Source organism: Chenopodium album, chromosome 4 (assembly GCF_948465745.1).
Source record: "Chenopodium album chromosome 4, dcCheAlbu1.1, whole genome shotgun sequence".
Classification (NCBI taxonomy): domain Eukaryota; kingdom Viridiplantae; phylum Streptophyta; class Magnoliopsida; order Caryophyllales; family Amaranthaceae; genus Chenopodium; species Chenopodium album.
Genome location: NC_137837.1, coordinates 18,615,513 through 18,687,601, shown reverse-complemented (window position 1 = coordinate 18,687,601; position 72,089 = coordinate 18,615,513). Strand labels below are relative to the sequence as shown.

Sequence of the window (72,089 nt, the reverse complement as noted above, 5' to 3'; positions counted from 1 at the left end):
AAATTATTTTCCTTAAAAAATTATTTTTCCAAAAATTGGTTACAATAATCAAAACAAACTAAGCCTTAGCTTATTTTAAAAACTTATATTGTATATTCATACATCTGATACATCAATACCAACTGTTTTTTATTGGATTAGAACAAATAAGAGTTAGATTTACTCATACATATATAATGATTTTTGTTAATTAAGTACTTTTTACAACTTGCCGAACATGTAAAATAAAGGCACAAAGTCTTATATGTCGTGTGATCAGTCACTATATATAGGGGTAACTTTGCTAGTGTAATAGGGTTACTTGGTCAGTGTTAAAGGGGTTATTTCATCAACGTTATAGAGTTACTCGGTTAGTGTTATAGGAGTTACTTGGTAGGCATTACAGGGGTTACTTAATCAATGTTATAGGAGTTACTTTAAATGGTCACACGGTGTGGCCGACCGCACAAAAGACGGGCTGAAATAAAGGAAGCTATGATCAAAACTACCTTAAAATAGATTTTTGCTAAAGAGTACCATATATTATAAAAAATGGGGATGTCCCATGTTCTCACAGGGAGACACAAAATTTATTTCTCACATGATATTTTCGTAAATAAACCAATAACTTTATTCAATTGTGGAGCCCACAATAATGAAAAAGTTGTTGATTTTTTTAATGAAAATGCCCCATGAGAAACAAATTTCATTTCTCAATATGAAAAATAGAGAATTTCCCATAAAAAATGTTGTAATGAGAAACCTTATAAAGGTACCTAGTTAGATTATAGAAATTTTGACTATTTTATAGCAGGAGAAAACTTGTGTAGACCTGATTCACTATACTGTTAATGTGCATCTAAGATCCATATGTGCGTAACTTGTAATGACGTTTTGTTCGTTGAATATAATGACCCTAAATTTATAAGAGTATAATGATCTTTATTAAACTTGTGTGACATAATATTATTGTGAGCTTGAAGTACACACGCGCCAACCTGACGTTATGATGAGCATAATGACTTTAATTTTAATATAGTGACTTTTATTATTCATATTGACCATATAATAAAACTTTCAATAACAAAAAATTAAACCTCTTTTGACCTTTAAAATAACAAAATTATTACTTTTATTTTGACATAATAACATTTATTTTAACATAGTTGGCTAGTGGTCAATTTTTTTTTTTTTTTTTTTTTTTTTTATAAAACGTCCATAATGTCTCTAATGAATTAATGTAAATCAGGTTTATTTAAGAGTTATTATTTGTAGCATTGACTTTTCATTTATTTTTTTTAATATTTATTGAAATTAATTTTTGGAAATTTTGTAGGAAACAACCAAAATTACAATGTTTATGTACTCTAGATCTGTAAATTAAATCATTTACATGTATTTTTAATCTTTCCCTTTTATCTCTTAGTTAGAGTAATTTCATAAAAAAAAAAAAATTAAAAAAAAAATTTGTTTGTCATTTTTTGTACACTTTTTCATTCAAACACTCCGTCCTTGATCTTCCCTCTTATTTGTATTAGGCCCTGTCCACTTCATTTTATTTTTGTAGAACTGTTATTATTTTTATTGAATTGAAATCATTTTTGCTGAACTTCAATTATATTTTACTATTTCTCTATTAATTTTTTTCTTTAGAATTATTGATTTTTACTACAATAAATTACTATTACTGAACTGAACTTATATTTGCTATGCTAAAATTATATTTACTGAATTGAAATTAATTTTACTGAATATTATGATTTTAATTTTTATTTAAAAATTCCTCGACAAATCTCACAAAAATATTACTTTATTAAATTCCATTCAAGTTTCTATGTGAAATTAACTTCTTGCACTTTAACAAATAGGGGTAATACTTTTTTTCTCTCTCCCCTAAATTTATATATACACCTTTAAAAAAAATTAAATAAATTATTTTACTTATTTTTCATACTATCAATAAGGGTAGGAAGTAAAAAGTGCAATTTTTTTTTTTTTTTTTTTTTTTTTTTTTTTTTTTTGTTATTTAGATGGCATGGTGAAAGTTTCTTGTGTAGACCATGTGGTTGGGTAAGAAATAATAAAAGTGGAAGAATAATGCAAACAACTATACTAATCAATATCTTTTTTTTTTTTTTGACACAAACTATACTAATTAATATATATTTTTTTTTAACACAAACTATACTAATCAATATCTATCTATACTAAAAGAGGTTTCTAAAAACTTCGATATGTCAAATAATCCCTTTTTAATTGCGCCATGTCACTTTTATCAAAGTTTCATGATGTCACATCATCACTCAAACAATCTTAACCATATCGCCACGTCACCCAAGAAATGAATATTATTATTTCATATAATATGCCACATTACCCAAGCAACCAATATTACTCCATATAATAACATAAGGTTAAGGAAATTCGAACCCTCAACCTCTTACAACCAATATGAGTATTTAACCATCTAAGCCAATTATCAACTATGTCCTTAAATATGTATAAAATTTTACATAAGTGCAAACCACAACGTTTAATTAAAAAAAATATATATATTCAAAGAATAATTCAATTTTGGTTCGACAATAACAATTACAATTTTAAAAAGCCTTTAAAAATTATTATCAATTGCACGTCTACAACAGTTGCAACCTGGCGCAACGCCCAGACAACATTCTAGCTGGAAAATAAAATTACCTAGTAGATTTAATGAAAATTAGAAATAAAAAAAATCAAATACTATAGCTAATTAATTAATACTCTTTTAAATGTCATGTATTTATCAATAATGCATTTAAAAGTAAATTATTAACTATTAAATCTTGGGGGGTTGTTAAACACCGCCCTCGAATATCTAGTTAATGCCCGCAAAATAAAAATATTTACAAATGTACCCTCATACATAAAAAAGGTTAATTTTTAAATTACCACCCAAAAATGTAACCATTATTTTCAAACTAACCATTCGCTTAATTTTTTTATTTTAAATTATCACCCCTTCAATTAAATAAATGCTCACATTACCACCCATTTTAAAAATCCGTTGGATTTTCCGTCTGTGGGCCTTACCTAATGTTTATTTTGACCTTTTTCACTGATTTTTTTTTTCCCAAATTTCTCTTTAAAAACACTCTCCTAACTTTAATTTACATTTTCTTCACCAAATTCTACCAAATTTCACTATAATTGGGGTAAATAGGTAGATTTGGGAAATAGGGTTCATGGAATCAAATTGAATTGGCCGGGGCTGAAATTGGGGCTTTGAATTCACGAGCGAGCTTCCTCGGAAATAGTGGAATCCCATCAGAGAATGGTTATCGTCGCCATCTCAACCACCTTCTTTCGCTAGAGTCACCATCTTCAGCTTTTAGTAGTGAGGGGAGGAGAGAGAAAATGAATGAGAAGGGTGACAGTGTAAAGGTGGTGATATATTGTTTTTTTTTTATTATTATTTTTTTGTCTGAAGTTATAAAATTTAGGGGTTTAGAAATGAAATTAAATTGATGTGTTGAATTCATTGAAGGAAATGATCATAGGTTGATTGAAATATATAAGTGAGATGATTAAATCGAGAGAAAAAAGAAAAAAAATAGGAGGAAAGTTAGTTAGGTGGGACCACATACGGAAAATCCACCGGATTTTTAAAATGGGTGGTAATCTAAGCATTTATTTAATTTAAGGGATGATAATTTAATATAAAAAATTAAATAGGTGGTTAGTTAAAAAATGTTTACATTTTTGGGCAGAAAACCATACTCCCTCCGTGTTTTAATAAGTGTTACAGTTTGACTTTTTTTACTATTCACATAATGGTTTTGACGTGATTAATTTACCAATATATAAAAACAGATGTTATTGTATAATATATTATTGGATTCGTTATAATGTATACTTTCATATTATAAAATTTCCTATGATTTTACTAACATATAATTAGATAAATTAATGGTCAAAGTAATGTCTCGAGATACGTGTTTGGTTAAATTGTAACACTTATTAAAATACGAAGCGAGTATACAATATAAAAAATATCTTACAGTTTTCAATTTTGAAGTTGTCAACTAATTTGGCTTTCAGATTTTAAGGAATTATAAATACTCAAGGAGACTTATTTTCTCCTTACGCTTTTTATTATTTTCATATGTTCATTTTAGTTTTATCTCTAGCCATAGTTTCTCTTTCGCAATTCCATGGATTCCTCTTGAGTTTGCTACATTAATTCACTAAGGTATTTTATTGTTATCTTGATTGATATTATTGATATCTTGATTTCTCTGATTGATAGTGTTTTATTGTTAATCTTGCAATTTGATAAATTGTTTGATTAATTATATTATTGTTAATAAAAGTTTGAATAGAGGCTTGTCTACTATTAGCAATTCTGATTATGTTAGTGATCGTACTACATATGTTGAATTGAGAGCATTAAGACCCGACTATAGGCTTAGCAACTATTCTAAATACTTGATTAATTGAATTAATGGTATTTTGATGGATTTAGAGCTATAAGAAGCATGGTGTACCATAACCCTAGAATTTTTTTTATTCATTTTTTTTTTTACTTTTATTAATTTAGAATTTTTATTATTTTAATCTCGTGATATATTTTAGTTTCTCCAATTACTTAGAAGTTAGATTGAATAACCTTCTCTCTGTGAATTCGAGCCGACTTACGTACATTGTCAGTTGGTTTTGTTAGGAATTTATCTTTGATAGATGAGATTTTTAAATTCAACAACCACCGCAACTGAACCAAGATCAGCTATTGTTTGTACCGTAAGCATGTACCATATGCAAGGATAACAACATATGAAGAAGATGGTGTGAAGTTGTGAACATCAGTGCAACATGTGTTTGGTAGTGTATAACACATTTCCAGCATAACTAGTTTTTAAAGATATTAATATGTTTTTTTTTTTTTGCATAAAAATACAAACTAAGATGAGCTAAAAAGGTTCTTATTTCATCAATTGGAATACAAAAATTAAGCAAATTACAGATAACACATCAAGGCCCTGTTCGGTTTGATGTAAAAGATTTTCATGAAAAATGAATTTTCCATTTTTATTTTTTTTCCCATTTTCCTTTGTTTGGTTTGTTAAGGGGTGGAAAACAATATTTCCAAAAGTGGAAAATTCCATCCTTAATGATGGAAAACATTTTCCTTCCCAAAATATGGGAAGATACATTTTCCTCTATCCTCCTTACCTCCTTTTTTTTACTTTCCTCTCATTCATCCTTACATTTCTACTCTTATTTTTTTTATTTTTCTTGGACTTTTCTTAAGGGAGTGCCTAGTTGATCTTCTTGATTGACAAACTATGTCAATCTTTGACGCCACATCAGCAGTTTGAGTTACTAGAAGATGAGTCAGCCGAATGAAGCAATACGTAGGCAAGCCTTATTTTAACGCTAGTTGTTTACTTCTGTCAATTCATTAGTTAGCTGGTGAGTTAGTGAGTTACACTAGGGTGAAGGCTGATATTATTTAAAGCTTTTATTGTAGGCAGTTGGTAGATAGAGACCAGTCAAATCAACAATACTACTGACTATTTCTATAACTTAAATGCAACAAATGTGAAATAAAATATGAAAAAAATTAGATATTTACCTTTTTGACGCCTTCACACTGTATAAAAAATAATTTTTAAAATAAATTTTATTTTATTGCATCTAACTAAATGCTATAAAGGAACTGATTAACATGACTACCTCTAAATTATGGTTTTACAAAGTTTTTGTTGTAGCAATCATCAAACTTCACCGTCTATAAGTCTATTGTGTTAGAAAAGTAATGATAAAATAAAGGCGCTCATGACCTCGTACGAACATATATATTTTTCAGAGTTGACTTTTTTGTCTATTATTTTGTATGGGACTATGAGTTAGTAAATATATAAATAGATAAAGTTATTCATTTGAGACGTGGCTAAAGAAACGTGTCTTAAATATATCCAAAAATCATTTTGTTCGTACTTACCCCGTTTCAAAATAATCACCGGAACATGAGTATGTTTACTCTTTGTAAGTGTTATTTGATTCATGATTAGTAAATTTATGTACAATTGACAATAATGCCACGCAAAGGGACGAATGCATTAATGGACAAGGTAAATTTTTAACTACAAATGGGTCAATTTAAGTTAATGAAACTTCAATGTATTAAAGGAATGCAACTAAAATGATCAGGTTAATTGTTATATGTAATGATGTAATTGTGTAATTCTTACCAATGAAAATTAATATATACTTATTACCTCTATTTTTTTTAGTTGATTAGTGTTCCTATTTAGAAATTTTATTTTTATTTCACCACATTTTCATTTTGGGTAAGTTTTTTCAGTAACTTTTTCATGCAGCAGACAACACCGTATGGCAAGAGCTACCCTAGTTATTTTGTTAAGGTTTACCTTAGTTATTCAGTCAGGGGTTACTCGGGTTACTCGGTCAGGATTATCTTTTTTATCTTACTTAAATATTTTTACAAGGTTTGTACTAGACTACTCCTTTATTTACAACAATTGTAACTAATTTAATCTATATTTGTATTTTATCACATAATTTTTTATTATAAAAACTCATTTGTTATATACATATAACTAGTTTTGTGCCCGGGTGGGCGATGCCCGGATTGTTGATAAAAAATTTAGGATAAAATATAATTGTTTATTTTTTGTAGTTTGTAATTTGTAAATAGATATCTGTATTATTATTAACTTGATTTTTTTTAATGGTTTAGTTGATTTTTTTTTTTATTGAACTTAAATTATTTTTATTGAATTGAAAGTATTTTTACCAAACTAAAATTATTATTTTTTGTTTAAAACTTATTTTATTTCAGGTTTTCTATTATTTTTTGAAAAATTAAATATATTATAAATGGATCTTATTTTAAAGAAATTTTTAAAATGAATTTTATAATGGAAATAAAACCGAGTCATAGGATATTTATTAAAAGTTATGATTAATTATATATATATATATGAAATATTAGAAGTATATTCATTTTTATCTTAAAAAATCTATCCAAAATTAACTTACTTAGCATCATATGTGTCACACAGTCACAGTAATATCTATTTGTCGGCTACATGACACGACACTTGGTGAAAACCTAGAATGCTTAGTGTTGCTGTTACGTGGCCTGGCTGCGAGACCGATTTTATATCTTAGTGATATGATATGATTTGATGACCCGGGGCATTTCCTAGGCCAAAAACTAGTTTTATTTCCTAAAATGAATATGGTGCAATAGTTGTGAAACCTCCTTAAAAGGCTAGTGGTGCAATAATTTTAAAACTGAGATAGTATATCAATCCTTATAAATCGGACAATAATATGCTCCTTTTTTAAATTATTTGAAAATATACATCAATGTGTTAACTTTGTTATATTAAAAGTGAAGCGTATTGCAAATAAAACATTGTTAGGATAATTACACGGGTGCAATATTGATGTACACGAATCAACATTCATTAATCATTATCATTTAACTTATAACCATACTACTCCTTTCGTGTTTTAATAAGTGTTACACTTATCAAATTTGGTTGTACGTGTTTTAATAAGTGTTACACTTATCAAATTTGGTTGTACGTGTTTTAATAAGTGTTAACTTGTTCTGATTTACTGAGCTGAACTGAACTAAAATAAACTAAACTGAACTACTACGACCCCCACTCCTCTAGCTCTGGAAAATCCTACCCTAGTGAAGATATGCGCAGCAGCACGTACCCCTATGTCTTGAGTCTCCGAGAACTTATGGATCTGTTTCAGCAACGCAACCGCCTCCTCTAATTCTCCAAGTGAAAAGAAAGAGAAAGGAAGGAAACCACATCCAATTGTCTGACAATTGGATTCGTACTTGACCCGCTTATGTCGAGCTGCATCATCCACAACCCATCCAAGAACAAAGTCAGATAGCCCAGACTGTTATTATTATTATTGTTATTATTATTATTATTATAAAAATATCAAAAAACCTATAGAGTCAATCAATTTACAAGAAACTGGTGGGGAGCCGAGATACAACCTAGGCCCCCACCCCTCTAGTTATAGCGAACCCGATCATGCTGAATATGTAAGCAGCTGCACGAGAACCAATATCCCGAGTTTTAGCGAACACCTAAACCCACTTCAGCAATGCAATAGCATCCTTCTCTAATTTCCCCAACAAAGAAAAGGAGAAAGGAAGAAAAACATAGCCAATAGCCCTGCAATGCGCCCCATACTTGTCCCGTTTCCGCTGAGCTGCCGCCGACACAACACGACTAGGAACCAAGTCAGACTGAAAACAAATATCAACGAACAACATTGTGCTGATATTTAATACCCACCATATTATTGTTGTTGTTGTTGTTGTTGTTTTTGTTGTTATTATTATTATTATTATTATTATTATTTATTGTCGTTATTATTATTATTATATCTCAAAAATAGACAAAGTCATACAACCTACAAAAAATTAGTGGGAAGTCGAGATACAATTTGGGCCCCCACTCTTCTACTTGTAGAAAATCATATCCTAATGAAGATATGAGATATAGCACGCTGTCACAACGCGCCCCAATATCCTAGCATTGGCTGAGCCAAATTGGAACTTGAGAAGACAATCCCCCCCCCCCCCCCCCCCCCACAAGTAGTGTAAAAACATAAATATTCCCTCCATTTCATTTATTAGAAGCCTGTTTTCTTTTTTTGGGTTTTTAAAATTAGAAGTTGTTTCTATTTATAGATAATACCTTTTTTTTTACAATAATACCCTCTTTTTGATGATTTGTCATTTTTGTCTTTTTGTTTTTTGTACTTTTGGCATTAATTTCCAACACTTTCTCTCTCAGGCTCTTCAATAATCCTCAACCATTTTTTTCTTTCTTTCGATCTCTCTCTAACCACACATGCATATTTGCACTCTCAACCAACTTCCTTGTTCCCGTGAAAAATGGGAAATAGGCTTCTAATTATGAAACGGAGAGAGTATGTTTTATATGAAATGGTTGGAAGGTAGTGGAATAAATCTAGTTCTAGCTAGGTGGTTGTTGGGCTCAGATGGTAGCGTGCTAACTATCCATTATGTCCCAGGTTCGATTCTTTCCGCTACAATTTACAGTTTTTCTTTTTTCTTTTTTTTTTTTCCAAATGTTTTTCTACTGTATTTGTATTTCATTTTATGGCTTACACTCTTTACAGTGTATACAAGCCTACAAGGTACGGAGTACATTAAGTCTTCAAGCCCCTAAGTCCCTAACTACTGTCATATAACTTTCTATTTATTGTTTTTGGAAGCTAATCCTTTTTTGTGCTTGTTTCTAGATTTCATTTTGTAGTACTTCCTCCGTTACATATTATGTGCAAAATTTGCCATAAATGGATATTTCACATTATGTGCAACAAAATTAAATTTCTGTTTTTAGTATATTTTTAAAAATGAATTTACCAATATACCCTTACTTAAATTTAATTAACACATTAACTCAAATATTATAAATTTGTTACTAACTTAATTTAAGTTAATGATGCCTGTCAAAAAAAGTTAATGATTGTCATGAAATTTACTCCAAACTAATTAAATCAACCCATTCAACTCAAATTTCTTCTTACTCTCTTTCTCCTCCAACTGGTCAACCATCGTCTTCACCACTCACTAGAAACCACCACCACCACTATTCTCTACTCTAGAGTACCCTCTTTCTTCATCTACCCACAAATTTCTCCTCTCTTTCATCTCTCCTAAGATCACGGCCGTTACTGTCGATGACCACAACCACTACCACTTTCTTTGCTAGAAGTCGCCGCCGCCGCCTCTCCTTGCTATCGACTCCCCTTTCTCTCTATCTCTTTTTTTTTTACGGGAAGTCTTTTGTCTAGTTAAGTTCAGAAATAAAACTACTCTTAAAGATAACCATAAAATGATGACTGTATATATTGGAGTCACTATATGTATTTATTTTAATAAAAGTGACTATATTTCCAGATGGGTCACTATAAATTTAAAAATGGGTGATTAACTGATTATATTTAAGTAGGAGTCACTATATGTAATAATTCGGTAATTACAAAAATGATAACTATATCTATAAAAGAGGTCACTATATCTTAAAAAGGTAATTATATGTATATAGGGGTCACAATATGTGGAAAAGAAATGACTATGAAAAAGGTAAGTATTTGCTAAAAAGGGTTACTAAATGTCTATATATTAGCCTATGTAGGATTCAAACCTACATCTTCTGTGCAAATAATATACACAATGCTCGACCAATTGAGCTAATATGCTAGAATGGATGTTCCCGGCTTGTCACCAAACATCAAAACATACATTAAAGAATATTTGACCATTTTCGAGCACATGTATATGTCACCTTTTCATTTTCACATGGTTACTCCATGAACTAGATATTTTATTGAGTAAATATATGTCACCTTCTCATTTTTCACATGTTCATTTTCACATGGTTACTCCATGAACTAGATATTATTAACTCAACTAGATATTTTAATGTTCCATGAACTAGATATAATTCATTTTCTCAAAGCATAATCTTCACTATACAGTAGCTTTAGTGTCTACTTTTGTTTTAAAATTCAAGCAAGGCCTATCCCCATGCCTAGGCACATGATATGGAGTAATGCATCCCTTAAACCCTCTTCCAGCAAACGAAAGTTTTATCCTAGTTTTCTAGATTGAAAGCAGGGAAGGAACCACAGCTGCCTATAATGGCTCCAATAAAATCAACCACACCTAATAAGTAGTGAAATACTCAATAACACCATGAATTAAGCATAATTCTACACAATAACACCAATAACTTTGCAGTGTTAATGTCAAAACATAACTAATCTATTCCCAAATTTGCAAACTCATAGTATAGTGACCTTTTTATTTTATTTTATTTTGAATAGTATAGTAACCTTATATGGACTAAGGAATTGCATGATAAACAGTAAAAGAAAATTCAGCCACTTATAACTTTAGATTAGCAATTAGCAAATAATTTCATCACTTCATGGAATCTTATTGATCCCATTAATTCAAATCATAATAGAGTAGATGAATTCAAATCAAATTATATTCTCAAATTACAAAATCAATCATACATTGTAACAGTACATGTAACAGTATTACATAGTCACCGAAATCAGTTCGGTTATGCTTGCCTGCATATCCAATTAGAATCGCCCCACGTGAAGTATTTAATATTACTCAAACAACAATTGGTAAAGGCTACACATACAATTGTTGTATGTAGTCCCTACATACAATTCTAATTTGTCATGTCTTTATTGGCTAGAATAATGGGCCCAAATTCCATTATATTCAATTTATATTTGACTTCTAATTTTTTACCATTTTCTGATGATGTGTCAAATTTCTAATGGTATTGTATGTAGGACAACATATCTATGATTGTATGTGTATCAGATATGCAGGATTATTAACAATTGTAATTTGCAATTAACGATTATTAACAACTCTAAAAACAATTTAACAGAACTATTTCACAATAATGACTTACAGAATGCTCTTCCTTGTATGCTTCACCACCACTTTCGTTATGCAGCGGCTGCCTCCTTTTTCCCAAATCGATTTGTCCAAAACTCATATTATAAATTGATTATAAATTAAGGACAATTTGCAACAACACATATTATACAAAATTCAGAAAATCTTGCCAAATTGAAGACGCCGGTTTGTACAGCGATAGTCGAAGGAGATTTAACGAATTTGGGATGTGATATTTTTGAAAACCCTAACCAAGGTTAAATGGACGTAGATTGAGTTAGCTCAAGTTTAAACGGCGTGTACTGACATGGCAAGTGTTGTCACCTGAGATGTGGCAGTTTGTACATGTCACATGGAGGAAGTTACAAATGCATCCTCACTTAAATCGAACAAAATACCTATAAAGCCCCTAGATTGACATAATTTGTCAATCATGAAGATTAACATGGATTTCCCCCTTTTCTTATATGCAACCAAACAAAGGAAAATTAATTTACAATTGTGTTTTTCCTCCATGGTTTTTCACTGGTATGTTGGAGATAATGATGAATCTAATGCTTCAACTTCCTTAGCCTTGCCTTGTTCTTATCTTTGATCGAAACCAGACTTTCCATGTAAGCAAAAACTCCTTCACACCGCCTCTCCTTCTGAAATGCAATATCCTTTATTTCTTGTGGTGTTTTAGGATCCAATAAGTCTAGCTTACCATCTTCACATTCAAGTAAGAATCTATTATCCTTCCAGTAACCAATAGGACTACGAACATCTGACAATGGCCCCACAGTATATTTCTTGGTCCAACACTCCTCACTCCATATCCAAATATCAAACGTCTGCTCAGTCTCATGGAGAGACAGAAATCATCATATACTCCAAGACACTTTGAACTTGGTTGTGCATAGTCTGGAACATCAATCTCTTTAAATGTATTAGTAGCCATGTCAAAATATATGATTACTTCAGAACTATTTTCAAATGATCCGAGCCAGTAACAACATCCATTCACATAGATGTAACATTTATTACTTTCCAAATCATAAGCTTTTGCCAGATCTCCACAATACCTCCACGAATCAGTCCTTAACGAATAGCGAAAGACTGATAAAGGATCCTTAGTACACCAATAACCTTTCATAACAACCACCTTATAGTCTTCACTAACAGGATCAAAACCGAAACCATAAACTTCATTCGCAGCATAAGATCTCCCAAACGGAAGGTTGGGCTTAAAAATCAATTTAGGAAACGGTTTAAATTCATTCATGGCAGGATTCCACAAAGCACGACAAGTACAATCGTACTGGTACAGATAATATAATCCATGACACGGACCACAAATAGATAAGCTATACATTGGCATACTATATAACACATCAAAAGCTAAAACTCGAGGAGATTCATCTACCAACAACTCATACAACTGAAGTTCGTAATTGGTAACATAATATTGAACAAGGATACAACCGCGCCAACTTTCATCATTATTATAGTAGTTATTCAGGTGTTTGGATATGAAATTCGAATTTGAAATTATTTTATACCATGATTTGCAAACACTCTTAAACTGTAAGAGATCTTTCACAGGTAACCTTGACATAATCTCAATGATTAAATTTTCAGGCAAATGATCAATCTTTTCAATTGCAATTGACATTGATCTTTTTTTTCTTTATCAATTCTGAAAAATTAATCCCAATAACAGAATCAACAAATTTAAACACCTATAAAAAAAATTAATTAGAAGCAAGGAGATATAAAGATTTGACCTTTGTTTCAAGAGATGATTAAAATGGCTGTTGTCATCTTCTTATCCTCTTTTTTTTTTTTTTTTTCAAAAAAACGGCAGTTGTCATCTAACCAAGTGTAACGCTGCAAAGATAGAGCCATTGCTGCAACCAGACAACAAGATTATTAAGTTAGTTTTCACAGCCAATTAACTATATAAAGTATGAAAATAGAAATTGAAAGTAGAAAATAAATAAATGGGCTTAGAAAATAATCAAAATATACATTTAATTAAAACTGCACAATTAAAAGCCTAATGCAATTTGTTGAATTTACACCAACCAATTAACAAATTAACACCATAACAAATACTATCTTTTGAATTTACACCAACCAATTAACAAATTAATACAACTAGATGGTATATGAGTAGTTCATTTCCATTTTTCCATAATAATATTAATTAATTAGAATTTAGAAGCTATATACATCAACAAAATAAAGATAAAAAGTATAAACAGGTTAAAAACTAAAAAAAAAAAAGTAACGTGGCTTAAGCTTAATGTATTATGCATCAACAAGAAGATGACATACCAATAAAAACTGCGAAATGAAACTAGCAGCTTGCCTTGATACGTTAATGCCTTAGAGAACGTTGTATTGTTAGAAATGAACCTATCATCTTCAATTCAATAAATAGAAATCATGAGAAGAATATATATATATATATATATATATATATATATATATATATATATATATATATATATATATATATATATAAATATATATATATATATATATATATATATATATATATATATATATATATATATATATATATATATATATATATATATATATATATATATATATATATATATATATATATATATATATATATATATATATATATATATATATATATATATATATATATATACCTCCGTTAACGATTATTTGCAACATATACTATAAATGAATGCTAACTATTATGTGCAACAAATGTTTTTTTTCCTTTTTAGGTAATCATTTCTCTCTATCTCTCTCTTCATCACATGCACCCAACTTTTTCTCTCTCGATTTTACTCTCACAAACAAATTTTTCCTAGGAGTCCGCAAACACCCTTTTTTTTTTTAATTTATAAATTAATTTAACTATGTAATAGTTAAGTGAGTGTTAGAGACAAATTAGAAAAGATTAGAGGTTAATTGAGTTAATTAGTGATACCAGGTTTCTTTGAACAAAAAATTACTAAGTTCAGGTTTTTTTTAACAAAAAAGCTTTTAAAAGGTTTTTTTTCGCAAAATGGTGCATTTAAAAGGTTTTTTTTGACAAATTTGCCTATAAGTTATAAAAATATAAGAAAAGTAACAGGTCAAAAGTCAAATGTACACATTTAGGAGAAAATATATTCCAAATATATATATGCTTATTCATATCAAAATATATGCACATTTCATTTTTCCCATCTTTTTTTTTTGGTAAACACGAGGGACAATCCCCAAAAAAGAGATCAAACTACAAACTAGAAAAGCCACACAAAAACCACACATCAAAAGAAACTAATAAATAAATCAATCAATAAATAAAGAAAACAAAACTGGAGCCTAAAGCTCTTTATTCTTGCTCGCAACTATACTCAAGCATCATCAGGAACCATCCTCATCCTCCTCACACCCCGCAAGTCCTCTAATAAAACGATTTGAAGGTCCTTCGGGACCGCCCCAAAAATAACTGGTTTTTGCACCGACATTGCTCCATAGTTAGCTAGCCAATTAGGCACCTTGTTGGCCTCCATATAGCAATGCTTATTGTAATTTCTCAATCACGTTTAGCAATTAGGGTCTTAAATTTTCAATTGACATGATAGGAATGGAGAGTTGGTTGGATCAGGATCAACCATTATGCGAACGATAGTCTCAGAGTCTACGGTGACTTGAACTATTTGATGGCCGCTATTTCACGCTATAGCTAGTCCTCAAAGAACAACCAACAATTCAGCCTTTGTGCAAGACCCCAACAATTCATGGAAAATCTCTCACAAAGCTCACCCTTATGTCCACAAATAACTCCCCCTGCTCCAACTTGTCCTAGATTACCCTCCGAAGCCCCATCGTTGTTTAGCCTAACCCAATTTTCTCGAGGAAATGACCATCGAATAGGGATTTCAGTCCTTTTGCGCTTCCTCTACTCGTTGCCTATCAATTTTTCTGCATGAGCTCTTCGAATATCTCTTATTCTTGCCATGATGAAGCTAAGTTATTCCACTAGGACATCAACTTATATTTCAAAGCTACGCTCGTTCCTCCGTCTCCATAACCACCAACAGGTTGTGGTAAAGATCAGCTTCTAATCTTTATACCCATGCTTCTCTTTTTTTTTCCCTAATTCTCTAATAACCAATTTTGGAATGAAAAACTATTCCAGGAAGAATTAGTGTCACTTCCCATCTTTCTCTATATCAATCTTGCAGCAGGGCACTCTCTCATAATGTGACTAACACTTTCTTCCACATATTCACATAAATAACATCGTGGGTCAGTAGTTTAGTTACTCAAGAATCTATTAGCATTGGTCATAAGCTTTTTTCCACAAGCTAGCCACAAGAAACTTTTGATTCTCGGGGGGAGCCTGTAGTTTCCATATCCTTTCCCACTGAATATAGCAGTAGCATCATTATTTGTGTCTCCACGAATGATTTGCAAGAATGATTTTATCGAGAATCCCCAAAAAGGGGTCCCATTTAAAAAATTATTATCAATTCCATCTTCATCTTCTAGCAGCTCATGTGATTGTAGTTTGGTAGAAAGGAATTACAGGAAGGACTTGCTGATAACCTTGTCTAAACCCATAGAATTTATGTCCCACAGCTGCAATATCCAACCTCTCAACGTCCTTATGCCAGTTGGAGTCAAGCGTGCCGTTTCTAGGACCAGTACATCTCTCATCCAAGTGAAAGTCAGATTTCCCCTCTTCCACGGAATCTTGAACATAGAAGGGATGACAATCTTGAAAGGTACTCTCACTAGGAGACTGAGTTGATTTGCCTATGTTCTTTGCAAGAGAAGGAGACGGTGAAGGAGTGTTGGAGAACAACCATCATTAATACATAATGATCAAACCGATATATTCACATCAGCCATGTCATCAAGCCAGAAAAATCTGTTTAAAGGGTGAACGTGGAGAATGGGACTAACAAGGGAAACGTTAGAGGGATTAGACTTAACCTCATCAACTATTACTTATTGTGCATCACGCACATTCCATTATAAGTGAGTTCTCGCTCGCAATAAGGGTCAAAAAAGTCAGGGCGAGTCTTTTACCGAAAAGGGAAAACGTGTTGCTGGCAACAAGACAACTACCACTCGACCCATTCTTAGCAAGAGGGGTAGCTGCAGTACTCACCTCGCTCCTAGCAGGAAGAGTATCACTCGACATAACTACTTATTAATGAATGGGGGTGGAAGCAAAAGAAACAAAGGAAGTTTGCTCAAAATGCTTAGCGGATCGAGACGGCTCACGAGAAGAAGCGAACTCAATACAAATAGAAGGAGAACTCGAATTCTGACTGTTAGTAGCGTCAGACATTTTATGATCTACAAACAATAAAAGAAGAACCAAAAGAAAAAGAAAATTGGAGAGTAAAAGCAAAACCAATTCCCCCCTGAGAAAAAATTCAAGAAGAGCACAACAAGAAAAAGGAGGAAATTGCAAGACATAAGCAAAAAAAAAAAAAAAAAAAAAAAAAAACAATTAACAACGCCAAGAAGAAAGAATGAACAAGAACATACAAATCCAAAAATAAAGACTCAATCTTGCGAAAAAAAAGAAAGAATGCAAATTGTGCAAGCAAAAGTAAAAGAAAGGTATAAAGAAAGTACCTTTCGCAGAGAAACCACACGAACAAGAGCACACAACAACAATGGCAGCACCGAGGGTTAAAAAAATTGAGCATAGGCCTCGAACTATAATCAAAGGAGAAATAATTTAAAATGCTGGACAAAAATCGACGAAAGTAAGTAATCTAGGAAGAAAAAACAAGTCAAATTAAGTCAAAAAGGGAAAAAGAATGACAACAGACACTTACAACAATAGGGAATGACGATTGTCCACAAAAGAGCAGTGTCAAGAGAAAAGGAGCAAAGAATTTGAAATGAAGAAGATGTAAAGTGAGAAATGAAAAGGGAAGAAGTAAAAGAAGGACGCAATAAATTTAATACGACATTAATAGGCGGTTTACTCAATCAATAAAACTAAACCGCCATGTAACTTTTGCACAAATAAACTGACCCTGGATGACTGACACGTGTCCCATGCATGCAAAACACTATTCTTGCCAAATAAAAAGAAGAAACTTCTTTCTCAAACTTTAGCAGGAGTAATCGAAATTCCTCCCTGCAAGCTCGTAATTTCTCAAACTTTAGTGAGAGTAATCGAAATTCCTCCCTAGAAGCTCGTCATTTCTCATACTTTAGTAGGAGTAATCAAAATTCCTCCCTGCAAGCACGTTGTTTCTCAGACTTCAACGGGATTAATCAAAATTCCTCTATGCAAGCTCGTTATTTCTCAGACTTCAGCAAATGTAATAAAATTCCTCCCTCCAAGCTCGTTATTTCTTACACTTCAGCGGGAGTAATCGAAATTCCTCGCTACATAAATAGTCACTTCTTCAAACACAAGGGGCTACTATATATCATCCACATACCGCAATAAACAATATCTTCAACACTTCACAGTAGATTCTCTTAAGTCTCAACACGGCGTATGCACTCTTGAGATTTGAAGGGCTAGCTTTATGGAGAAAATCTAAGTCGAACGATTTGTTGAGCAACTACCAATAAGGTTACATGCTCAAAACAACTAATATGAATGAGCTCATACCACTTCTTGAGGGGCTAGTTGTATGGGATAACTCTTGCTGAGCTATTCCCTTCTAGCCAGAATCATCTACAGGGGACGCGCCAATCAGATTAGAGCTGGCATGAACGACCTATATAGCTCCTGCTGAGTTATCACCATGCTCCCAACCTCACTCACGGGGTGCACGCTCATTGCTAGAAAAATACTCACAGGGGCTCACCTAGTATGACTCTTTTCAAAGGAGATCGTACACTTATAAATAAGGAACCAAGTACAACGGAAAAGAGGTTAGCACACAAGTTATTACACTATCTCTCTATCTAAGTACACTCTCTTTCTCTAAACACATTCTAACTTAAGCATCGGAGGGGGGTTCCTCGAGCCACCCCCGAGGGTAGTTACGTTTGTCTCCCTGTGCAGGTTATCTAACTGAACACAACCTACTTCAGTCAAAACCCCCTATAGACATCTAATTTTGGCCTCCTGTCCCGACAGGAAGTGCAATGATGATAAATAAAACCATCTTCGTGTTGGATTGAAGTGAAGAATACTGATGGATAACTGGCTAAACCGCAAAGACACAAAAAGACTAGCCTAACCCAAAAACAAAAATAAACAAGGTCAAATTAACTAAACCCGATCATAATTAGGCTTAAGTCCATACTTAAGACCCAATAATGACGATTTTAGAGGCACCTGGGTTAAATTTAATAATGTCGCAGAAAAAGCCGCGTGCATCTCAATGAGTCGCGTAGGACTGGCGCGCGCAACTAATTCAGTTGTGCGCAACACCCAACGCAACTGTTAGAGGTGCGCTCGCAGAAGATTCAGAATTACATAAAAATATAAAATTGAATCTTACCATAATGCCGCGCGCAAGACATTTAGTTGCGCTGCACAACGCAACTGTTACATAGCAGCGCAACTAAATCACTTGCGCTGGGATGCCGCGCGCAACTCATCCAGATGCGCGCGACACCTGCTGCGGCAGAATGCTTAACACCCTACTTGCACCCATTCCCTATAAATAGGGGCTTAATACGAGGCTTAAACACACAGAAATTAACCTAAAATCCTAGCAGAAACTCTTGTGAACTTGTGCTACCAAACCCTCTTGACCTAAACACTCACCCCTCTTAATCTTTGTTACTACGGTGGAGGTTCCCGAACAAGAATGAGTCCATAAGTGTTCTAAACAGAGATCTAGCAAAGAGAAGTGGTAAATTCCCGAGCACTTAGATAAATCATATTTACTTTTCTTGTTTAAAAGAAACTTAATCAATAAAACATTGTTGTTTGACCACTTTTAAAGGATATTTAATTAATTAATTCCACATAGTATCTTGCGTTAAATAACATTATATTAGAATTGAATAATTAATTGACTGATTGATCACTTATGCGAAGGCGAATTTTGTTTACTTTTTCTCCTTTCACAAATTTGAATTAAATAAAGAATAACGACTTTGCAATGTAATTCCTACGTGATTAATGCTTGTAAATAAATTTAACTAACTTAATTTTAGGTATCACGTTGCATACATTGTTTGGTGATGAAATTGTGAAAAGGAAGAGCTAGTAGAGGCCGCACTAAGTCTAGAATAGCGATTCTCTTTTAAAGGGCACGTTATTTTAGTACCCTCGCCCCCGAACTCATTTTTTGTTTATGTAGACCAATTTGGGCTTGGGTGAACTTACGATTTGTGCTAATTGTCCCTTAATTGAACTCCACATGGGAGAAAGGCATAAACGAGGTTTATGGGTTTTCCCAAAACTCATTGGCGACTCCTACTTGTTTCTTACAAAAAAGCGTAATGTTAGAATCAATTCTAATTCAAGGTCCTCCAAACAGTCAGGCATACAAACCCTAATACACCCTAACAAGTGTAAAGTCCTAGGCTTTTAAAGGGTCATGGACATCTAAGGAAGAATCCCCTACGATGGGAACACCCTCCTTACAATGGCGACTCCACTGGGGACTTAGAGATTATAAGATTAGTTCTTAGATATGGTCCAAGGTTTCCAACACTAGGTTGCCTATGAGTTATAACGGGAATTAACTTGGATAATCTCTAGTTAGAGAGCGAGACTTGAACGCATAATATCTTCCTTTTTCACAAAAGTAAAAACCAAACAAGCAACGAACATTGCATCATGCACAATCATAAAAAACTTTAACCTTTGGGGATTGGCTCATTGACTAGGGGTTGCCAACACTAGGCTTCTATCTCAAAATCAATAACAATCATTCCACCCATATCACCAACAAAATGTTGGGAGAGCGATGTCATGAGTCAACACGTTGAGGGATTGATTTGTGCATCGTTTCTAAAGATATGGTACCTTTGGACACCCTAGCCTTTGACCTTAGAAAGACATTATGTGTATCTTGGCTTATGGTATGCTAGTTTTGTAACAATATATTCCTTGACTGGTCATGAATGCTGTCTTTTCTTAGTTGTCCTTCCGCATGAGGATCTGGTTATACCCATTGTATGCATCCATGAAGAATAACAACTCGTGTCCTATTATTGTGTCTACTATGGCATCGATGTGAGGGTATGGAAACGGATGTCCTAGGCAGGCCTTGTTTATGTATGTGAAATCAATGCATATTTTGCATTTCCCATACTTCTTTCTCACTACTACCACGTTAGCTAACTATTTTAGGTAATTAACCTCTCTAATTTTTCCAGTTTTGGAAAAAATTTGAACCTTTTCATTAATCACTTTGTTCCTATTTGAAGCGAACTTTCTTCTTTTTTGCATCACTGGTGTGTGGTTTGGGTCCATGTTCAACTTGTGTGTAATCACGTATGGTGAGATTCTTTTCATGTCTAGCTTCGTGTAACCATGTGAATGCATCTTTCTCTGCCTTTAAGAATCCCAAGACTTGCTTGCTTAAATTCGTGCTCAATTTTGCTCCTATTCTTACTTTCTCATCAGGGTGATCTAGATTCAGCTAGACCTTAATTCCTTCTTGCTCTTCTGCTATGCTGATCTTGTCTTGGCTAAACTGGTTCTCTGATTGCTATGAAGAATCTTTCTATGCGATGTTGCTTTCAAGGCTATCTTGTAACATTCTTTGGCTTCTTTCGAGTCTTCTTTGATTTCTTAGATTCCCCATTTGGTGGGAAATTTGATGATCATAAGTAGATGGGATGGCCGACCTACAATAATGTTATAGGATAATAAAGTATCGATTACTAAGAATTTCACCTGCATATTGATCTCTTTTGCATAGGTGGGCAGTGTAATCACCGTAATGGATTCTTAGTTTTTACATTGAATCCGATTAGAATTTTGATTTGTTGATGATGTCCTTCTCGTCAACGTTCATATGTTTCATTTTATCGAGCATGAGATTTTAGCAGAACTTCCATTGTCAACTAGGATCCTCTTTATGAGACAATTTCCAACTCGAAATGATATTACTAGGCCATCGTGATGCTCTGATGCTCTTCCAGTGCATCACTTTCTTCAAATGTAATCAAAATATATATCTAGCTTTGGTGGTACCTTTTTTGTTAGCTTGTTTTTGTTGCTTTCTTTAGCATGACGCTTTGCTGCTGAGTACGTCAAATTGCACAATTTTTATCGTCAAAAGATGAAATTGATGGTTTGGATGATTGGAGGAGGTGGTCCTCCTTGATTGGATTCTCTTTCTCTACATGAAGCTTTGAACTTGTTCGTCATGAGTTCCTTAAGATAACATTTTTTTCAGCAGGTAAGCGACCTCTTTTCTGAGCGCCACACATTATTCATCAGTAGTGTGACCGATATTTGAATAGAAATCACACTACCTTGATGGATCTTTATTTCATTTCTCCTAGTCTATCACTATTTCTAGGCCCTTAAACAATATCTCCAATTTAATTTGCTCAGGGTCCTAATCACACCTACAAGCTAGGTTAACATTGAAACAACATTTCATGCAATTTAGGGGGGAATTTAGTATTTTCCCTCCAATATATATGTAAATTCTCCTTCAACAATACTAAATGTTCCTTCCTCAAAGTGGGGCCGCTAATGAGGATTGAATTTGTGATCCCTTCTGGCAAAGTTGTTACTCCTTAGCTTCTTGACGAACAATTTGGCTTTAAAGTCTTTCTTGCATAAATGTCTTCTTCAAACCTGACTTGGGCCATTGCTTTGATTTGAACATCTATGAAGGTTGTGTAGGGATACTAGGTCAGCTCCTCATTATAGAGTTCATTACGATCCAATAGTCCTCTTCTGAAAGCTTTAATGGTTGTGGGAGCATCACATTTGTGTATTCCGATCTTATCCTTGTTCAACTTGATTAGGTAGTCTCTCAAGGATTCGCCATGTCCTTGCACTACTCTATACATACATATGTGAAAATTGTTTTAATCTTTTTGCTGCTAGCGAACAGGATCTTGGATAGGTTGACCATTCTTGCAAAAGACCAAATAGTCTCATTATACAAATTAATGAACCAAGTTAGGGTTTGGCTTGACAGTGTGGCTCCAAAGCCTTTGTATATATATATAATTGCCTCTCTGATGTCTTTAGGGATAGAATTGGTCATCATTTTCTGTTTGTAAAGGGACACATGCTCAGTAGGATTCGTTGTGTTGTTGTACATAGTCATGTTGGGTGTAGTGAACCTTTTTGGTACTTTACCATAGTTATCTCTTTAGAGAAGGGAGACTCTATGTAGCTATCAACAACTTCTTCCTCCATTGGCTTTGACGCTCGTGGAATCATCGCGATATTTTACACGAAATCTTTGAGGTATTCCTTGACCACTTTTTCTATCTAACCTGTTTGTTATTATGAAAAGTATCTGCATCAATAAAACCTTCATTCGTCCAGGGGTGTATTCCTATTGTTAGAACCTTTTTTACTTATTGCTAGGGTTATGGAATGCTCGTGATGGATCGAGCTGCATGGTTCCGCCTTCGGTGTTCTTTCTGGTATTGGATGTTTTGGACGCAACCGAATGTATTTGGCTATGAAGGTCTTCATTTTGTTTAGTTAGACTAGTGAGTTTTGCCTTAGTTTGGAATGTTTGGGCCAACAGAGTTCCAATCTGGATTTCCTATTGGTCTAAGGTTTGGTGAAACACGTTCATTCCTTCATTGATCTCCACTATAGGGAAGGGTACGTAATGGGTGTCCAGTCATGGTTAGGAGGTGTTCTTTTAGCAGCCCCACAGTGACACCAAATTGTTTGGGACAAATCTTGGAAGGGTGATCGATTTCTAGGAATTTGCTTAAGGTTTTTAGGGGTGTTAATAATAAATCCTGCAATAACAATCAAGATAACAAAGAACAATAATACGATAAAGAGCTAAAGATTAATTAATAAAGAAACAAGAGTAAGGATGAAAATATTGAGTAAGGATAGCTTCTTTGTTTAGTAAAGACACGATTGATATTAAGTGACTTGCAAATATATTCAAGCACTGGAGTATGAATGTGGTTGTACATATGTTTCTAGCTACTTATACCTATGGATTGCTGGGTTTACATGGTTTTGTAGAATATATTCAAAAGGGGAAGATCTTCATTATTTATAATTCTTTCCTTCTTCCTTTCTTGTGTTTTTGGTGCGGTTGCCTTATTGACGTGCTGATTGATTTCGTTGCCTAATTTGTATCAATTAGGTTGTTGGCTTGATTCTTCTTTCTCTTAGCTTGGCTTGGCGCCTAGGTCTTCTTATTGGCAGCCCTATGCTTTACGGGCCTATTAGATATATAAGCCCAAAATTGACGCCAAGAATTTTTAGAATTGGTAACGAGCCCAAATTGATCAAAAGCACCACCCTCTAGCACCCTAGAGACGTCGTAGTCTTCCATGCCACTGCGATTAATAATTGTTTTTTTTTTTCGCTTATTATGTTGGAAATTTGGAATGAAGATTACCTCATTCGCCTAAAAAAAACCCGAAGATAATATGATAATATCATATAATGAAACCAAAAGATTTCATATAATTTTATTATATATGTAATAAAGTTAGACCAACAAGACAACTACTTCAACCACTAATTGGCTGAGTTACAATCATCAATCCCTCTTCATACTCTTCATGATTTTATTTAACTCATAACTTAGTTGCATTGCTATTACATGGTTTTATATTATTTAAAAACAAACATATAATTTAAGTTTAGATTGGCAGCAAGCCAATATCACACAAAATACTATTATTAAGGTGGCTTCAGTACGCCTCAGTTCATCCCTGGAACATAGGCAGGAGTAGGAGCAAGAGCAAGATCCTCGAACGCAAACATGCCAGGATCCTCATGGCAACAGATGAAGGAGTGGAAGCGTTGCATATGGCGACGACAGTCAGGGCAGAGCATACTCTTAGGAGGCTTCACATTAGATGGGAAGGGAATAGTATGGCATGGATTATTCTTTCGATACAGTTCGAGATAATGACGTCTATAACCTGGTCCGAACCCATCTTCAAGAGCATGGTTCTTCCAATGCTCGAGGGCCTGAAGGGTTTCCAAGGTAAGCTTGTCATAACCATGGACAACAATTTTGGATCCTTCGGCAAGAATAGCCCACCCGCCGTGGGACTTATCATGACTGTGCAGCCTCTGCAGCTCTTGAAGTATCTCATCGCCGTGGTCATGGACTCTGTCTAGCTGTATCTTGGAGTAAATCATGGACTCGATCCGTGTCCAGAAGTACCATACAAATGTTGGGTCTTGCAGAAAATGGCTCAGCTGCTCAGTCATTATATGGTCAGTTACCCTCCGCACCAGATCTTTGTTGTGGCTTTTTCCCACATAAACCATCTCCACTGACACGCCCAAGGATCGTGCAACTGCGTGTGCCTCCTTTGTAAACTTACGGATCCATTCTATGTCATCGCCTCCATACATGAAAATGTACTTCCCCTCTGCAATCTGTTCACGTTAATCACAAGACGACATTCCCTTCAATTAAAATTCATATAGAAGCTAGAAAAAACAATTGAACATGATATAAAAGTTGGTACACTCAGGTGTATAACAGATGGACAGTACAAAGTAAACAAATCTATGAGCGAGGAAAATTACTTACCCATTCCGAAATTTTTACATCAATGCTATTAACCAAAAGCTCAAGATTCCAAGTCTCCTGAGCCCAAAGGCTCTCCTCCCTTACACTTGTGAAGGGGAAAGCTTTGTTATGCCAGATCCACATCATGTGGATAGCATTCGGGCTAACAACTTTGCCGTTAGGATCCAACACCACAAGGATAGTCCTACCCCTGAAGTGCCAATCTTCCTTGATGAACTTGATGACTGCATTTTCAATCATTCTAGGATGGTCAACAGAGTACCAGGGCATCGAAGCCTTCAACTCCTCAAACTTCGTGTGCTTCTCATTTGTCCACAGGTTTTGATGATGTTCTACCACTGGGATCCATACAATGTCGTATGAATGCACCTTCGATTCAGTGTAGCATTGTTCAAGCATCGACAGCTCTTCTGTACTGATATCGAGGCCTGATATGAGAAGCAACACATTTCTTTTCCTCAACACTTCAAGATGGACCTGAAGATTGTCCAAACAAGCTTAGATCATAACTAGTCAAATAAAGGAAACTTATTTTTATGATGATCAATTATAGGAGTCGATGATTTAAATGAAATGATGAAATGATCATTAGCTAACCTTTGTCTTGTTCGGCCCATCATGTAATGGAGGCCCGGCATTTTCAGCATAGATGAGGACATTTAGTACTTTCATGTTGTCAATATGAATTGTTTCGTAGATGATTTTTCTTATCATATTATAAGCATCAATGTCTCTCTTCTCCTCTGCATCAAATTTCAATGATGACTTTTATTAGAGCCATGGTAACATCACAACATATAATATATTATCGCGCTCTTAAGTTTCAAGGTACAAGAAATAAATGTAATGAGGGTTCATTTTTACGAACTTATGTACTGATTCAGTTTAGACAACGTTTCCCTTAGATGATCGCTAATGGTCTTAAGCTTGTGAGCCCAGTTTGAGAGCTCCCATGACTCAGGAGTAGCTGCATTATATCTGAAAAATCCATGAAAACATATATTAATGTTATTTCACGACTTCTTATTGAAATTCTTATAAGCCTGAAATTAAGAATAACATGTTATCATTTTACTTACTCGAGCCCCTTGCTAGACAAAGTGGTAATGTGGGTAGCAGCAGCAACAGCACTTCTGACAATCCAATACACAGCAATTGGAAAATGACGAAATGCAGCCTTAACTTCTGGATCCTCGGGTGAGATATATTCACCAGGCAAGTCTACAAACTCTACAATGCAGCTGGTTGTTTCAAGCATGGCTTTGATAAGCTTATTGGTTGCATCGAATTGATGCTTGAATGCTCCTCCTCCCTCAACAACCATTGGTAATCGCTTGATAAGCGCCATTGCTTTTCCAAGAGAATTTGTAGAATAAATTTGAACTAGAAGCCAAAAGTCTCCATATGTCAGTGCAAATGCTGCTAGTGTCAGAACTACCTTGGCTTCCCATGAAAAGTGCTGTAACATATTCAGCACCCCGAGTGTGGTACTGTGCGCATCAACACCACTTAGCACCTTGCAGGTCATCTGCATCAGTTATAAGATATAAACTGTCAAATTCTGCATAATTTCTACACATAATTTTAATAAACTGTGTACACTACAACAAATTGATAAATTGATAAAGATAACCATATAATAATAATTGAACTCCAAAATCCATAACATTTTAACACTAATTATGTCAATGGCTAGAGCATTGTGGTATATATTTAACAACATAAGATAATTTAATTGTTTAATAAGCTTTACTTTAACCTGCATATGAAGAGATTCTCATAACATTTTATTGCCAATGTTTGAAGCTTAAGAATTGTTAGTTGATGGGCAATATTACTTCTAGTATATATTTGTTTTCATTACATAGCACTAAAGCAAGAACACTCATGTTAAATTTAGTATATCATATTTACCAAACTTTTATGCTAAATTGCTAATGCATGTTAGCTTACATAATAAAGCTTGGTTAGATATTTGAATCAGAGGTCTTTGGTTTGTTTGGAAGAACAAGTGATTAAAGTACATTTTAGCAAATGATACAAATAATAAAGGTCCATTTATATTTGTTTAGCTTAGTGTGGTTGCAGTACTCCATATAAAAGGTGTATGCTGATATTTAATTACCTCACAAGATACTCGTTCGACGATAAGTGGCAATTCAGGAACATCATGCAGAGCATTCAGGGTATATTTAGGTTCCAAGGAAGCCTCTCTCTTTGAGATGGTACCCTGCTTCATAAATCAGAACAGAGGTTTAAAAAAAAAATGAAATATTGTAGTTATTAATGAAAACTGAACAATGTAAGTAATTATTTAATAAACATACCAGTGATTCCCCTTCAACAGCTTGAGTGGAACGTTCGATAATATCCTCAACAAGAAGGAGTAGTGGTTTGACATTAATATAGCGAGCATCAGGAATATGGAGCTGCTCAACCTGCCTGGTGAGAGCATGATCATCAGATGTCAGAAAAATGCCTCCTCGTTCCGAATCCTTTGGAAGTACCCCCCAGGGTTCATGGTGATCAGATGGATAACGCATTCCATGTTCAGTACCTCTTGACAGTAGAGGTCTGCCGAGGTTATCAGATGGCAGTAGTGCCCGGCCAAGGTCAGTACCTGTCGATGATAAAGGTAGCCGGCCTCCCTGATCATAGGCTGTTAAAGGAAGCCTGCTGCCACCATCATAAGGCAATGGTGACTTGCCAACACGTTCAGTACCTCTTGGTGGCGCTACCATTGACCTTCGGTCATCAGATGGCAAGTACATGCCTCGTGGATCAGCAGCAGCAGCAGCACCCCTAGGCAGTTGTGACCTAGCATCATCAGAAGGCAAGTACATGCCTCGCTGATCAGCAACACCCCTTGGCAGCTGTGATCTAGCATCATCAGAAGGCAAGTACACGCCTCGCTGATCAGCACCAGCAGCAGTCCTTGACGCTGGTGTCAAGGAAGAGGACAGTGGAGCTGAAAGATTGGAGGTCAGAGGGTTGGTTGCCATAGTGCTTAAAAAGCGCGGTACCCTTTTCTTTTGTGTTTTCAATGAATAAATCAGGCTAAAGTTGTGTGTTTCATGGTAATGTAATTGACCCTTTATATAGCATTCGAAAAGGAATAAAGCGATCTGAATCAACTTCCTTACTTCCATTGATAAACATTATCAAACTTGAGTAGTTAAGTGGAAGCCTTGTATTAAAGGTCCCATTCATTTTTAGCTTTCACTTTCTTTTGCTGTAGGTTTGTTCTGAGTTACTTGAATAAGATCTCAACAAGAATATTGGATACAGCCTTAATAGGAAACCATTCTCGAAAATGACCCTTGCTACAAATTAAACCAATGGCATATAATCCGTGACAATTTAAATCATCATTAGGAAAAAAAAAAGAAAAAAAAAAAAAAAAAAACACATCATTACTCAATATTATATCAACCAGTTCAGCTTATTGGTTTATTATTAGTAATACAATGTCGAAGGCATAGCTTACTTTGTGAAGTCTAAGGATTTTGGCCTCGTTTTGCAATAATGAAGCAAATTGATTTGATAACAATGAATCTAAATAAGTTAATCCTTAGATGCTACTAAAAGTTTGACTTTATAATCCATAATTAAACACAATAATCTAAATATGAATTTTAAACATTGAATAATAATTGGTGTTATGTAATTGGGTAAGACAATGATATATTAATCGTAAGATAAAAGTATTGTAAAAAGGCATAAACTAAGTTCTAGGTTTATTTATTTGCTACTTTACTTGATTCTATCTCACATTTGCTGCTCTTTTGCACACAAATTTTCTTTAATCAGTTCAGAAGACATATTAAAGTTACAAGAACAGACAAAAAAGAAATATTTCATTCCTTGCTTCTTTTCCCAAGCTACAAAAAGAATCTTAAATTCTGCATTCTAGTTCACTATACATAGTAATGATAACATGCATAATCGAGTATTATCCGAATTTATATTGTACGAATTAATGTACATACTCCTTAAATTAGCTCTAAATTATGTATTGATCATGTCCATCATTAGCTCTAAAACTATAAACAAATAGTGTAAGAAATGAGTAAAAAAAATGTTTCAAATAGTGCATAGGTTAAACCTATGAGGGGTAAGGTTATATTACTTATATACAGAGTTTGACATAAATGGAATGAAATGAAATTTAGCCAAATTCTATAAAAACAACCTTTAAAATACACTACATATGAAAGTTTGTCCAAATTTCAAGAATGGGTGTAGTATACAATAATTAGAAGTTACTCCTCCGTTTTATAAATGTTTATACATATTGAACCAATCACATAGAATAAAAAAAAAAAAAAAAAAAAAAAAAAAAAGAATATTTAAAATCTAACATAAAAGTAAAAAATAATTAGTAATTAGTTTACTTTATTTATGGTTTCAAAATATCAAAAAAAAAATTACCTTATTTAAGTTTTTTGATTTTTTTTTCCCCTTTAGGAAAAACACAAGTCATAATTACATAATTCAATTCAAGGTAGAGATTTCATACATAGAGCATATTAACACTTAACATTATAAAACGGAGGGAGTAATAACTAAGAATGTTACTGTGACTAATGATGAAAGCTGGAAGCTGCCAAATCATGTGATTAATAAATTAATCATGTAAATTTTGACAAATGATGACAATATTATTACGTAGCCAAAATCACGTGTAACGAGAATGTGCTTTACTTTCCTTTATGAGTCAGTCAAGCGGAGAATAAATTAAAAAAAAAAAAAAACAGTATAAAGAAAAACTTCAGCAGCACAAATGGCATATATATATCTAAATTTCTATCGGATGAATACTTAGTATTTAAAAAAACAAATCACAATCACTTATATGACACATGTCATCATAATTCACCCATATGTCACATAATTCATCCATTAATATTTTCTCTTTATACTATCTTTTAAAGTAAAAGATAAAATAAAATATTATTGAATGCTAAAGTCTTTATGCATTCCTAACTTGCAAATTTGAGTAAGAAAATGGAGTGTTCCATTTTCACTATAAAAAAAGTTGTACTCTTCTCTATACCCTTTTAATGTAAAAGTTAAAATAACAAATTATTTAATGTTAAAATCTTTATGTATTCATAACTTGCAAATTATAAGTAAGAAAATTAAGCAAAATTATTACAAAAAATCACCGACACATACGACACAAATAAACAACACATTTCAAGAAAAATAAAATGAGCTACAACCCGTTCGTTGAACGGGCCAAAAGACTAGTTGAATTTAAATGATGAGCACAGTAAAACTTACTCATATTTAAACCAATAAGATAATTACTCTTTTATTATATGTAGAGTCATAGAGAGGTACACAGGAGTTATAAATTATAAGTCTTCTATATCAAGATTAAAACCTAACCTATGTGGAAAAAAGTAAAAAAGAAATTACTTTTAGTAAAAGAATCAATATCTTTGTGAGTTTGCATACATTGGTTCAAATCTGTTACATAAACTGATAAATAGTTAGATTTGTGATAGATATGACGAGTGGTGACATTGCCAAAATGTCGAATAACCCATGCCTAGCTAGTTGACCAATAAGGATTTCGTCCCAATAAGACCCTTTATTTTACCTCTATCAACAAACATAAAAAAATACAAAGGATAGTGAAACCATGGTTATAAGATTGACGACGTTTTTTGTTACCTAGATGATTTTTCATGACAACACCAATTGTAGGTAGAGATGTTGTAAAATCAGAAAATAAAGATTGAAATGTGGGCCAAATTGTTTATTGTATGTATAACGGCAATAACGTGTTAAGAACACTATCTTAGAAACAAAATTCGCCTCTTCTAAGGGTAGGGAAGGATCAGAGCGGTAGGAAAACACTTTGAGTGCATCTAGGCGCATAGGACCTATGTATTTGACATGCGCATAGGACCTATGTATTTGGCATGCACATAATCTCTCTTGTTTTGGTATAGTGGTATATTTTTGTGTACTACTAAACATGTATAATGTAACATTAAAGTATAAGTGTTTTGAATAGTACTTTTTATGTACTAAAATATATGTAGTGGTGCTTTATGTCATCATATTTTCCACCATCAGGTTCCTATTATTTACAAAAATGTCATTCTATTTGCATCCTTAATACATAAAGCCTATGCGCCAAGAGTTTTCCTAAACAACTAACCTTAAACCCTCGTATAAAAACCAAGTGAAACTTTCTTCCTCCGCCAATGTAGGACAAAACCCTTTTTGGCCCAAATTGTGGGACACAGAGTTTTCCTCCAAAACAAATAAATTGCTTATATCGAGTACAATTGTATTGTGCGGCAACCCTGTGTTGTTTTCTCACATAGATTACCTTCAATTTATCCATGAAGCTTGTTTCTAAAAGTTTAATATCTTATAGTAAAAATGTGAAACCGCTAACCATTTTTATCCCCAAAATCTAAATGTTCATCAAGGAGATAAAGTAGGACTCCCTCACAAGAATATGAACTGCGTCATTGATGTATTAGCGTACAAAACATGCAAAATAACGCTTTAATTTATATAAATACTCCCTCTGTCCCCTTTTGATAATCACTTTTGGTAGAAAATCACGGAAATTAATAAACATGCATAAATAAGAATTGGCAAAAGTAAAATGAAAAGGTAAATTTACATTAGGTATGCATAAAAGTAGGGATAGAAAGTAATTAAAGTACATGGAAAAGTTAAATTTCTAAAAATATTTTTGCATGAGAGAATTTTGGTAAAAAAAATAATATCAATGGTACTTGATAAAAACAAATGTGACTAACATTTTGGGTCACTAAAAATAGCATTAGTGACTATCAAAAGAGCACTAAGGGAGTATACTTACTCCATTTCTCTTGGACACCAAGGCGATGCTAATATTTGATCACTAATATCTTTAATTATCAATAAGTATAAATTCTAACAATTAAAAATTAATAATCTATTCATTGAGATGATTCCAACAAGTATAAATTACAAATATTAGTCAAAGTAGGACAAATGAATAGTGCAAAAAATAGAAATGGAGCAAGTTTTTAAAAACGAAGGGAGTAATAGGATAAATGATGTCAGGCTGCTTCATACACTATCCAATACTGTATTCAAATGATAAACCATTGAGGATTGAATGAAATATACACATGTTATTACAGCATATATTATACATTTAGTAGAAAGAATGAATATTTTTCCCATACATCATTTGTAAGATATGTATAATTATTGGTTATATATATGGTTGGTGAGCGTGTGGGATTGTGGTTCCTCAATCAATCTACGATATTTACAGCAAATACAACTCGAACATTGTGTACACCATCGAACCAATTTAATGAGCCATAATTATAGCCTTTCTGAGCTTGTTTCCCATGGAATGAAACATTGAATATAGCTGTAGTAGAACCCTGGTGAAAATCTATCTGCTTTGGAAATATATTTACCTTTAAGCCTTCTGGAGCTTGTACAGTGGCAGTGTATGATGCATCTGATGATCCAACATTGATAACATGCCTAGTAACTCTTTTTTCGTGATCACGTTTCAGTTCACCTATGGAGATGGATGGATAATTTATGTTGGATATTATCGAGTCTGAATTATCCTTTGGACAACTGTACTTTGTGCTTGACATAGATCGAAGGACTTTCTCTTTATATCCACAATAACATAAGAAATGAAAGTAATCCTCTGTAGTGGTTGGGAATACGAGTCCTGGATCAAGGGCTTTTACTGGACTTATCTCCCCAGCTCCAGTTTCGTGTGGATTAGCAATGTCTCCGGAACTATTTGTTAAACCTTTCCCGATGTTATCAGCAACAATTGCTGTAAGATATATGAGAAAAGTTATAAATTGACAGGAAAATGAAATATAACATATAGTAATGATTATCTAGTTTGCAAGCTCTAATTTTAAACATGTCTTTGCTGTAAGTTTTTGTCTGTATGACTGTATAACATGTATTGTAATAAACAAGCAGGATATGTATTCGAGTATTTACAGTGTAAAAATATGGGGAGTTGCACTGTTGCAGTATTACCTGTTGTCATCAAAGCTGATTTAATCATGGAAGGTGTCCATTCAGGGTGTATGGACTTAATGAAAGCCGCAGCACCGGTTACATGAGGACAAGCCATGGATGTTCCGGATTTTATAGCAAATTTCGACGGCTCCTTTTCAACAGATTCTTGTCCTGGTTCAATTTCTAGAATATTTGCTGCAAGTATTGCAACTCCAGGAGCCATAATGTCTGGCTGCAATGATATAAGAAACAGAATATTGAATAGATATCTAACTTATTAGTATATAATTTTGTGTCTAGGTGAACCTATCAACACTATGACCGTCTAAGAGTGTACTAACTAGTACCTTAAGAATATTTTCAGTGAATTCGCCAGGACCTCTTGATGAGAAATCTGCAACAGTTGGTGCTGGTTTGTATTTTTCCACAGAGACGGTTGACAAAATTGTTGCTGTTGGTTCCCTGTAGTGGACATTGGAAATCATTTTTGTACTTCACCTTAAGATACGTTTTGACAAAAATTTCTAGCATCAAAGACAATTTAAGGTTTAATGAAATCAAATACCTTGTAGAATTAATGTACTTTAGTATCTGAATTCCATCATCTTCTCCAATTTGTGTAAATGGGAAAGAACCTGAATCATATGGTACACCTTTTTCAACATTACTGATGTATAACAAGCCCCTTGCACCTGCATCTTGTACCTCCAACATTTTTATCCGCCGTGATATAGTAGGATAATTGTTCAAACAAACTAATATTTTCCCAGCCACTTTCTTAGGATCCAGAGATCCTGGATAGCAATTGCTGCAATGAGTAATAGATACGGCGATATTAGGACTATACTATTAGCTCCTACATTTATAAGATGTTAAGCTTGGGTATTCATGTCTAATAGACTATGCTAATTTGTGTCTTGTCTAAAATGCTACTTCATAATAAATTTCTTTGATTTTGGACTATATACTAGTTTGAGTATCCATACCCATGTCAAAACTCTGACAGGGGTATCATTGTACCGTAATGGTGTGTATGGAGTCTCATTCAATCTGACCATACTTGGTTCTGGAAATTAATGAACAAGGCTTACCTCGCTTCTGATGAAGGGGTGTATGCAGAAGCCATATCGCCTGCGAATGCTAGTGGATACTGGCTAGAGATAGTAAGATTTGATAACGTGATGGCAGACCCCTGCATAGAAAATGAAATCAATTATCATGAATGCCAAACATTCCAAGTCAATGTAGTACAATGGTGTATAAGTATTCGGGCTTGTCATCTCACATTGAAACTCGCATTGTTTCCTAACAGCACGACTGATTCTAAATCCCTGTCAATATTGGAAGCAGCAACAGTAAATATCCACGGGGCTGTATTCACTGCAGTATATGGGTCAGGACCACTATTTCCGGCTGAGCATACCACCATAACCCCCATTTGATATGCATGAAACGCTGCAATGGCTATCGGGTCACTCAAGAAATCCGCTTGTAAAAGTAAATCCATGCCCAAAGATATTGATATTATGTCAACACCATCTTTGACAGCATCATCAATAGCCTTCAATATTGTGGAACCAGAGCAATTGTCTATTGTGCAGGCCTTGTAAACTGCAAGCCTAGCAGATGGTAGACCACCTCTTGCCGTGCCTTGTGCTAATCCAAAATAACTAGCATTCATAACTTGGACTCCTGCTGCAGTTGATGCTGTATGAGTTCCATGGCTGTCGTGATCACGTGCTGAATCACTTGACTTGGTGGCTGTGGAGTTGCTGTATTTTCCAAAGCCGCCTTGTTGGATGTAGTTTCTTGCTCCAATTAATTTCCTGTGAAAAGTATATTAAAACATATAAGTAAATATGTTTACTTAGGATAGCACACATAGCAGCATATTTTGCCCTTTAATCCTTGTTCCGGAAAATCAAGTGATAATACAAATGGTCATAGATATATGCATGTCTCGAGATGAACTACAAACAATTGATAACCAGATTAACTACCCTTCAACCTGATCACCTAAAGCTATGTGCAAAAAACAAAGGGTGTGATAAATCGGAACTGAGCAAGTAAGATAAGTGAATCAAGCGACAAAATTCCGAGTAAGTACCTGTTACAATCAGACTTCTTGAAGTCGGATCCTTCCATGCAAGCTCCTTTCCATCTTGGAGGTATCTCTCCAAGACCTTCATCGGTAAAACTTGGAGATTCAGGCCATATTCCTGAAACAGTAACAATAATGGTAAGCTGATATTGTGTTATATTATTACTCATAATGTACGTACTTACATATGAAAATTTTGCCTTATTACATACTTACATAAAGATGTCAAAAACTGACCTAGCCTTTAACATCCTGATCTGCCTTAAAATGAAATGACCCAACTTGACACGACCAAACATTTACCCGAATCGACACTTGCATCAATAAGTCAAAATAAAATTTACATTATGGCTAAATTTTTTTTATAAAACTAGATAATGCTCGAGCCATGCTCGGGTCTTAAATTAATATTGATTAGTATCCCTATATAAATATAAGCCAATAGTCAATTCTTTAAAAAAAAAAAATATATAAGTCAATAGTCAACCACGATAAATAAATAAATGAATAAATAATGAAGTTTATAAATAAATTAATGATTTAAAAAAAAAAAGTAATATTGTTTATGAGGGACGAATCCCACCAAAAATTATCTCACTTTAGTACGTCTCGTGCGATACACGATTTAAACAAATAAATTTTCTATATTTGTTTATTTTTTCATATCAAATTAAAAGCAAAAAAATCTCAAAACAAATAATACATCAAATATTAAAAGAAAAAAAAAAATAAAGCTCATAGAAAAATTGAATGATGAAAGCAATATTTGAGAAAGAAAAAAAATATAATGTTAGAAAAAATAGATTGTTTTTCAGAAATTGATATTAATAATAATATAGTTTACCGAAATTTAATAAAAAAATTAAAAAATTATGACATCATTTATAATTTTGGAGGGAAAATTTTAGTGACAGCATGACATGTGTTAAATTTTTAAAAAGGATGATGTCAACAGTTACTATTTTAGTATTAGTTATAGATTACCGTTGAAATTAATTTTATTTAATTGCCAAATTGTCAATAGAGTTCAATTTATTTAATAATCTAGTCAATCTACCAAAATTAAGCATGAAGTTTGATCCTAATTTGTGAGTTGTAAAAGTTCAAGTATGTGCACAACAAATTTTTTTTTTTTTTCTTTGAAACAATTTCTAACAAGATTATTTTAGAACAATTCAGGTTTTTTTTTTTTCTTAAATATACAGTAATAGATAAGATTACTTTAGATACAAGTTTTTTCAGTTAAGATAAGTTGAGATATATTTTTGCTGAATTATTATGAATTTTAGAATTTCTTATGACGCATCTAGTCTTCTTTTATCGATTCGCACATAAGATTATCCATTTTATTATGGTGGCCCTATGAAATTTGTATATCATCAAAGTGGGTCTTAATTTGAGTTGTTAGCTGGTCATTTTCATCCAGCCCCATTACTTTTATGAATAATCTAGATTTCCTAGGTAGCCAATTATATATGTTCTCTCTTTAAGAGCTAGAAGGACAATAAAATACAAATAAATCAGTCACATACTGTTTAGAAATTGCCAATGAAATGTACGGAGTATTCAATATTACTTCATCCGTCCCCAAAAGAATGACCCATTTGATCTAATTTTAGTCCAAAACAAATAACCCATTAGCATTAAAATATCCACTAATTTGCAATAATATTTGTGCAAAATTAGTTTTCCCGTATAAAATTTTGTTATTCCATATACTTTTATTATTATCTCTCTATACTTTTTAATAAACCCCATGTAAATTTATCTTTCCAATATACATTTTACTTCTTTTTATTTAACTTTATAAATACCCGCGAAATCAATCTAAAAGGATCGTTCTTTCGAAGAAGGAGGGAGTACCTTTTTTTTTTTTTTGGACGTTACTCCGTTAGTCCATACGAAGTACTTTTTTTTTTTGTTTTTTTTGAAGAAACTCCATACGAGTACTTCGTATTACTTTAACGATTCATATTGTATATAAATAAGAAAATATCTATATATGATCTTGTTTAGTTAATATCGATTTATATTTTTCAATTATAATTACCAAAACTAGTTTTTGGCCCGGGCTATGTCTCGGGTCATTATATGTACATTATAAATGAGGTTTTATAATAAAAAGGAAAATTTCACATTTATTACCAGGAAAAGCACCCGTGTTCACATTTGCTACCCCTTTAATTTTTTATTTTATATTACTACTACACAAACACACTAACTGTAAAAATCACTACCACATAACGGAATCCGTTAGGATTTCCATTAAGTTTATTAAAAAAAATTTAAATAAAATAATAAAACAAAAAATAAAAGCCACCCACCCAAAAAACCCTAGCCCTCCCCGTCAGCCACCCTCCCCCCTCCCCCTGCTGGCGGCCGGCGTCGGAATCGAACCCCTCCCCTTCCCCACCCAAAACCGACAACCTTAACCCTTATTTCCCTGCTAGAAACCACCACCACCGACACCACCGTAACCCCCAAACCCGGCAACGCCCCATACCACAACCACGACACCACCCTAACCCCCAAACCCAGACCACCACCACCCACGTGCTTTCCCACGAACCCACCCACAAACCCACTCAAACCCACGAACCCAGACCACCACCTACCGAAACCACCAAACCCAAACTGGTCGGAATGGGTCTGGGATCGGGTTTTCGAGGGGAAGGGGCTGTAATCAGGGTTTGGGTTGGGTTTTCGAGGTGATCGGGGCTGGGAAAAGGGCCGTTTTCGGTAGCCTTGGTGGTCTGGGAAAGGAGCCATTTTCGGCAGCCTTGGTGGTCTGGCTGGGAAAGGGGTCGTTTTCAGCAAGTCTGGGCTGAGAAAGGGGCCGTTTTCGGCAGCCTTGGTGGTGGAAGAATGGGTGTGCTCTTGGTGGTTGTGAGAAGGTGAGGAGGTCTTGGTGGCGTTTGGGAAGGAGGTGGGGTGCTGGTGGAGTTCGTGGCTGCCGTGGGCTTCTTTGGGCGCCGGCGTTGATGGGAAATGGAGGTTGGATGGTGGCAATGATGGTGGTTGAAGATGTAGCGGTGGCGGTGAGGTGGTTGGATGGTGGTTGGGCTCTACTAACGGAAATAGTAACGGCATCAGTGAAATGGTAGTGATATCAAAAATTTTGGTGTTTGTGTGGTAGTAATATAAAATAAAAAAAATTAAAGGGATAGCAAATGTGAACACGAGTGCTTTCCCTGGTAGCAAATGTGAAATTTTCCTAATAAAAATTATATGATAAAATTACAAATTAAAAAAAAAATTAGTTACATTTGTTGTAAATAAAGGAGTAGTCTAGTAATAAAATAAAAATATCTAAGTAAGATCAAATAGATAATAATCTCAGATCACAAACAATGGAATAATACGGTGTGTCGTGATGAAAATCACTAATTTGAAAATGAATTTTCGGTACAACCAATGTGTTTAATTGTATTCATCGGCACTTTCTTTAAGGTTAACACATCACTTCCCTACAAAAACATTTTTGGGTGGATGATTTGAGTCAAGTAACTTATGTCCAATAGAAAATGTGTTTAGACTATTGTGCTTGATGTATTTTTCAAGTATAAAAATCAGAATAAAGACTTCTTCTATTTATAGAGAAACATGAAAGAATAAAGGGGAGGTGAATAATTGCCTTAAACATCCTCTTAAATAGAGGGTTATGAGAGTTACTTATCAAGAGAACAATGGTGGTGATTAATCACCTTAAACATCCTCTTAAATTGAGGGTTATAAGACTTAAGGGAATCCAAAGACCAAACCGTTGGAGTTCAACTATGACATGGCGCAGTGATTAATCACCTTAAACGTCCTGAGGGTTATAAGAGTCGAGGGAATCCAAAGACCAAACCGTTGGAGTTCAACTTTGACATGACGCCACATCATCTGCCTAGTTACGATTATACGTGACGGGCTCATGGCTTCCTATTGAATTTTAATATATATATTAGATGTTAAGCTACGTAATTTTGATATTGTATCAATCTTAGCTTAGATTATTTCGGTTTCAGCCAAATCTTAATTTGAATCATTTCAATTTTGCTTAGATTTGAATATAGATCAAGTCACTTTGAGCCAAATTTTGGATTACATCATTTAGTTTTAATTAAGTTTTGAATTGGACGTTCTAAAGTAATCATCAAATCATCGTAAAATCATTATTGGGAATAGAGTAGCTTGCTAGTCAAAGAGTTCCACAGAACATTAGTTCAGTTCCAGGCTTTAGCTTTAGGTCGTATTTTATATGAGGCCAAATAGTGTCGGAGGCTTTAGCTTTAGGTCGTATAGGCTTTAGCTTTAGGTCGTATTTTATATGAGGCCAAATAGTGTCGGAGGCTTTAGCTTTAGGTCGTATTTTACATGAGGCCAAATAGTGTTAGAGTGACATTTCCTCCGTACAATGAGGCCAAATAGTGTTAGAGTGACATTTCCTCCGTACATTCCACCGTAGTTTGTTATTTTTGTTTTTGTTTCTTTTTGGTGCTGAGCTCCTCATTTGCATTAAATCAATAAATAAATAAAAATTATTGGGTTATTCTTTATATCAAGTCATTATCAGTTCATTTTTAATCATTCATTTATAAACATCCATGGAAAATAACTATATGAAAAACAATTGTATGTTCTTTAAAAAATAATTGTATGTTCTTTACTGAACAACTATATGTTCATTCCGCCTTTTTAAAAAGAAAATGAATGCATGGAACATTGTGCATCCGCCTCCATGGAAAATATTTCATTTATAAACAGCTTTGTTTTATTTTTGTTTTAGCATTTGTTTTAGTGTTGCGGCATCAACGTGACAACTCTATAATAATTCATTTATAAATTACTCCGTACTTTTTATATTGTTTCATTATTTCTTTTATCAGATCACTGTTTAGGATCGGTTCATTGTTGAATAGTTGATGATTACTAGGTTAAAACCCCCGCGATGCACGGTTTATATATATATAATCTATTTTTATAATTTGTACATTTGATATAAAAAATATGGATAAATATAATTAAGAATTATGCATCTTATACAAACTTCTTTGTGATTTTATAATTTTAGATATTTATCAAAATTATGATATAATACCTATTCAACCTCGCCTAATACATATTTCAATGTAGGAGTCCATATTAGTGTTCTTTTTACAATTATTTTATTTTTTTAAGATAAAATTGATAGGTCATTGTAGTTGTAATGTAAAAGCTTCTATTATTTAAATTTCAAAAAGAAAATGACATCATCCTCATATTTAGGGGGGAAAATGTTATTTTGTGAGTGACATGTAGACGGTGATGACATTAGTAATGTTTTATTTTAGTAATAGTTAATAGATTTGCAATAGGATTATATAAATGACTTGATTATCAAAAACAAATAAGGTTGATTATTTTATTACTGTATCATATACTTTGTGGACAGAACCTAATTATGAACTTTTGCAACTACATGTTCACTGATAAAATATAAACTAAAATACATATATCACTTTCTGACGCTCTGTTCACTTCACCTTACAAAAATAATATTAAGTAAAAATAATTTCAGTTCATTAAAAATAAGTTCAGTTTAATAAACTTAATTTCAATTCAGTAAAATTCAGTTATCTTAGAGAAGAATTATGATAGAAAATCAATAAGAATAATTTCAGTTCAGCAAAAATAATTTCAGTTCAGTAAATTTTATTTAAGTTTAGTAAAAATAATTTAAGTTTAGCAAATATAGTTTTGTTTCAGTAAAAATAATTTCAGTTAAGCAAAAATAAGGTAAAGTAAACGGGGCCTAAGGATAACAAATTTCAAAAATCTCTTGGCGCATAGCTACTATTTAATTGTCTTATAATTAGCTACTTTTTTGGACGGTCGTAAATTAACGGTCACAATTTGATCGAATTCTAGTAGTTTCATACTATTGAAACTCATGTTATAGTAAACCAAAAAATTACTGATAGTTTTGTTGTTTGGCCATGACCAGTTAGGCCATCCCGGTTCAATAATGATGCGAAGATTAATTACAAATTCATGTGGACATTCTTTGAAGAGTCGGCAGATTCTTCATAATAGTTTTTCATGTGCTGCTTGCTCATAAGGCAAGTTGATAATTCGTCCATCACTAGCTAAAATTAATTTTGAATCAATTAGTTTTCTGGAACACATACAAGGAGATATTTGTGGACACATACACCCTTCATGTGGACCATTTAGATATTTTATGGTTTTAATTAATGCATCAACAAGATGGTCACATGTGTTCTTGTTATCAACTCGTAACCTGGCGTTTGCGAGATTACTTGCTCAATTAATTAAGTTACGGGCACATTTTCCAGATACTTCTATTAAGACTATTCGGCTTGATAATGCTGGTGAATTCACATATCAAGCTTTCAATGATTATTGCATGTCCATTGGGATAAATGTTGAACATCTTGTAGCACATGTTCATACACAAAATGGTCTAGCAGAGTCATAAATTAAAAGTCTTCGGTTAATTGCTAGACCATTGCTTATGAAATCCAATATCCCAATTTCTGTTTGGGGACATGCTATATTACATGGAGCAGCACTAATTCGCATCAGGCCAACAAGTTATCACAAGTTCTCCCCATTACAATTGGTTTATGGTCAAGAACCAAATATTTCTCCCATTTAAGAATTTTTGGATGTGCGGTTTATGTTCCAATAGCTCCACCACAATGCTCTAAGATGGGACCTCAAAGGAGATTGAGAATATATATTGGGTTTGAATCCCCGTCAATAATTAAATATCTTGAGCCTACAATAGGGGATTTATTTACGACTCGTTTTGCATATAGTCATTTTAACGAATCACTTTTCCCAACATTAGGGAGGAAAAGAGAGAGCTAGAAAAAGAAATTAAATGGAATGAATTATCATTATCTTATCTTGATCCTCGAACTAAACAATGTGAACTGAAAGTTCAAAAGATAATTCATTTACAAAGTTTAGTGAATCAATTGCCAGACTCATTTAGTGACCCAAAATAGTGACCAAGTCACCTATTCTAGCTGTAAATGCTCCATTTAAAGTAGATGTCCCGGAAGGACTAAATAAATTTGCTAATGAGTCTAAACCACGTCGGAAACGTGGAAGACCAATAGGTTACAAAGATAAGAATCCTCGGAAAAGAAAATGAGCATTGATTGATGATGGTCAAATTGATGAAACAATTTCCGAATGATCTCCAGAAGAGAATTTAGACATGATACAAGAAGAAATTCAGGTACCTGATAATGAAGAAATTTCAACAAATTATATCATGTCTGGAATTACATGGAACCGAAATCAAATCGACATCGATGATGTTTTTGCATGCAATGTAGCATTAGATGTTATGGATAATAATGAGGATTATGATCCAAAATCCATTGAAGAATGTAGACAAATAAATGAATGGCAAAAATGGAAAGAAGCAATTGAAGTAGAATTAAAATCTCTTGAAAAAAGAGAAGTATTCGGACCTGTAGTCAGTACTCTTGAAGATGTAAAGCCAGTGGGATATAAATGGGTCTTTGTGCGAAAGAGAAATGAAAAGGGTGAAGTTGTAAGATATAATTAAGGCATGATTAGTTGCACAAGGATTCTCATAAAGACCTAATATTAATTATGAGGAGACATACTCTCCTATGGTGGATGAAACTACTTTTAGATTTTTTGTTAGTTTGGAAATAAGAGAAGGACTTGACTTACGTTTGATGGATCTAGTCACAGCTTATTTATATGGTCCACTGGATAATGACATTTACATGAAACTCCTAGAAGGATTCAAGTTACCAGAATCAGCAAAATCTACTTCTCGAGAACATTTCGATCTGTATTATATTGAATAAATCCCTTTATGGATTAAAACAATCTGGGCGTATGTGGTATAACCGACTAAGTGAGTATTTGTTAAAAGAAGGTTATAAGAATGATCCTATTAGTCCATGTATTTTTATAAAGAAATTTGAATCGGGATTTGTTATAATTGCAGTGTATGTTGATGATTTGAATATCATTAGAACTCCTGAAGAGATTTCAGTGACTGTCAATTATTTAAAGAAAAAGTTCGAAATGAAAGATCTTAATTGGAAAGACAAAATTTTACTTGGGGTTACAAATAGAGCACTTAGAGAATGGAATCCTTGTGCATCAATCAACATACATAGGAAAAGTTTAAAAGATTTTCTATGGATACAACACATCCATTGAGAATCCCTTTGGTTCTTGGTTGTAAGATCACTTGATGTAGAGAAAAATCCGTTCCGATCTCGGGAAAATGATGAAGAAATTCTTGGTCCTAAAATACCATATCTTAGTGCAATTGGAGCACTAATGTGCCTTGCAAGTCATACACGACCCGACATATCATTTTTGGTTAATTTATTAGCAAGGTTTAGTTCATGTCCAACCCGAAGGCATTGGAATGAGATTAAACATTTACTTCGTTATCTTCAAGGTACGAAGGATATGAGTTATTTTTCCCAAAGTTGTCCAAAGAAAATTTGATTGGTTTTGCAGATGCAGGTTATTTATCTTATCCTCATAATGGTCAATCACAAACTGGATATGTGTTTACATATGGTGGTACTACCATTTCTTGGTGTTCCATGAAACAAACCATTGCAGCTACTTCTTCCAATCATTTTGATATTTTAGCAATTCACGAGGCTAGTCGTGAATGTGTATGGTTAAGGTCAGTAATTCAACATATAAAAGAAGTTTGTGGTTTATCACCTGGGAAAGAGGCACTGAAAACTCTATATGAGGATAATGCAGCTTGTATTGCTCAACTTAAGGAAGGATACATCAAAGGTGACTGAACAAAGCACATCTTACCCAAATTTTTATTCACTCACGATATTCAGAAGAATAGAGATATAAATGTATTGCAGATTCGTTCAAGTGAGAATTTAGCATACTTATTCATTAAGGCTCTTCCGACCGCAACATTTAAAAAGTTAGTTTATCGTATTGGATTGCGTCGTCTTAGTTTATCGTATTGGATTGCGTCGTCTCAAAGATCTAGTGATATAAAAATGAGGGGGAGTAATTGCGCGCTGCACTCTTTTTCCCTTATCCATGGTTTTTTCCCACAGGGTTTTTCCGAAAAGGTTTTTTAATGAGGCAGCATATAAGCGCATTAAATCTCTCTTAGATAATGGGCATCCAAAGGGGAGTGTTACAAATAATAATGTATGCCCATTATAGCTTGTAACTATCTCTTTAATATGACTATCTTAAGTGTCTTTGTAACTTCATTTGTAACCTCCATATGCCTTTAATTCACATTGTAACTCTTCTTGAATGGACTCTTCATTGTCCATATAGGTTATATTGTTCACATTATGTATATATATATATAGATGGCTCATGAAATGGATGAATAGAGACAACACAATTGTCTATCTACATCTCCCTCTTATATTCTCCCTTTCCTCTTATTTTATAATAATATACACTTTTTATAAATTAGAGATATTAATTGTTAAAATTGTGCAATGACAAGCACCTGTAATAAAGACATGTGTCAACCGAAAAAACAGTAGAAATAAATGAGAAGCTTAGAAATACCTGTGTCAATCATTCCAATGATGACATCAGAGGAGGGAAATCCATGCTTTTGAAATTGAAAATGAGTTCCAAGTCCAGATTGCTGATCCAAGAAATCCCAAGATCTTGTAGTGTGGAGCTCCAAACTTGGATCACGAAACACTGATATTACTTCTTCATGACCTGCCTCACATTTTTTTATTATTATAATTATTATTTTAAATTATTGCACCTCAATCAATAACATCTTCCTTTACCACTTCTTACACTACACTAATCAATTTTATCTGTATTGCACACTTTTTAGTCAAAATTATAATTTTATACTCACGTCTAGGAAATTCTACTCGATTTCCAATCACTTCCAAATCTTAAGTTCCACTAACTAAATTTTGCCGAACCCCAATATCTTACCCATTTCTTATATGTCAATACTTTTTTTTAAAAGAAAAATTTCAGGAAATTTCAAAACATAGCTTTAAGCCTTTAAACTTTAACTATCGCTATATTTAAGAGATTTTTGAAGTAGAAAAATTATAAAAAGTTTTATTTATTTATTTATTTAAGTGAGATAATTTGACTAGCAATTAACTTCTACTCCCTCTATTTTTAAATATTTGCTCCATTTCATTAGAGCAACTCCAATTGTTGCTTTTAGGGATTAGCTTGCAATTTTAATAATTTTCAAGCTAATAGCCAAACCATTGGAGGATACTTTGATAATTAGCTTGGCCAAGCTAATGCCAAGTAAATTAGCTTAACTAAGCTAATTAGCTTAGAAATTAATTGTCTCTAATAAAATACTAATTATTTAAAAAATAAAGCTGAAAAATTTAAATGCTAATTAGCCTAACCATTGTGGCATGAATTAGCTAGAAGAAATAATAGCTTTGCAATCCTAAGTGGCATGACAAGCTAATTTGACAATTAGCTTGCCCTTGGAGTTGCTCTTATGTGCAGAATTATAAATGAAATTGGAGAAAATAATAAAATATGGAGGTAGTGGGGTAATTGAGAAAATAAAAAATTGTAAAACGCAAAAGTAGTGGAAGAATAGGAGTAGAGAGAGTATTTTGTTGGGTCCACTAAATGTGAGAAATGAATTAAATATTGTAAAATCTTTTTATAAAAGGAAATGAAGCAAATATTTAAAAACAGCAAGAAAATGAAAGTGGAACAAGTATTTAAAAACGGAGGAAGTACATTAGATATCTTGCATGTATTGCAAATGTAAGAAATCTAAACTTAAATATTCCCTCCGTTTCATTTTATTAACAATGTATTATTTTATATCTCACAAATAATACCCCTAAATTGTAAAAATATGAATCGGATGTAGTGTAAAGACCAGAATTGAATAAGATCTCATACGAAGTCCTATTTTACAAGTATAATCATACAAAGTACGGAAAGTCATATTAATATCCTAAATTCCTAATATCGGACGTACTAGTATATACAATAAAAAAAAAAAAATAATAAAATAATAATAATAATAATAATAATAATAATAATAATAATAATTTATTGTAGGTTGTATGACTTTGCTATAGCTAGAGTAGGCTTTGCTATAGCTAGAGAAGTGGGGACTTTGCTATAGCTAGAGGAGTGGGGGCTCAGATTGTATCTCGGCTTCCCACTAATTTATTGTAGGTTGTATGACTTTTGTTTTTGAGATAATAATAATAATAATAATAATAATAATAATGATAATGAAAGAATTAGATAGATTGAAGTTGAGGGAGTAGAATAAAGAACAGTACTAGAAAGCAGAGAAGCTTCAGTGGCAGTAAGAAAGGCAGAGAATCCCCTGAATGTGTGATGGTATACATGACCCACCGACATCCTCTCTCTTTCCGAACTGCATCCATTATTTAATTTAATTTAATAATATAGTCATTATCAAAATCATCAACATTTAATTTCAATATTATAGTAATTTATAAAATCTGAGAGAAATGATTTGATCATACCTTGGAATGACAGTAGAAAGCAATTGTGAATGAGCTGACTCAGTAATTTTCATGTCAAATTGATCTTCATCATTTGATCCACCCAAGTACACTATATAACTCTGCATTTTTATAATTAATCACAAGATTAGTTAACTAATTAGAAGTTTGTATAATAATAAAGAAAAATGAGATGAGATGTATGAGGAATGAATGGATTACTTGAGGGATATGATAATTGGATAAGGATGATGGCGGCGATGGCGGTAGGGACGACGAAGAGGAGAAAGAGAGGAGGAGGGAGAGGGAGATGAAGAGGAGGGGAGAAGCCATGGAGGAGAAGGAAGAGTGGTGAAGTGAAGATGGAATGATGAAGTAAGAAAGAGGAGAGTATGTAGTGTTGGTTTTTCATGTAAGGAATGAAAGAGAGGGACAGAGTGTTTGTTTGTCAAAGTACTTGATTCTTTACACTCCTTAGGAAACTTGATTCTGGGGTCAGTTAAAAGAAAGAAAAATATCATAAATTACATAGATTTTATATTTGAGGATATATTAAAAAAAAATGCTTTGTAATTGATTTTTTATTTTTTATTTTTAATTTAATAGAAATTGATTTACTGCTCTGTAATTGCATTGAATGAATTAAAGCTCTACGCTTATGGACAGCTTATTATATATATCTAGATGTACCGTATAGTTGTACACCTAGGATCATTTGCTCATTTAACCAACAAATGAGTGAAAATGTTATTTGCTTATTTGTTGATCAAATGAGTGAATGACCCGGGTATACAGTACATTTGGATGTACATAACAAATTCTAGTAGTTAAAGGTCCTTAGAAAATTGGGAGTGAGAATTTAGTGGAAAACTAAGCTACCTTTTATAAATCAATTTTTGAGAAAATCTACCTTATAAAAAAAATTGTTGTAATATGGCAAGATTTGGGAAGTTTGATTAGTTCCCGACATTTAATTTTTCGCTTTTTAGCCTTTTTTTTCTTCATTTTTCTTGTGCTTTTTTCCCTTCATTTAATGTGTTATTAGCTTCAATTCCTTGAAAATACGGAAGATGGAAAATAGCCAATTAGCTAATTTTAGACTACTTGAACCTAGACATGGCAATCCTAATCCGGACCCGATGATTCGACCCAAAAAATATCAACCCAAAATTGACTCGAAATATAAAATCTACAAGACTTGATCTGTATCCGACCCGAAAATGGAGTTAACCCGACCCGAAATTGACGCGACCTAAAATTAACTCGAAATGTTAGATCAGAATAGATTTGGTACCCAAAATGTCCCAAACTAAAATTACCTTAAAACTGAACTAAAAATGTCTAGTGCCAAAAATGATTCAAATTATTCATCTCCGATCGTAGTCAAGCTCATAATGAGTATATTTATTATTATTATTATTACAATAACAAATATAAAATTATAGATTTGAGCTTGACCCACAAATGGAACAACCCAAACATTATGACCCAACCTAAATATGATCCATACTCGACCTGAAAAATGGTGTAACCCGAACATAATTAACCCAAACTTGACCCGATAACCGACATGACCATACTCGAAACCCGAATTGACTCAAATTGACCCATACCCGACCCGAATGCTAGCTGACTTGAAATTGACCCGACCCAGATGACCCGTTTTCTAATTATTCTTGAACCTAAAAAACTTAGACATTTAGGATGTATATGTGTAACTTGTATGAAGTAATCTAAACTCATAAATAACCATATGTGATTTAAGGCATGCTTGGATTAAGAGTAATATATTACTGGATTAATAAAAGCCAATCTAAGGAAAATGAATGTGAATTTGAAATAAAATGACAGAGTGATGGCGTGATTAAAAGGAAATTATATAATGGAGTGGTGAGAGATAAAGAAAAGGGATTTACTCCCTCCAGGCTAAGGCCCCGTTTGGTTTAATGTAAAGCATTTTCAACGGAATATTAGTTTTCATGGTAAACATATTTTCAAGGAAAAACACAATTGCAAATTAGTTTTCCTTTGTTTGGTTGCATACAAGAAAAGTCCAAGAAAAATAAAAAACTAAGAGTGGAAATGTAAGGATAAATGAGAGAGGAGTTAAAAAAAGAGGTAATAAGGTAGAGAGAGGAAAATGTGGTTTCCCTTGTTTTTGGAAGGAAAATGTTTTCCATCATTAAGGATGAAATTTTCCACCCTTGAAAAATTGTTTTCCACTCCTTAACAAACCAAACAAAGGAAAATGGGAAAAAAAATAAAAAATTCATTTTCCATGAAAACTTTTTACATCAAACCAAACAGGGCCTAAATGTTACACTTACCCCACTTCCTGACCTCACCGGAATCCTAATCCTAACCCCCTGCCCTCAACCTTGCCAATAACCAGCTGGCCAATCAACCCCCTTTATTAACCGAAAACAGTCGGTCGGCCTTTATCACCCATTTTCGATTTCTGAAACCACACTGAAGCCACTAGTTCAGCCGCGCATGTAGCACCACGGCAACCACTACACACCAGCCACGCACCACCACACCGCATCTCACATAAAACCCAACAGCCTGCGTCTTATAACACCAACCAGCAGCGCTGCCAATAACCATTGCATCTTTCTGATCATCTCACGCACTAAATAAGTAACCTCGTATGTCGCCATTGTTGTGTTTTCTTTGCTAACTATGCTGATTTTGACGTTAATTAGCTTACTAATTGACGAACTCTGGCCGACCGGTGCGTTGGTTTTGGGGTAAGGAGGGGTCGACCGACCATTTTAGGGGTTTGTAGGGGGCGGCTGGTCGGTTCAGCAGGTGGGGTTAAGGGTTGGGCTAAGTGGTAAATTGGTAATACGGCGGGGGAAGAGGAGAGGGAGTTGTTGGGGTGTTAAGTTTTTTTTTTTTTTTTTTTTTTTTTTTTTTTTTTTTTTTTTTTTTTTTTTTTTAATTTTTTAAAAAATTTTTAGAACAATCACGTGTTGACACGTGTTATAGTTACGCACCTATTATAACATGTCATTGACTCATTGTTGACCAGTTGGGGTTCTTGGAGGCAAATTCATACCATAGTTAGGATTATTAGATAATAAACCTTTGTTAGGATTATTAAAAGTTAATTGCTAATACTTGACATTATTAAAGTGAATTTTTCATATATTACCTCCGGTTCTTATTACCTGCAACAAAGGAATATTTAATGTCTCGCAAAGATATATATATATATATATATATATATATATATATATATATATATATATATATATATATATATATATATATATATATATATATATATATATATATATATATATATATATATATATATATTTGTGTCTCCCCAAAACCAAACCCAGTGATGAGTGTCTTTCACGTCGAATCATAATCGAATGAAACGAAAGTGTGGAAAGTTCTAGTGTTGCGGAAAGTTTTATTTCTTTTCTTTTCTCCCTGTTTTGGAAAACTTTATTTTAAGAAAATAACCAATCCAGTTTGGTTGGTCCATGATATGGGTCCAATAGTGGTGTAGTTGGATGAGGCTTGCAAAGACCTTTCCAACGATATATTATAAGCCCAATTCCGATGAATATTGAGGAAGTTATGGCCAATTTACTAAACTGGGCCCGGTTTGAGCTTTATGTACGGCCCAATGATCTAGGGGAGGGCCTAATATGATTTATCATTCCTAATGCAATTAGGAATGGTTTTAGTCTTCTAGAATCTTCTAAAAGGAAAATTAAAATCGAAACCCTAAAAACGAAATCCAAAATAAATACCAAAATCGAAAACCAAAATCAAAATCAAAAACCAAAAAAAAACCAAAATTGAAATCGAAAAAAAGAAACCAAAAATTCGAAAAAAACAAAATCAAAATCGGAAAAAAAAAAAACAAATACGAAAAACAAATAGGAAAAAAAACCAAAATCCAAAATAAAAGGCAAATTAAAATCGAAACCCTAAAAACGAAATCCAAAATAAAAACCAAAATCGAAAATCAAAATCAAAAACCAAAACCAAAATCAAAAACCAAAATTGGTGAATCGAAAACAAAACCAAAATTGGTGAATCGAAAACAAAAACAATTAAAATCGAAAAAAAAAAGCCAGAACTTGAAAAAAGATCCCTGAAATTGTTGTTGATTTTGATGCCGGTGGTGGTGCTCGAACATTGTGGTGGTGGCGGCGGCTGTTGTTGCGCTAATGAGAGGGGATCGGTTGTCCTCGAGCTTTGGTTGCTGCATATATATGAGAGGAGATCGAAGGGAGTTGAAAGACTAATTAAAGAAGAACGAATAGAGAGAGGAGATCGAAGGAGATGAAAGAAGAACGAAGAGAGAGAGAGGAGAGAGAAGGAGGAGAGAGAAGTAGAGGAGATGAAATGGGGGAATGGAGGCGGAGAGAAGGAGGAGAGATAAGGAGATCGAAGCTTATAAGGGTTTTAGGGTTTAAATTTTCCGGTTTTTCCTAAAAACCTTGGACCGGTTCAGTGGCACCAGTTCAAACTGGTGCCCTTTGTATTTTTGGCACCGGTTTGGTCTGAACCGGTGCCTTTTCCCTTTGTTTAAAATCCCGCCCAATTTTGGGCCGGTTTTTGGCACCGGTTTGGGCTGAACCGGTGCCATATGGGGGGTGCCAAATGCAAATTTTTACTAGTGCATTCACAAGATCTAGAAACACCTAGCCATATTCGAAGTTGCCTTCGCCCTAGACGTGAAAGGTTTTAATTTCTGAGGGTTTGGTCCCAAATCTCTCTTTCAATTATTTAATTTAATTGCTTTGATTATTATTTTCCTTGAAGTTACTAACGTGTGTATTTTGTAATTAGAAAGAGGTACGAGGCATCCAAGTAAGTACTTTAATTGGTTTTTATTGATTTTATGATGTAGATATCATGTTTAAATTGTTATTATGATTCCTAGTATCATGTCTAGGATATTTTTTAATGTTAAATATGATTGCTATGATGCCTTTTATTCTCTTCCTAATATTTATGATTGTTAGTATCATGTTAGGGTTAAAGATTTGATTTTTATTGTTTAGTGACATGCTAGGGTTTGTTATTAATCTTATTAGTATCATGCCTAGGATCTTGCTATTTTTATTATGCTTTAATATTAACATGATTATTGTTTAGGGTAATTTTACCTCGCCACGTGGTCCAATCAGAGGATGACACGTGTCAGCCTCAGGATGGCCCAAAGTGGACCAATCCCTGTTCGACACGTGTCATTCCAGATAATTAGGGAAAAAGGCGGCCTTCAGGCCCAAATCCCGAGAACGCCGAAAAACATCGCAACCCACCAATGATTAGGGTTTAGTGACCTAATCAGGGGCAATTCCCCAAGACCCTATAAATAGGGAGATGTCCCTCATTTTGAGGACACGTTTGACCACTTATTACACCTGAGCTTGGAATCCAAGCAGATACCCACCTAAATTTCCGTACTCTTTATTCCTTTTCAAGTTACTAACTTGACCGTCGGAGGCGGCGCACCACCCAACAGGTGTCTCCGTTTGTTTTGCAGGTACAGCTCATCCCGGATCAGTCTTCGTGTTGTAACTCTCCCGAGGGACAAAAACACCCAAAACATTTGGCGCCGTCTGTGGGGAGAGTACCTCGAAGATGGTTCAAGAGTTTGTGCCACCTAACCGTCTGGGTGAAGACCCAAAAGTTTTTACAAACCATGAGGAGGATGAGGATCCTCAGGTCAAAACCTCTACAGCCGAAGATGGCTCTCTCAGAGTCAAGCGCATCCGGCCCAGAGAGACTCTGGAGCAGGGCGCCTCCCAGGCGGGTCCGAGCAGACCCACTGGGCAGCCGGAAGGGGCAACCCAAACGGCAGCTGGATCAGCCCCTGTCACCTGAGACGAACTCATGAGGTTCATGACTAGTTTCAAGGGTGAAATTACAGAGCTGATCACAAAAGCCGGGCTGGCCCAAGTAAAGGTCAGTCGGCTAAGAAGACTCCTCCAGAGAAGGGGAAGTCAGTCAGAAACCGGCAGCCCACTCCTCATCCAAAGGAGAAGGCAGCCGGGACCATTGATTGGTCGAATATTCTCCTTCCTGGGAGGAACACCAATAACACTCGCCGGCCCCAACAGCCGGTGAGAAGTAAAGAACCAACTTCTGATGCCTGGGAAATTATTAACCGGAAGAGAAATCAATCGCTGTCTGAGTCGGCTTCAACGTCGAACTTTCCAGACAGCTTTAACAACGTTTCTGCAGGGAGTGCACCCTCCTTGCATGAGAATCAGACAGACGGTAATACCGTCCATTCTGGCCCTCATATGATTGGAGCTGTCCCGTATGTGCCTTCTCCGGCTTACGGGCAGTATCCTCCTCACTTCATGCAGCCGACCTTCTTTGGGGGTCAGGCGGCTTATCCAAATGTCCAGCCATTGGACTGGCAACTTCGTCTGCTTTGCCTGGGTGAACAACCTTCTGCGTTCACTCGGGAGATAACCGAGGCGGCACAGCCGGCCAAGGTTAAGAATGTGTTGGTTGGTACCTATGATGGCACCACCAATCCGGAAGACCACCTCATGGCTTACACCAACCTCATGTATCTGCAGGGGTTGGACGATGCCGCCTGGTGTCGATGCTTCCCGACTACATTGAAGGGCATTGCCCAACAATGGTTTGGCAACCTGCCAGCCGGGTCCATAGACAGCTTCAGGAAGCTTGCCTTCCTGTTTGCTTCCAACTTCTCAATGAACATCCCTGCTAAGAAAACAAGTCTTGATTTGAGCACTGTTAAGCAGGGAGAGAGAGAAGGGCTGCGCTCATATGTCAGGCGGTTCAATATGATAAGAATTCAGATTCAAGGACTGTCTGACGAGGTAGCTTTTACAGACTTTTTCAAGGGTCTGAGAGACGGGTCGACCTTTAAGTTCGACCTCGTCAGAAAAGGGGCTTTTACCCTACAGGCGGCCCTGAGGGAGGCGGAAAGCTACATCCAAGCTACCGACCTCTGCTCGCCTGGTAGCCAGTCGGACTCTAAGAAGTCCGACAAACAGAAAGTCAGCCGGTCAGCTCAGCCGGCCAAAAACAAAGAAGAGAGAAAGAAAAGAAAAGAAGTCTGGACGGTTACTGACTCTGACCAGTCGTCCCAGAAGAAAAAGAAAGAGTTTAAACCGTACGTCCCCAAGTACGAGTTTAACAAAGACTGCAACTCCATCCTCATGGAGGTAAAGGACCGGCTGTCCATTGAGAAGCCGAATCCTATGAAGAGTTCTGTCCAGTCACGGAACAAGAATAAATTCTGTCAGTTCCATGAGGAGGTCGACCATGACACCAACGACTGCTTCAGTCTTCAGCGTGCGTTGGACCGTCTGGCTGACAAAGGGCTGTTGAAGTCCTACATTTCTAAGTCCCCAGCCGGGGCAAAAAAGAAAAACAAGGGTCAGTCCTCCAAGACTACCCCCCAGCCTGCTAGTAGCTCGGATACTGACAAGGAGCCGGTCTACACTATAGCAGGCGGGTTCTCATGTGGTGGCCCTACCATCCGGGGCACCAAGAGCCATCTTCGAAAGATGGATAAAGATGATGATGAGCAGGCGGAAGCCAGCTCCTCCTTCCCAGACGTCTTGATCACTGAGAAGGACAGGGGCAGCGTCCGCCGCCCGCATGATGACCCGGTGGTCATTGAATGTAAGGTTGCCAACCAGCTGGTTGGACGGATCCTTATAGACACCGGAAGCTCATCAGACATCATCAGCCTCCGGTGCCTGCAAAAGCTGAAATACAACGTCGGCAGCATGCATCCGGTCACCCACCCCTTGGTTGGTTTTGGGGGTGGGATGGTCTACCCAGCCGGGAGAATTGACTTACCCATCCGGCTGGGAGAGAAAGGCCAGGGACGACATATGGTCGTCAGATTCTTGGTCGTTGAGGAATTGACCGCCTATAACATCATCCTTGGCAGGCCAACCCTCAACGTAGCCAAGGCCGTAATCATCCCGTCTCTCATGCTCATCAAGTATGAGAGGGATGACGGCTCTGTTGGTTCCTTGAATGGAGATCAGAAGACGGCCCGAGAGTGTTATCTCTCAGCCGTCCGAGATACAGTGATAAGTGACTTTTATGTCACTTTTAGGGTGTTTATTGAGTCGTATTCCGGCTTATTTTGTAATAATTTCACCATTTTATCCTTTATTTCTTTTATTTTCTTATTCTCGTCTTTTATCTTTATTTTGTGTATTTTGGCCCTTTTTATTAGTTTTTAGTTTATTTTTGTAGTTTTAGTTAATAATTTCCCGCTTCTCTCATTTTATTTATTTTCTTTTAGTTTCTAGTTTCTAGTTTATTTTATTTTATTTTATTTTATTATTTCTTTAGTTTTAGCATTTTATTTTATTTTACTTTATTTATCTTATTTTATTTTACTTTATTTATCTTATTTTATTTTATTTTATTTTATCTTCCGATTTCCCCTCGTGTTGTTTTTGGTTGTAGGTGTTCCGGGTTTCAAAGTCAAGTTTGTGTTCGGGGTCCAAGGTTCGAGCACAATTCACAAGCTTCCAAGCAACACCCTAGCTGCTGCCCTGTTATCCTTCACCACACAATCACCTTACCCTACACCACAACACAACAGCAACAACACACAACCTCCCCTGCACTTCCCCTGCTCCCACCAGCAACACACCACCACGCAACACCAACAGCTACAACAACAAACACCAACACCATCTGCAACAACAATCTGCAATAACAACTCCAACAGCACCAATTTCAACCACCGCCGATCACCCCAATCCAACCATCAGCCGTTCTCACAGCCCAGCATCACCGCAACCAACACCACAGCCATCGTGCAACCCCACAACAACGACCAGCCCGCAACACCTGCTACGCCTCCCAATTAAACCACCAACACCACCGTCACCTCCCATTTCGCCACCAAACTGCCAACAATTACCACCTCCAATCAACAACAACCACCCAAATCACCACCAAATTACTCACCTCATAGCCGCGCAACTCATACCATCTCAAGCCTCCTCCGCGGCCGCGCAGCCCTGTCAGAAGGCGCACACAATTGGAGTCCAAATTCAGAGTCGAGGCAGTAATTTTGCGCGACCTCTGTGCGATGTCTGTGCGGGCGCGCAAATTATGGGTCAATCACGAGCTTCTCACGCGAGTTTTAATGAAAATTTAACGGCCTTGATTGATTGCTGGTTGATGAAGATGTCGGTGATGATGGTGTTTCGATTTAAGCCGTTGATAATGCGTGGTGGTGATGTTGATGATGAAATCAAGAGTAGGGAATTTAAGGAAGAAGAGAAGGGGAAATCGGGTCCGAGGTTTTGGGGGATTTGTGGGTTTATTTTAATTTCTTTTTCTTTTTCTTTTATTTTATTTTATTTTCTTAATTCTTTTTATATTTTCCTTTTCCTTTTCTTATTTCCTTACTCTTTTATTTTTCTTTTGTCTTTCCTTATTTTTCTCATTCTTTTATTTCTTTTATTTTTCTTAGTTTTATGAGCTTTGTATAAATACCCATTTTTGGGGTAATTAGAGGGGATCGATTTTCCTATTTTTTCTTAGTTAGTTTAGGAGAGCTTCTCTCTCTTAGGGTTAGATTAGATAATTTTTAGAGAGATAAAGTAGATTATTGCTCAATTTTCTTCCAAGTAATCAATTTTGGTCAAGTTTAATTTCCAATCAAGCAATTCCTTCAAGTTTTCATCTTTCATTAATCCTCTCTCTAGTAATCTCTAATCCTTTCCTTTAGCTTTATTTATTTGCTTTATTGTTGCTTATTTTTGTTATCCTTTTAGTTTATCTATTTATTATTGTTTTCATTGTTCTTAATCATGTTTTGTTTTGTGTTTCTTGAATTTATTTTTGGTTTTGCTATTATGTTTAATCTCTCTTCTCTAGGCTAATTTCTTAGCTAGGGGAAGGGGGTGGAAAATATGTGTTGAATGTTGGATTAATGATGATGGTTGGATTGAATACATGCCTTAAATTGATGAAAGATATGATTTTTGATGGCTTGAGATTATTGTTACACTTTATTTGATTTCCCTCTAGTTTAAATGCATGAAAGTGATTTGAACTAGATTAAGATCACCTCTATTTTAATGATTGCATGAGAATGAGTTGTTAAAATTGAGTTTTATGAATTGTGTTTCTTTATTCTCTTGATTTGCTTGTGTCTAATAGGATGCATGAGAATGATCCTAACTAGCATGGACTTCTTTCATTGATTTGCCTAGACTATTGCATGAGAATGAATTGTTTAGGTAGGACCTTGTGTTCTTTGGCATATGTTTCATGATAATCACCGTTATTCTCCTCTTTCTAGTCATGTTTGACACCCCCGAATCCCTAGCGTAATTTTCTATTGATTTTATTCATCTTTATCTTTGCTTATTCGTAGTTTTAGTGCTTTTTATCCAATATATCAACAAAAACATTTCCCCTCTTGACTCTTGCATTAGTGATATTGATGTTGGACGAGTGAGCTTCCTTAGTGGTTCGACCCTTTACTTGCCACTAACTAGTTTAGTGTAAGTTTAGGCATTATAAATTGTTAATTTGATTAGGGTCGGTAGAACCAACGACCTACTTAACCTCGATCATACAGTGACCCCAGGCGGCCAGGAACCAATAGACCTTGACAACGTCAAGGATGCCGACCCAGTTCCCGCCCCATCAGCAGCCGAGAAGAAAAGAAAGGCTCCCCTGCCGGTGGAGGTGAAGAAAGAGAAAAAATAGCAATCACTGACCGGTGAACGGTCAGACGAGCTCCGTCCCCAACCGGCTGGTGAAAGCATTGATCTCGTTACCTTGGCCCTGACCTCGGCCGCAGCTTTCTCCGCAGGCTCTTTGCGGATGGCCGCAGAAGACCGCTTGGGAGTTTTCTCCGTTTGCAGCATGTTCAATGCTTCTTCTGCAAAAAGAAAGAAATTGGTCAACAACATAAATCAATACCGATAGAAAAATACTACAGACGGTATGAACTCAGGTGCATACGTTTATTAAACATGTGCCCTAGCCCGCAGGCGGCTAAGAAACATTCATCCCTGAACCAGGCGCTCTTGGGAATCCAGTTCTTAGGGACTTTTATTGTTTCCCCGGTTGACAGAGTTGCGTCTGTGAGGCCGAAAAAGTCTGCCTCAATTATTTTGTCAAAGTCTTCCTCTGGGATCCGGGGAAGAGCGCACTTCCTGCCCAACAAGTCAGGCTTCTTATTGTACAGACGGAATTCATAGTTTTCCCGTCTGGTTGGGGCTGACATCAGGTAGAACCTGTGTTTCCAGCCATCGAATTTGGAGACCTTGTCCAAGGTTATCATATATTGCGGTTGTGTGGTTAGAGTGTACCACGCCCTCCAGCCGCCTGGGCTCCTACTGAGGTAGTGCATGCTTGCAAAAGCCTCCCAGCCGGGATTAAGCCCTTGGAACTCGCAGTCGGCAACATACCCCAGAATGTTGGTCCAGGAGTTGGGGGTAAGTTGCCAGAGCCCCAGGCCGTAGCCTCTCAAAATTGCCTTCACCGCCTGGTGAAGGGGGAAGCGAAGGGCGGCTTTGAATGCCGCCTCATAACAGCCAAAATAGTTGTTGGCGTTCTCTTGATCATCCCCCCAAGCGATGGTGCCCAGCTCAGGCGGCACCCGGATCTTATACCCGTCTCCAAGCGGGTGCATTTTCTTAAAGTTCTCTAAGTTCTCCCCCATTTGGATCCGGTCTTTGGAGGAGACGTGGATGCTGAAGGGATCGTCCTTCTCACTCCACTTTTTCCTTTCTTCCTCCTCGCTATCCGGAAGAGGGGGCAAGTCATCGCTACTCTCAGAGGTAGAGGCGGAGCTGTCACTCTCCGTCTCCCCCTCACTTTGGTCCATGGGGGCAGAGGCGGCCTCGTCGCCGCCTTGGTCACACTCTTCCAAGAAAGAGTCAGCAGGGGTTGAAGGGGCACGCGGAGGGGATCTCTCCAGAGCCGTCTGGTCTCCCTGACCAGACGTTTCTCCCTCAGGCGTTTGGCCGCCTGAGCCTTCGCTTCTGTAATTTGGATCAGTGGTCGTCTGCATTGTCCGAGCCATGGTGTTCTGCACAGACACATAACTGGTCGGAATCCATGGCAAAGGGTGGTCCCAACACCCCGAGCCGGCACTCCCAGTCCTAGACTCAGCCGTCCCTGGTGACCGGCTGGACTCTAACCTAGGCTGTGCCGTGTGTGTTGGTGATGCATCCATTTATTGCAAGAAATATGTACAAGCGGTGAAAAAAGAAAAGAGCTGAGAGAGACAGAGACGGTACCTTTGGATTTGATATCTGAAGGCGGGTCCGGCTGGGTTGCGGAGGAACAAAGTTTCTTGCTCGCGCCTGACTCAAACGGATGACTTCTGCTCTCTCAAAGTTTTTCTCTCTAGAAAATTTTTGTAAACGTACAAAATTATGAGGGTAAAACAGCTATATATAGAGGGTAAATATGGGGGCATTTCCGTAATTTACCTGGAAGGTGAACGGTTACACTGTAACGGTAAAATTACCGCCAACCGGAGCGTGACATGTGTCACAGATGCCACGTGGCGTGCCACGTCACATCTGTGAGGGGCAAATGTTTAGGGTAATTTTACCCCGCCACGTGGTCCAATCAGAGGATGAAACGTGTCAGCCTCAGGATGGCCCAAAGTGGACCAATCCCTGTTCGACACGTGTCATTCCAGATAATTAGGAAAAAAGGCGGCCTTCAGGCCCAAATCCCGAGAACGCCGAAAAACAGCGCAGCCCACCAATGATTAGGGTTCAGTGACCTAATCAGGGGCAATTCCCCAAGACCCTATAAATAGGGAGATGTCCCTCATTTTGAGGACACGTTTGACCACTTATTACACCTGAGCTTGGAATCCAAGCAGATACCCACCTAAATTTCCGTACTCTTTATTCCTTTTCAAGTTACTAACTTGACCGTCGGAGGCGGAGCACCACCCAACAGGTGTCTCCGTTTGTTTTGCAGGTACAGCTCATCCCGGATCAGTCTTCGTGTTGTAACTCTCCCGAGGGACAAAAACACCCAAAACAATTATGATTATAATTGTGATAATTTATGATGATTATGAATTATTATTATTATTATTTTGATAATGATTATAATTATTATTCATGTTATTTATTATGTTGCTTGATACATTATTTGTTCTTTATTTCTTGATCACCTTTTATAATTGGTACTTGTAATCGCGCTTAATAAGATAATTAATAATCATTTTAGGTTAATTGTGATTATAATTCAAGTGATCGCCAATAATAGTTTATTTGTGCATTAATATTCAACCAACATAGATTAAACAGGTTTAGGGTTAATCCTATTGATTGTATGTTAGTCAGAAAGCGCACATGAATACGAGCAGAATAAAGTAGAGGCCTATTATTAGGGCAGGTTCAATCTCTTTTAGGTTGGATTTGTACCTTCATCCCCGAACCCTTATTTGGTTCATGACCTTATGGAGTTGACGATCTCTTGGATCGTTAAGGGGTGTAACCTTCATCCTATGAACGGTTTACAAGTTCCTTAAAAACTTGTTGGCGACTCTTTTGCTCTATCTTCTTCCCTTTTGGACGCCACCGTACTTTAGTGTATGATCACAGTGGGGTTCAAGCAGTGGGATTTTAAAGGCTTGAAATTATTCCCTACAATAATATATATATATATATATGAAAATCAGAAATAGCCACATTACAAATATGTTGAGAAAAGTCAGCCATCCAAACTCTCTTGTCAAGACCCCCAGATGACAAATGAGCAAGCTCATGGGCCACCGTGTTACCTTCTCTATCTACCCAAGCCCAAGAAACATGTCTGAAACTGCTAGCAACAAAAAAGATATCCTCTAACGGCAGCTGGAAGGAATTATTGCCAGCATCACCATCTTTGATAGCCTAAATAACACTCTCACTTTCACTTTCAACCACCAGATACATCAATACACCCCAACTCCTCAGCAAGTTAGAGTCCCACTTCAGCACATTTAGTCTTCTACACTCCTCTACTCTTCAAGGAAACACACCAAAGAATCACACCATCAAAATTTCTAGCAACAACACAAATTTCAACTGCCCACGAGTTTTAGGATAGCTCCCAGCAATGCTGCTTTTCCTTCCAACCCCCATCTCCCCTATAATTCTCCCCACATAAGCCATCAGTTCCTTTATTTGAATCAGACCACTCATTCTCAAACAGACCTCTATTCCTCGCACCCCAAAATTGCCCAATAAATGACCATAACCTAGCCTCTCACCTTAGGTTCAAGCTTCGAAAACACAAACAAAGCCTATTTAGTGAAGTTTCTCCAATTTTTTTTCCACCAGCCACCACTACAAGAAAATTGTCTTTTCGTAGCAATTATTTTGTAGCGATTGTACATTCGCTACAATATGCAAATATGTTTGTGAAATAATTAAAGAAATCATATCATTTTACAATCGCCATGGTTTTCTTATATAAAATCGAATATGGAAAACATAATAATACATATCCACACTATTTTTACACAATTATAAAATTATGAGAAATTTTATCATTTATAATCGCCACTAAATCCCAAAATTCGATACGAAAAGCCTTTTCTACACATATATAAATATTGTTTGATAAAGAATACATAAAATATGTCATACCTTATTGGTGAAACATTTAATATAAGAGTTTGAGGTTGCATGTTCGAATCTTATAAAAATCATATGTATGATTTTATTTTATTTTATTCACGATTGGATGTAGTTTTTTCGTATTAATTATTGAGGCCAACCCTAGTGATATTGAAAACCACTACTAAAGGCTAAGGGAACAACGGATATTGTATCGAACGACCATTTGTTGGGTAAGCTTTTTGTTGCAATTACAATCGATACTAAAGGTTAAAATAATCGCTACGAAAAAATTATTTTCTTGTAGTGCACTCAAAATTGCAAGAATCCCAAATACTTCTTGTCTGGGGACAGTTATTGAGAGCGTGCAGCACTCCCTCTTCCTCGCCATCACAAATGCCACACACAAGAGATGTTAGCAATTCGATTATGCAGCCCCATATTCATAGGGAAGGCTTCTTTACAAGCTCTCCAAGAGAACGTCTTGACCTTGGGAAGAACAAGTTCATTCCAAATCACATTCCACAATCTCCTCATTTCCCTACTACACGAGCAACTGCCCCCCTCCTCATCCTTCTCACCCATAAGTTATTTGTAAGTTGAGCGAACAAAGAAAGACCCCTTTTTTGGTGTCCCAACAAATACAATCATTTGGGGATCTAATACACAATTACACAGTAGGATAATAGGAGCACACTCAGCTTTAAAAGGGACAATTAGTCTTGTGCACCTTAGATAGGTGTAACAACCCAGAAGCCCAATTACACACAACCCAATTTAAAAAATGCCCTAAAACTAAAAAACACGGAAACTGCAATACACCCACCCACCCCCAATACACCCACCCTCACCCAATAAATGTAACGTCACCTCCAAACTCAAAACTCTTTTTCTTCTATATGATTTTCTCTCTCCTCTTTTTCACTTTCTCTCTTCTCTATTTCATTTCCTTTCTAAAAAACTGCAAAAAAATCAATGGACATTAGAGAAGAGATGCAAAATCAAAAGGACCCTCCCTAAAAAAAAGGCAATTTTATGTAAATTTCACTTAATTTTGTTTGAATTTATATGATTATCACTTAATTTTGTTTGAATATTTATTCGATACTCTCTATTGTTCAAAATTTTTATTGGAATTGTCAAAATAATTAGTGAAATCAAACGGATACCTTATGTTCACATTCTGAAATGCCTATGTTCCTATTTTGAATTCTTATGTTCATGTTTTGAATCCTTTTGTAAACTTTCTGAAATGCTTATATTCACTTTCTAAATTCATATTTTTTTTATGTATATGTTCACATTATGAAATGCTTAATTATGTTTATACGCATTCAAAAATGAACCAATGCATATGTCCGTATTTTGAATGCATATGTTCATATTTTTAATACTTATGATGCATATGTTTCATAATCATATTATTTTGTATTTCTTCAATTTTTTATGTTCATAATTAAATGCCTTATATTCATAATAATATTTTATATGTTCATTATGTAAATATTCATAGTAAATATTTGTTGTTCATAAATATTCTCATTAAGTCTGTTATGCATATGTTCTCTTTCTTAAATGCATATGTTCATATTTTTAACGCATATGTTCACCTTTTAAATGATCATATTCACTTTAAGAAAACCAATGCTTACGTTCATATTTTGAATTGTTATGTTTACTTTATGAAATGCATATGTTCATATATTTTATGCCTATGTCACTTTCTAAAAAGATAATGTTCACATTTAAGGGAACCTATGCATATGTTCATGTTTTGCATGATTATGTTCATTGATAAAAAAAAAATGCAGAAAATCAGATGAAATTCATACACAGATGAAATTGATCGAAGCTAAAAAAAATTCAATTCATATGAATTTAAAAAATCAGATAAACAACCAATTCCATATTGTAAGGAATAGATTCAATCGTTAAATCGAAAAAACGAGAAAAATAGAAAAGAATAGAGGAAAAAGGAATTAAAGAAGGAAGGAGAAAAAACAAAGTATAATTTGTGAATTCAAAGATTCATATAAACCTTAATCAATCGAAATTAAAGCACAAAATCGAAATTCACACAAAAATTCATACTTAATAACTACTTTCATGTTGTAAGAAACAAATTCAATAAAAAAAGTGTAAAAATGGGGGAAATTAAAAAATAGAGGAGAGGGAAAATAAAAAACGAAGGAGAAAAATAGAGGAGAATAAAGCTAATGTTCATATTGTGCTGTTGTTACACCTATTTCTAGGTGCATGAATGTGTACCTAAGAATATGCGTAAAAGGGAGAACAATAATATTATGATTTAATGGGGAAAATAGGGAATGTAATCTCCGGAATTTTGTGAAATTTAAGCAAATATTCTATAATCGTATGATTTAAGCAAATATTCTATAATTGTATAATTTAAGCAAATATTTTACATATACTTTTATGAAAGTTGCTTTAATGAGAAAAATTATTTGGTTTTACTATCTATTAAAAGGACCAGCCAATTATTTATTTTCTGAACCCACCCATTCTAGGCCCAAGTCCTAACTAAACCTATGAACTAAGTCCATTTTTCAATCCAAAGAAAAAAAACCACAAACTTTTGAACTTCCCCCTGTCTAATTCACGTAGTACTACTCCCTACTCCCATTCTGGTCGCTGCTAACGTTGCCCTGCCGACGACCGCCGCCCCCCTTTCCACCATCAGCACAACCACGCCGGTCAGCCAGCTTGCCGGTTCTTGCTTCTTGCTCCTCTTCTCCTCTTAAATGGTGATTTGATTATATGATAAGGATTGTCATTGTTTCAATTTTATGAATTATAATACTACAAGTTTTCAGATTTACTATTCATTTAAACTAGGGTTTATGTATTGATTTTCATGATTTTGAGGATTTAAACATATTTAACATGGTAGCTAATCATTTTATGATTTCATTATTTTTTATTTTATTTTTTTTTTTTTTTTTTTTTGGTATTCTACCCTGTTCACCCTTTGGACTAGTCCGGATTCGGGGATCAGTTCTGGGTGGTTAGGTTCCAGTCCACTCCCAATTATTGTTGCGGGGGATCGAACACGGGTCCTCCCTACCAAGTGTAGTCTCAATCACCACTATTTTCATATTATATAAGTTAGACCATGTTCACTTTACCTTAAAAAAAATAACATTAAGTAAAAATAATTTCATTTCAGGAAAAATAAATTTAATTCAGCAAAAATTATTTCATTTAAGTACAAATAAGTTTATTTCAGGAAAAATAATTCTAGTTCACTAAAAATTAGTAATTTCAAAGAAGAAATATAAGGCCCTGTTCTTTTCACCTTAAAAAAAAATATTCAATAAAATAATTTTAGTTCAGTAAAAATAACTTCAGTTCAATAAAATTAATTCCAATTCAGTAAAAATAAGTTTTTTTTAAAAAAAGCAGTAAAAATAAGTTCAGTTCAGTAAAATTAAGTTTTCTTAAAGATGAATTATAATAGAAAATCGGTAAAAAATAATTTAACTTTAGCAAAAATAATTTCAGTTCAGTAAAATTAATTTATGTTAAGTAAAAATAATTTAAGTTAAGTAAAAATAATTTAAGTTCAGCAAATATAATTTTGTGTCAGTAAAAATAATTTTAGTTCAGAAAAAATAAGGTGAAGAGAACGAGGCCTAACATGGAATTAGTAAAAATAATTTCAGTTCAGCAAAATTAATTTCAGTTTATAAAATTAATTTCAATTCAATAAAAATAATTTAAGTTCAGCAAAGTTAATTTCAGTTTAAAATAATTTCAGTTCAGCAAAAATAAGATGATGTAAACGGGACGACTTTACAAAATTTAGATTTAAGATAGGTTATTTGATGGGAATTTGAGGTTTTATTTAGATCCAATCAATTCAGTTCAGTTCAGCTGTGTTCAATAAATTAGAATATGCTCTATGTATAAACTTTATAATTTCCAAAAGACTTTGACAAAAATTAATTTTCAGCTTTTACTAGTAAGTAATCAAGCATGCTGCAGTTTTATAAACAAAGGTGAATTTTGGTGAAATTTCGATTGAAATCAGAATCTACTCATAAACTATAAGTTTTAAGCAATTGGGACTTTGGGAGGCTTAGAAGTGTTGTTTTAATGATTTTTGAAGTTTCTGAAGTCTAATAGTATTGGTTTAAATTTTGTGGCTCGGGTATTGATTGAATTTTCGGGATTTTCACCAAATGCCCTTGAACTTTTCAAAAATTCACCAAATACCATCAAGTTTTTCAAAATTCACCAAATACCACTGACGTTTGCTAATTTTCACACCGTGACCTCAAACAACCCCTGACGTTAAAATTCTGTTAGCAATAAAATTAAATTCACCAAATGCCCTAACTTTGTTAAATAATTACACAAAATACCCTTATTTTTTGAAGTACAATGTCTAGTTTGAAATTTAAGGAAACTAGCTGTTAGTTTTGATTCTCACCCTTTTTTTTTGCATAAATACTCGATACATAGTATCCCTCTTATTTGCCAAACCACAAAATTTTAACACATGAGTTATCAATCTAAATCATCCTCTTCAATGTATGAGAGCTTTTGTGAAAGAGTTGCAAACAAATCTTGTTGTAGAAGAAAATTTGCAATAAGAAGTTCTGAGTTTGTTAGCCCGCGGACAAGCCCAGACTGTTTATTAGGGTGGGTATAGACTAATTGTCAAGCCGCATAAAAGGGGCTTGACTTTGCTATTTAAATTTCGCTGAATAAATATGAACTATAGCTCGATTTGTTTTCTGCCCAAGCCTGTAAAAGTAATCACCTCTATTTCATTTAGCCCTGTTTGCGAGGTCTCCGGCACTTCTTTTTATGAATAGAGGATGTTTGCAACTCTTACACAAAAGTACTCATACATTGAGGAGGATGATTTAGATTGATAACTCATGGTGTTAAAAATTTGTGGTTAAACAAATGAGAGGGATGCTATGTATCGAGTATTTATGAAAAATAAGGGTGAGAATCAAAACTAACGACTAGTTTCCTTAAATTTCAAACTAGACGTTGTATTTTCCAAAAATAAGGGTATTTTGTGTAATTATTTAACAAAGTTAGGGCATTTGGTGAATTAAATTTTATTGCTAACGGAACTTTAACGTCAAGGGTATTTTAAGGTCACGGTGTGAATATTAACAAACGTCAGTGGTATTTGGTGAATTTTGAAAAACTTGAGGGTATTTGGTGAAATTTTGAAAAGTTCAAGGGCATTTGGTGAAAAAACCGTTGAATTTTTGATAGTTAATTGGCTTAGGAGGATATTTTGTAGAAGGTGATTTTAAGTGGAAAAGTGGCCCTCGCTCCATTTATTCAAGGTACGTACGAGTTAAGGAAATTCTTGACTTTAGAAGCACGTTTAAGGAGTTGTAATAACCTAGTTCCATGTATTGGCCAGGGAACTACTTGGTTGTGGATTGTTGGTTAAGAATTACATTATTCATATGCTTGTGTTTGAGACCCATGTTTTGGTATTTGGAAAATGTTGTTAGCTCTCTAATTAATTAATCATTGTATGATTGATTAAAGGATTTGGGAATTTGATGATTTAAGTAAAATTTATTAATTATTACATAAGGTAAAATTTCTTATTACACTTTCATGACTTGAATTATGATTGAGTAAAGGAATTAAAGTCTTATATGACAAGGTTAGTTGATTTTGTTCAAACGGGTGATTATCCTTCTAAATGGGGAATTAATGAGTTGATCTGAATAATGTTCCTTTTAAGTCTTATAAGACAGTTCTCAAGCTTTCTAATACGTAAAAATAAAATAGATGAAATTCATACTCTTGATTACAAAGAATTTAAGAGGTGTATATTCTAGCGATGTGTGCAAGTGACTTACCACATTGTAAGATCTGTTATATGAATGTGGCTTCAGTGATGAAAACTTTTATTTGATGCGTTTATATGTATTTGGTAAATTTAGAGTTCATTTGTAGATGTCATACAACTTTTCATTAATAAAACTAGTGTGTAGCCCGGGCGTTGCACCGGTTGCTACTTTAATAGACCTTGTAATTATTGATTATATACATTTATTTTCATGTTTATAACATAGCTTTTGATTGGCTTAGATGGTTAAGTAATTATCTTTCTTATACAAGGTTGGGTGTTCAAATCCCCTTATCATCATTTTTTTTAGGAAATTTTGTTTTTTACCACCTTACAAAAACACGAAAATCTGTTTTACCACCTCCCAAAAAAAAAGTATTACTTTACCACCTCATAAAAATCACGAATATAGGTTTTACCACCACTTAACGGTTTCCATCCAAAAATTCCGTTAAGTGTGGCCCACGGTAACACGTGTCAGCATTTTATTTGTTCAAAAAAAAAAGAGAAATTAAAAAAAAAAAAACCTAAAACTACTCCAGCCACCACCACAGCGCCACCCCGCGCCACCGCTGCCTTCCCCCCAACTCACCACGGCACTCCCCGAAACCACCACCCACGTCGCACCACCAGCCCCAACCCACCTAAACCCTCCCCCTCCCTTTCCCGCAACCGTAACACCCCCAAAAAACACCAAACCCAAAACCCTCCTTCCCTAATACGGTCACGATTTCGGCCATTAATGGCCGAAATCAGCCGGCTTTAAGGATGAGTGGCCTTAACCGGCCGATTTCTGCCATTAATGGCCGGAATCGTGGCTGTTTTGGGGGGATTCGTGGTCATTGAGGGTTGTGAGTTGGTGGTTTTTGGGTCGATTGCGGTTGCGGGAGAGGGAAGGGGGCGTTCAGGTGGGTTGGGAGAGGGAGGGGGAGGAGCCACGCCGCCGGTGGTAGGTTCGGGGGGGGGGGCAGTCGTGGGTTGGGTGGTGGCGTGGTGGTGGCGCTGTGGTGGTGGCTGGGTAGTTTTAGGGTTTTTTATTTTTTTTCTTTTTTTTCTTTTTTTTTTCTTTTTTTGGCCAATAATAACATGACACGTGGCTTTATGGGCCCACTTAACGGATTTGTAAACGGAATCAGTTAAGTGGTGGTAAAACCTATATTCGTGATTTTTATGAGGTGGTAAAGTAATACTTTTTTTTTGGGAGGTGGTAAAACAGATTTTCGTGTTTTTGTGAGGTGGTAAAAAACAAAATTTCCTTTTTTTTAATATGAAGCAATATTCTAGTTGATAGAGTAGTGATGATGTGGAATAATGAGAAATGGAGTAGGTGACGTGGCGTGGTCTACGTGGCACAGAGACGTTCATAGTAACGCCTTTTAATATATTAGTATAGATAAAATAAAATACTAACAATATTATATTTAGAAAAGTCTCCGCTTCGTTATCATAATAATGTCAAAATAACAAATTAGAAAACGAAGGACACTCACTTTATTTATTAAATGAGACAACCATTTTACACTAGATAATCCACTTCACCAAACATATATATATATATATATATATATATATATATAGCGGATCCAGGATTCCGGACTAGGGGTAGCACTAAACGCTACTAGAAAAATTAAAGGGACGAAATAACCAATATACACCTATGAACTTGAAACTCAAACTAAATTTAATTAAGATGGTAATAACACATCAAGTTAAAGTTTTTGGATAATTGTGGTTTTGCATAATTAAGATGATAATAACACATCAATTTAAATTCAACTATCTATACATTTTGCTACGAGTTATTATTGCGGATAAAATTATGCATGTACAACATACTAGCTATCAAAATATATAATTCGTATTACAATCAAATAAAATTAGTCAATTTATCATATTACTAATTTTCTTCACGGACGAATTATCTATACATATTTCGTACTATTATTGTTGTTGAACAAAAATTTATGGAAGTTATTTTTATGTAATGTAATTTGAAACGAATGTCAAGAAAGTGAAAAGTAATTTGGAAAAGAATCAAATTTTGTTCGAAGTCCATTTTATTTTATCTATTTAAATGTCAAGAAAGAGGAAAATTATTTGGGGCGGAAAAAAATAATAAAGCATTGATAGGTGTTTTTTTTTTTCAAAAAAAAAAAACATAAAGACTTATAATAAACCAAAAAAAAAACATTTGTTGTCAAAAAAAAATATGAGAAAAAAAATAAGCGATGGAAGCTTTAATTACTTGCTTTGTAATTAAAGAAAAAAATTAAGAAAGTGTAAGGGGTTGGAATCGAACCGCTGACCCCAGGCACTTCAAAAAAAGCTTTAGTTACATGCTTTGAACCACTGAAGCAAATTCAATATTCGTGTACTAAGTGCATTGTTTAATAATTCGGAAAGTGTAGGTTTTTTTATGCATTTTTTTTTTTCCTTTTTCCCGGGGGTAGCACGTCCCCCCCGGGTTCCAATGTAGATCCGCCAGTGTATATATATAAACACACACACAAAAAAAAAAAAGGACATTAAAGTTTCATAATAGAGGTATAGAACTCAAAGGAGATCTAATATAATTAAGCAGTACAATAGGTTATTAGGTTGTCATTGATGTTGCAGTTGGTGGTGATGGATGACGGTTTTACATGCACCGGAAACCGTTCGAAGATGGAGCAGCCACGCATTGGCATCCGGTGTTAGCGCAACATTCTCTAACACCAGGAGTGCATGGATGTCCAAGGTGCTCCTCGCACACTGGATTCTCTTGTTGTGCTTTCACAGCAAGGACTTGCAGCATCACTATTTATACATACAGCAAAATTAATTTATATAAGTAAAATATTTGTTATAAATGCATATATATAACTGGATAGTGTATATCCATTTATAGCATTGTTACCCTAAAAAAGTTGTTTATGAAAAATGTCACACTTTAATAAAAAAGTCAGTATTAAAAACAACTTAGGAGTATATAATAATACGATTATGCATGCTCATGCTAGTAAATATTTTTGGTTAAGATATAGTGAACCGTGATTAGACCTCAATCCTCACAATTTTTTTTTAGTCTTGGGAGGAGGTTAAGGGATGCTCACACACAAGTATCGTAGTGGGAGGATTCAACCTTGTGACCTCCAAGTTACAAGGTGAATTCTTTACCAACTACACCATGCTGCTTGGTAATATTTGCTCATGCTAGTCAAGTTGTCATTCATATATGTAACGGAAAAAAAAAATGAAGTTAAAATGGAAGAGTCAATAATACCAGTTGCAACGATGAAAAAGAGTGCTAGTATGATTCTCTTGTACCCAACTTTGCCTTCCATTACTGTTTTTGTCACGAAGAATTGTTTGCCAAATTTGTGTTTTAAGTATGAAGTATGGTGTATTATGATTTTTTGTATTGTTGGTGAATGTACAACACTAAATTTGCTCTATTTATAGTATTTTTATCCTGACCAATTGGTTATTATTATTACTTATCAACTTGAATTATGAGTGTTATGCCCACTAATTAATTAAATTGGCAATAGATATTGTGTTCTACATTTCTTTACACCCCACTATGTGTATATGGAATATTTTATTCATTAGCAAGATCATTTATTCAATTGGCCTTTTTAAAAGTCATAATTTCAATTAAGGTTTTGATGAATTGTTTTTTGATTGTGATATCCACAAACTATTGTTAGTTAAAATTTGCGTCAAGCTAGATTTCCACTAATTGTTTTGGTGTAATTTCATCTGGAGTCTTCATATTACCTCTATATCTTATTACACGCAACTTTGAAGGGTAGTACAAATTCTTATAAAAAAATTTGTTGATGAATGATCAATGGGGGGAAGAATAAGGATGCATTTGATGAGGAAAGTAGTAGAGGGAAAAGACAACTAAATAAACATTTGTTACAACAGAGGTTTTTCAGTGCGGTAAGTCACATGGTGCGGCACGGGTTACTTGTATTTTAGGGTTACTTGTATTCTGGGGTTACTTGTATTTTGGGGTTACTTGTATGAGTTACTTGTAAGGTGTTACTTGTATTATGAGGTTACTTGTATGGGTTACTTGTATCGTGGGGTTACTCGTATGTGTTACTTGTATTCTGAGTAACTCCTACAAGTAACTCCAGACCAAAATCCCATACCAAACCAGTAACACCTGATCAAAACCAGTAACACCCATACAAGTAATTCTATAATACAAGTAACACCTACAAGTAACTCTTGACAAAACCAGTAACACCTTACAAGTAACAACCCCGACCAAAACCAATAACACCCATACAAGTAACCCCAGAATACAAGTAACCCCTGATAAAACCAGTAACACCCTACAAGTAACCTCGACTAAAACTAGTAACACCTATACAAGTAACCCCAGAATACAAGTAACACCTACAAGCAACCCTTGACAAAACCAGTAACACCCTACAAGTAACCCCTACCAAAACCAGTAACACCCATATAAATAACCCCAGAATAAAAGTAACACCTACAAATAACCCCTGACAAAACCAGTAACATCCTACAAGTAACCCTTGCCGCACCATGTGGCCAGCCACATACAAAAATTTATATTGTTATACATACTATGAAACGAAGGTTGTATCTATCTATATTAATAAACGTTAAAATCACAAACATCTTGAATATTTGACTCGCTTTACTTTAAAATTTCCGAGTCACTTTTACTTTATTCCATTTATGACAAACTTTTAGAAATAATTATTGTCATATTTTACTAACCTTTTTAATAATTTGCTGGTTTATTAAATTTAATAATCTATTTAACTGGACCACATTGGATCCACCGATAAAACGACTAATTTCAAGGTAAGAGCAGTACGTACCTTTCACAAATGCATATTTTGGTATTTGGTTATGTTACTCTATTCTGAGAGCAAGACTGAGCT

At 34.8% G+C, this 72,089-nt stretch overlaps 2 protein-coding genes and 1 pseudogene across 3 annotated transcripts; all 3 read right to left on the bottom strand.

The window, feature by feature from the left end:
* Nucleotides 1-12,033: 12,033 nt before the first annotated feature.
* On the bottom strand, nt 12,034-13,369 carry LOC145627747 (F-box protein At3g08750-like; annotated as a pseudogene).
* Nucleotides 13,370-24,001: 10,632 nt separating this feature from the next.
* LOC145628999 (protein SIEVE ELEMENT OCCLUSION B-like) lies at nt 24,002-28,168 on the bottom strand. 2 transcript variants are annotated; one of them, XM_081681460.1, is made up of 7 exons: nt 27,444-28,168; nt 27,242-27,349; nt 26,196-26,644; nt 25,985-26,094; nt 25,714-25,859; nt 25,117-25,593; nt 24,002-24,959 (listed from the first exon to the last, which is right to left on the bottom strand). In XM_081681460.1, exons 1-7 carry the CDS (start codon nt 28,116-28,118, stop codon nt 24,270-24,272), a joined length of 2,655 nt encoding a protein of 884 aa, XP_081537586.1. In that variant the 5' UTR covers nt 28,119-28,168; the 3' UTR covers nt 24,002-24,269. The 2 variants fall into 2 exon arrangements, with proteins under 2 accessions (XP_081537586.1, XP_081537587.1); XM_081681461.1 differs by having other exon boundaries at nt 27,242-27,346.
* Nucleotides 28,169-32,201: 4,033 nt separating this feature from the next.
* Nucleotides 32,202-47,078, bottom strand: LOC145626793 (CO(2)-response secreted protease-like). The gene is made up of 11 exons (XM_081679270.1): nt 46,960-47,078; nt 46,759-46,859; nt 46,549-46,646; nt 44,807-44,968; nt 35,249-35,360; nt 34,427-34,967; nt 34,233-34,333; nt 33,707-33,949; nt 33,489-33,603; nt 33,160-33,373; nt 32,202-32,944 (listed from the first exon to the last, which is right to left on the bottom strand). Exons 1-11 carry the CDS (start codon nt 47,068-47,070, stop codon nt 32,394-32,396), a joined length of 2,349 nt encoding a protein of 782 aa, XP_081535396.1. The 5' UTR covers nt 47,071-47,078; the 3' UTR covers nt 32,202-32,393.
* Between the last annotated feature and the right edge of the window lie 25,011 nt (nt 47,079-72,089).

Coding starts and splice junctions, on each gene's coding strand:
- LOC145628999 (XM_081681460.1), bottom strand. CDS start 28,118: ATGGCAACCAACCCTCTGACCTCCAATCTTTCAGCTCCACTGTCCTCT. Junction 26,645..27,241: donor TCGAACGAGTATCTTGTGAG/GTAATTAAATAT, acceptor TAACTGATGCAG/ATGACCTGCAAGGTGCTAAG. Junction 25,594..25,713: donor ATGGGCCGAACAAGACAAAG/GTTAGCTAATGA, acceptor GACAATCTTCAG/GTCCATCTTGAAGTGTTGAG.
- LOC145626793 (XM_081679270.1), bottom strand. CDS start 47,070: ATGGCTTCTCCCCTCCTCTTCATCTCCCTCTCCCTCCTCCTCTCTTTC. Junction 46,860..46,959: donor CCAATTATCATATCCCTCAA/GTAATCCATTCA, acceptor ATAAAAATGCAG/AGTTATATAGTGTACTTGGG. Junction 44,969..46,548: donor TGAAGCTTCTCTGCTTTCTA/GTACTGTTCTTT, acceptor AATGTGAGGCAG/GTCATGAAGAAGTAATATCA.